Source organism: Alosa sapidissima, chromosome 22 (genome assembly GCF_018492685.1).
Source record: "Alosa sapidissima isolate fAloSap1 chromosome 22, fAloSap1.pri, whole genome shotgun sequence".
Classification (NCBI taxonomy): Eukaryota; Metazoa; Chordata; class Actinopteri; order Clupeiformes; family Clupeidae; genus Alosa; species Alosa sapidissima.
This window is the reverse complement of record NC_055978.1, coordinates 12,777,221-12,849,309: the sequence shown is the minus strand read 5'-3', so window position 1 is coordinate 12,849,309 and position 72,089 is coordinate 12,777,221. Positions and strand designations below refer to the sequence as shown.

Here is a 72,089-nt window from a genome sequence, read left to right as displayed (position 1 = left end):
AATTGGCATATACTTTGCATTCTTCATCAAAGATTATAATTGTTTTGTTGTTTTCTCATTTTTCTCTCCTTTTTCAGACCAAACTGGTGGTTCTGCGCCTTCCCATATTCACTCCTTATCTTTATTTATGATGAAATCCGTAAGCTTATCCTGCGACGCAGCCCAGGAGGTAAGGGGGAAAACTCCCTCCATCTATTTTTGCCATTGTGATCTTTATGGGGTGGTGGTAGCGTAGTGGCAAATGAGCTGGGCTACCATGCAGTAGTCTTAAAAGTTTTGGGTTCAATTCCTAGCTTTCACTGTTGTGCCCTTGAGCAAGGCACTTAACCCCAGTTGCCCTGGGGAGAAGCACCCTTATAATATAACTGACCTATGTAAGTCACTTTGGATGAAAGAATCTGTTAAATTAATAAATGTAAATTTTATAAAAGCTTGATCCCTTAAACACGATGAATAGTCGTCTGATCAGTGATGGCTAATCAGAAAGTGTGTGTTTTTTAACATCTACATGAATTCTGGTGTGACTGTGTCTGAAACCATTCTTCCCACTCATCTCTTTTTGCAGGTTGGGTGGAAAGAGAGACCTACTACTAGAGTGCATCATTCGGTTATGAATTTGCATGGTTGTCTTGCTGCTTGGGAAATAAAATACATTGGTATATTTGGATAGAATGCTCGATGCAAACACTGAAATCCTGAACCAAGACATTGTGTGCCTTGTTTCTGAAATTGGACCAATTTTATACATGTTTTTAGAAGTGACAAAAATAAAAACCCAGTCAGGTCTCTTATTTTGTGTCCTTTTTTGTTAGTTTATTTGTTTTGTCGTATGCCTGCCTGTATGTTTGCTTCAGTTTTATTTATATTTATTGATGTTTTAATTATACCACACAAGCACTGTGCATGGATTGTTTTAGGTGTATGCTAAACAGTAATTAATTAAATTATTTAATTAAGTCCACAAAAATAACAAACAAGTACAATTTCTACTTTTACGTTGAAAGGGACCATGGGAATTTTGCTGATGACATCACAAAAGCATGTGGCGCTCAGTCTACTTTGTCCCTGCTTTTCCGCTCTGTAACTCAAACATTTTTTTTCTGGACAAGCAGCAGACCGAAGTTACAGCTGCAGTCGTGTCTTAGCTCTTGGAAAAGAGAGAGTGGGCATGCTAAGCAGGTTTGGAATGCCTAATCCTGTGTCGTTTATTCATTTGGAGTGAGGGGTGGCTAGAGCAATTGTGAAGTTGTCAGCACTACTCGATAATGTTAAGACTGTTATAAAAGTTTACAAATTGCTGTTAGTGTTTTGTTATAGAAAGCTCTGGTGTAATACTTCTGTTTTTCTTTTTAAAAAACTGTCCATTGTGTCATGCCTTGACAAGTGCAAAGTAGTGACCTGGCTGAAACAGGCTTTGGCACTAACAGGCCTACAAAACCTGTAAATGAGTCTTTCAAAAGCCCCTGTATTTGAAGTGAAAGCGCATAAACCATTTCTGTAGCCCTAGTGTTCCTTCTCTTCAGAGGAGTTGACTCTTATTGAATGTCACTCTTCAGCAGCCAAAAATAAATGAGTTGATATCTCTTCAGGACCAGCTGAAGCAACACATCCAAAGCTGGCCCCAGGGGGGACAAACAAACAGTTGGATGCTGCCATATTGCATATCATGTTACTCCTTGGGACTTGTTTTCTTTAGCCCTTGTTATTTGTAGGCCAAGGGCGCTCTAGGAAAAAAAATTGGTTTTGTCCTCAGAAATGAATCCTCAAAGGCCTCAAAATGCTTAATGTCTCATATTTGTTGGAAGAGCTCCTGTATTAGAAGGTTTCTTATTATCTTAAAGGATTTATCTATGCGGACAAAACAAATAACCTGCCAAGGATACACACAGGGACTGCTTAGAACTTTCTCCTTAAAACTGTAAAAACTAATAACTGCTTAGATGCTGCCAGTCTGGAGAAGTTCCAAGCTGGACTTCTGGTTCTACTATAGAACCTTCTCCCAGTTGTCTGGATCATAGGAGCTATTCTTTATTTTCCTTTTGTAATCTTCTTACCTCTCTTGGGATACTTGTATAATCACTGGAATTAGTTGTAAGCATTTAACACTGCCAAATGGTGTTGGAACTGTATGTGGAAAGGAATATAGAAGGGACAGGGTAGCTTGGAAGAGTCTTTCCTTCCTCAAAAATAAATTTGATGGTAGTAGCTGGACATGACTGATTTATTCCTAAATCCTGTTGGGATTCAATTTAGCTGTGGACTGAAAATGCCATTAAGAAGGCAAATTGAATTGGTCTGCTATTGTTTTGGTAGTATTCGTTAAAAGCGCTGTCAGTCCTTTTGTGGTTTCAATGATACAATGTTTGTACTATCTATACTATTTATTGCACATGCTGCTAGAATTTGTGAAGGATAATTATTTTTTTCCAAATAGCTTTATATGTACCTGTAGGTTAGTCTTGAGTTCACATTGAAGTTTGTCGTCTGAAGGGTAGCAGGACTCATTTGAACTCTCGTGCCATGGGTGAGTGAGGCTGTGCATGAGAGTCCGCACGTACACCAACAAGCCTGGGTCTGTCCACTTGCTAACACTGCCTGAGGTTCAGCCTGGCTGTGACCCAATGGTGGACTTGCCATCTGATCACCTCTCCTTGAGGAGGAAAACAAACAAGTAAACAAACAAATCTCTCAGAACTGCCAAGTGCCAACACAGGGAGAGAGTTAGGGAGAGCTTAATCTCTAACCCTCGGGTACATTTACAGCAACAGCATATTACAACTTCTCCAAGATTAAGGGTCAGTTAAGCATTAACCACCGTCTCTTTCTATACGGTCAGCTGACAGCAGCACTCAATGTATGTATAAATAGGCAATTTGGGAAGTGACTCGGTGATGTCCCAAGGGATGGACAGGAGGAAAAGGTCACTGCTAGACACTATCTGTGGAGATTTGAACCCAAGGGTCATGGAAGGGTCACTGTGTAGAGGGGTGGGGCTCACTCATGGATGGTAATACAATCTGAGTTCTCTGTTTTTTTATCACTTTTCTTGTTTTTGTTTTTTCCTCTTTGTTATGTATTGTGCGTGTGGACACAGCCTGGCATGCTTGTGACCTGTGCATGATTCTGCATGACAGCAATGCTCTGTGGTGTCACTTCGGAGAGTGCAGAGGCTGTCGGCACGGTAACAGGCGCACTGGCCCTCTCTCCAGTACATTAGTGCCACTGGCTCCACAGTCAAGTGAGCTCTTAAGAGTGGAGGGAAGGAGAGAGAGAAAGGCTGACAGGAGAGGAAGAGAGAGTCCAGCAGTCTCTGCAATTGCCACAAGCCTGGAGTGAATGCGTTCAGATTGCCCTCAATGCTTTCTGCCTCATTTAATCTGACTAAAGGCAAGTGGTGCTACGGTGAACCGCTGGCAACAGCAGTTAGAGCCCGCCATTAGCAAATGACAACAGGAGCAGAGCTAAATGCATCTTTCTGTTTTGGAAATGTCCAAGGGAAATATGTTTATTACTTGTCTGTTTTGAATGGATACCAATAAACCAAATGCATTTGCCTTTTAAACTGGAGTTGTCATGCAATTTGCCTGATTTTATTTATACCTCCTTATACTTGTGGTCCTGTCTTCACTGAACGGATCATAAAAGCTCTACAGAGAACTGTAAAATTGATATACAAAACCGTCAGGCTATTTACAGGAACATAAAGTGCCCTCTGATGAGGAACCTACTTTTCTGTTCCATGTCTGTAAGAGTGCCCTACTATGAAGTGAGGTTACAGGCTTACCCAGGTTACTTTGGGAGTAACTGCTGATCTCAAAAAAGAACGACACATTTTTTTTTTCAAAAGTGACATGCTCTTTTGAGATCAGTGGTTAAGCCTACTCCTGAATTTACATTGACAAACTGGGTAGGCTACCTTGCTTTCGTAATATAACCCTCAATTATAGTATCCAAGTTTATCCCCATAATCTCATCCAAGTATGTGACAGGAGCCCTGCAGACTTTTTTTCTCTGTAATAGTTCACTCCCAAGAGAACGACAACACACTGAACCAGTAAGGCTACTTACACTTCTGTCTGTGTACTCTGCAGAATATTTGTTAAAGGGCTTTTTCATCCACCTTTACTATGTTCACGTCTCAAGTTACCCATTCACATTTCCAATCCCTCTCAAACACCATGCAGGGAAGAATGTTAGCCAGTTGAGATGGTATGGTTAGCTCTTGCCCTCACCCTCCTGGACTTTAATAATAGGCTAATATCAACACCCTAAACCGTTTGCTAGGATAGACTGTACTTTTAAAAATGCAGCAACAGGGACCTATATGTCAATATTAAAAATGACTTGGCAAACTCAATTAAAATCAAAATAGCCCAGTCAACATATCTGACTACAGGGCCATTTCTTCTCATTTCTCAGTGTCACTGAGATTCTCAGGGGAAGGAAGCGATATTGCCAGGAGACAAACGTCTGCCAGCCCACAGCCTCGGCAGCGCGACTTAACGGTTGTTATGGGAGCCAGTGCTCGCGAGTAATGAGCCCATCTGGGCCTGGCCCGTAAAGTGGCTTGCACATCTGCACCGATGTCGAGACAAAAGCAGCCATTTCATTTGAACACCAAGAAAGCCACTGGTGATTAATGGGGGAGGAGAGGAGCGAGAGAAATGCCAATGATCCTCTTCATTGACTCAGTGATGGCAGCAAACACCACATGCCGTTCTGAAAAAGATCTGGGTCTTTCTGCATTTCATTGAGATGCATTCCGACTGGTGCACAACGTGAAGGGGGCAGTGTATGGCTATGGACTTGGTCGACCCACAACTCCACTAACACTCTCAATACACTTATATTACTGTAGCCCATTGGTTCTCAAAGTGTGGTGGGGCAGGCCCCACTAGTGGGAAATAGAGGCCTGACAGGTGGGGCGCGATACAGGAGGACATTTGTTTTCTTGTGCACATCTTTAATAACGCCTTTCTTTTTTGACAAGGAAGACCATAAATTCAAAACAAAATAGCCACACACAAACATAGGAGTCATAAACAGACTGACATGTGCAGTGTTTCCCACAGAATTGGATTCAATTTGTGACGGTAGCTGACTTGAACAAGGGGGGGGGGGGGGGGGGGGGGGAGTTTAAGGTTGAAGGAGTTACTGTCACCAGAGCCCGTCTATGGAGAGCCTTGCCACTCCGTATCAAGTCCCATTGTACCGAATTTCGGATGCAGTTCCACCAGAGTTCCACTGGGGGCGATCGCCATGAGTGCAGAATGAATGGGAGTCAATGGAGCTAGACGGCTAAATTTGTCTCTTTCACCTGATTGTCGTTGACAAATCTCAGATTTGATTGTAGTTTGTATAACTTCAACATGGGTTATAGGTCAAAAGTTGAATGAACGAGTACTTATGTCCTTTTGATTTCTTACAGGTTGGGTCGTTGTTGCACATAACACGCTAGCATTGTGCTAATGAATGACATCATTGACACATTTGAAAGGCTTTTTAGAACAATTAAGTGACTTTAAAATATATAATACTCAACCAAGTGTATTTTCTTTGCCTCCCCTTTCGAATGCAATACTCAAATTACTTGAAAAAAATTTATATCCCAAGGAAAGTGGATTTTGAGGGGTACAGCTCCATAGACCTCCATGCATTCTGCACTCGTGGACGAGCGCCCTCATGTGGAACCACAGAAGGAACTGCAACCAGTTCAGAAACCGGAAGTTTTCCGAGAGTGGCAGTTCTCCCCTTATTAGACATTCTCTGCTGTCACTCTAAGACTGTCTTTTAATTGAAGGCCTGTCACTTTAAAACGTCCATGAGGGAACCCTTGCCATTTTAACACAGTTAAAAGGCTGTTGATGCAATTCATAATGTTTTCTACGTAGTTAAAATAAAGGTTCGTAGCACTTTTGAGTCTTTAAAAACACTTCTCCATTTACATCGGGATTTTGCAAACATTTAGTGTCGGAGTCAATAAAATGAGCCCTGCATTCTAGCCTAGTCAAAATTGACAAGGAGCTGTAACGATGCTAAATTTGATATCCAAACAGTATTCTAACATTAGCTTTGAGATACGGCTTGATTGCATAACTTAACTTAGTTTAGTCTCCTCAATGTAGTAGGGTAGACTGAGTACAGTTGAGACACTTTTTGCCCACACAAAATCAAACAAAAAATAGATACTGAAAAGAAGTGATTTTCCACACAACATTCCACATGCCATTTCCTTAGCTTGTAGACTAAAATATTATAAATCAATAATACCCATAAGTAGTTTATATTTTCCACAATTAGCTCATAAACATAAGGTGCATTTTTTGTCTTGACTGTGTCTCAACTGTACCCTATAGAGTACAGTTGAGACACCCACCTGGTACAGTTGAGACACCCATCTTTAATGATGTATAGTTAACTAACCGTTAGTTGGAAAGTTTAATAAATAAAAACATAGCAATTGCAAAGTGTTTGTAGTTCAAATTCATTCATTTCATTTAAATTAGCGTTGGTTAAAAGGAATACATCATGAACAAAATGTGACACAGGAACAGATAGCGAACAGTAGCCTACAAATGGAATGTTCAAGTAGCCTAACACAATCCAATGTGTGTCTCAATTGTACCCCACTGACCACCTCACACATTTCTCTAGATTTTGCAACGACCTTACATGACACAATGCCATAAAATAGGCCAGTTTTTAGGACACAGAATAATGTTTGTAATGATACCAGTTACGTTTAACAGTAACATAAGTGTAATGAGCTATTCATTGTCGAAGGTGCATGGTGAAGTGAAATTCTTACTTTGGAAAAAAAACATGTGCCGATATCCTTGGATGGGAGATACTTTTGTCGTTCAAATTTGCCATGATCAAAGAGGGCACTAATACCCATGTGCATAGCAAAAATCACAACTTGGGGTTGCTGTGCAAGCAAGATATTTAAGGTGTCTCAACTGTACACATGTCTCAACTGTACTCAGTCTACCCTACAGTAGGCTAGTACATTGTAGGCCTACTAAAACACACCAGAGAGCAGTACCCTAGCTACAGTGTGTGTTGCTAGTGTTTATTGCTGTAGGCAATTAGCTAGTTAGCTTGCTAGCTTTGGGACAAAACACTTCATAATGTAAGTGAACATATTGTTTTCTTTAAAAAAATTAAAAAAAAAGTCCAAAAGTGTATTAACTAACAGTGTGCTACTTTTGAGGCATATCTGTATTGGCAAATAGGCTTTTTTATATATAATCTTCAAATATTGGTAGCACAGTTAGACTCACCCCACTAGCCACCCAGGATATGCTCTGTGTTGTTCGTGGTTCCAGGCAGAGCACCCGCGAAAATGTTGACATTATTTCAGAGCGCCACATTTTGTCGTTAGACTGAGGTATCATGAAAAGACACAATTTAGCACGTTTCTATCATTGCCAATGGGTTATTGATTGTGTTTGGCAATGTTTCTACATGTCTTTAAGATAGCTTGTTAGTATCACACAGACATTCAGGTGGTGGCTAGTCAACATCTGTTTATCTTAGGAATTGCCAAAAAGGTAGGCTATCTGTTATTAACATAGACAGTAAAAGAAATGGACGAACCATAGACTGTATATACCGTCTATGACGGTAACTCGTAAGCAAAACCTAGCATACACGACCGTATGTTAAGGTAAAGCATTACACAGAGGCAACCTAATTTAAAAAAAAAAAAACGGCAGTAATCATTTCAGAGGTTTTCGATGGATTGACCGTAGGTCGGAAAAGTGGAAAGAAAATAGCTTCAAGGCTATAACTTTTTTGTTTTGTTTTAGCATGACTGTTTTTGAAGATGATCATGTATGGTAGCTTCAACATTAACACGACTTGGTGAGGATGATATTAATAATAATACATAAATAAATGTTTAACTTTGATGACTTTGAAGGCGAAGGAAATGTGAGAAGAATTTCTGTGTGTCTATCATATGAGTTACAAGATTCAGTTCTATGGCTATCGTCACGAAGTTAAGTGTGAGGCTGCGCAGTACTGGGGGGACCAACTGAAAAATCGTTCTATTTGACTCAGTGCCCTCTCATTGAAAACGACGGAGTCTGTTCGTCCCATAGACTGTATATATAGATATATTATCAATATGATCTCCACCTCTGAAAACCCCCACCCCCTCAAATTTGTCAAGGGATATACAGTAGACATGGCTGCACAACACACATTCTCTCTCTCTCTCTCTCTCTCTCTCTCTATCAAACACATAAAAAAAATATTATTTCAAACACAAACACAGTGCCCGCAAGGGCCTAGGTCAGGCAGCGAGGCAGAACAGGCACAGAGCAGAGGCGGCTCATATCAACTCTGGGCCATCTTAATGAGCCACAGAGAAGGGAGGAAGTCAGGGAGCAGATCGACCGAGCTTCAATCTGGAGGGGCTCTGCCTACGCAGTGAGGAAGGGAGGAAAGGAGGAACAAGGAGAACGATATGAGATATAATTTGAGTTGTCTTCCCCACAGTGCTAAAGAGATGCCTTACTGAGTGGCTCCAGAGTAAGAGACCAACCTCCTACAGTCTACAGACTTAGTCTCGTTTACCTCTTTGCCTCTACATGGTCAGACAACCAGTCTGGGAGCATAACAGGTCAGATGTCACAAAGAAGACATGTGCAAAGAGTTGACCATTTGCAAATGGTGACATATTCATGTTTTTCATCTTCTTTCAAGATGAGCCCTAGGAACGCTTGGTTATATGAATGTAAATATGGACTCACACTGGCTTTTCAGACTAATCTTTATCTTACGCTCATTCAGACTCACTTGAAGAAATATCAGTGCGTTCACAGTTCGGGGAATGCCATGTAGTTAAAATGCCGTGATTAGACCATTTAATCTCATCCCTAACAGTCCATCCAGACCTTCTGGCAAAACATATAGGCCAATTGCATTGCTCTCTTTTCCATCCACCTATAGGGAATTTTTTCCTCGCCATGGCCAAGGCCTGGCCTTTCATCAAGTTGAGGACAGATACTTTGACTTGTATTGTCCTTCACCAGAGCCCATGGTAAGGTCATTTTCATCCTTGGGTTGGCCCTTATTAGGCCCCCGGGTTGGCCCTTATAGCACCCGTAGCTACTGTGGAAATGTTCTGTCATATGCATGATCTAATAGGTGACTGTAGGATGCTGTAGCTGTTACAACTCCACTGATGACTAAACTAAGGGAGAGCAAATGGTGGAAAATGAAGTGCTCTTTTTGATGGACTCGAAATGAGGGGAGGCTGTGTGACTTACCGTAGTTATGTGGAAATGTTCACATAGGTTTGGTTAGGTTTATCCCAAGGCTGCTGCTATCCAAGCTTGACCATTTCTTTATAGACAATTTAAATGAGGGGAAAAAACATGCAGACAAGCCGGTGAAGGTCAAAGAATTTAAAGTAAGCAACATGCATAGTAGACATTATATTGGGAACCAATAGGGACGATGTCATTATAGAGCTGCCATTTAGAGCTTTTCATTAAGAGCTGCCAGGATTAACACATTTTATCCTATGGACCATCCAGTACCCAGGGTAGAGTACAGTGCATGTCCACTGAGAAATATGTAGGCTACAGTATATTTAGACAGACAGAGGAAGGTATACCTGATTTCTATAACCCCTCAAATACCGGTACATAATTGACGAGAAGAAATTTCTTGTCAGTGATACCAACTAATATAGCTTGCATCTGAACTACTAGGCAATTTGGGAGAGAAGAAAAATAGAGAATGATAAAACCAAGACACCCCTACACACCTTGTTTGAGCTAACAGGCTGACCCCTCTGCTCTGCTGCCTCAGATTATCACACTGGTGAGATAAACAGTGGAATAATATAATGTGGTAGACCAACAGAGGTGTATTTGTGTGTGTGTGTAAATGTACATGGATCAGTGGAGTTGTTTTTTAGTTCTCTCTCTCTCTCTCTCTCTCTCTCTCTCTCTCACACACACACACACACACACACAAACACATAGAACATTGTCCATCATTTGATAATATGTCCCCGTTTGGCGTTTCCCTGAAAGTTGACCAGGTTTCTTGGTAGCTCACGCTTCATTCAATTCCTCAAATCAGATTTGCCATCCATTTTCAGATGCTGCCGTGGGCTGTGAAGTGGAAGGCATTAACAAAACAGCCTGCTCAGAGCCAACACTTTTTTACTCTCACAGGGAGACTACACCTGGCACATGGACGTACACTGAAGTGTTGAGCTCGCGTAGCGTTTGCTGCAACTACTGTATAACACTACTACAACTATGCAATTAGAATCAATGGAATCAATGGAACTATGCAACTAGAATCAATGGAATCAATTGACTACACCAGACATGAGCGGCGCATACGTTTGAAAAAATTAAACCAATTCTTCTAAAACAAATTTTACACTATGCTAACTGAGCGCTTCAGTTGCAGACCTGGTGTAGCCTCCCTGTCAGGCTTCACCCTGTGCATGACTCCTTTCAAGATCTCAGACATAATCATTGCAGTATTTGATGAGGACCATAACCTCAGGACCATGTGAGGACCATGTTTTTTTCCATAACTATTTTGAGGTGAAAATAACTCCTAAGCTCAAAGTGGGATGATTTTAAATGCTAACAGGGGTCATTTCAATGTACTTTTTTGTCTTTGTCATTTCAATGTCTTTTTTCAACAGAATAAAGGAGGGAAATCATGTCTAGGTCCTGAGAATAAGTCTTACCACCTAATCAGCTTAATATGCTTATGATATTTAGGCTGATGATATTAAAATATTGGTCATTCAATGATGTTATTATGTTAAAGAAAGATATAGTTCAGTCTTCATAATGACATAATGTAGCTTAATGTAGTCAAGAAAGGAATATGTTTTATTTGATCCTATTAAACATAGGTAATTCAACAGTAATATCATCATGGAAAGGAAACAAATTCTGTATTTATTCTTCTTAATGACTTGGGACTATCCGCTCTTATGACAAGCCACAGGAATACAATGTATCCCCAGGGCATCAAGATCAATGATGCTAAGACAGTTTATTTTTAGACCCCACTGTGAGGCACCTGTGACCCTCAGCCCTGTGCTCTCTCTCTCTCTCTCTCTCTCTCTCTCTCTCTCTCTCGCTTTCTCTCTCCCACACACACACACACAAACACACGCACATACACACACATACATTAAGAGCATCAGCTCCTATGATTTCAAATTGTTTAAATTAGAACAGGTAGAACAGCCGTGTGGGTCAGTGTGTTTGTGATACGCAAAACAAATCTATGTGTGGTGGCGGCAGCAAAAGCAAGCACATCGAAGATTAGAAAAGAAGATTTGCCAGCCTTGAATTACAACAAAATGTGGATGCAGTCCTAATATCACCACATCAATCTCAATCTTTTTACCCCTCTCTTTTTCTCTCTTTTGTATTCCTCTGTGGGAAAACCATCAGCCAGTGATCAAGCTCTTCCAGGAGGAGCACTCAAAGAACAGGGAGCCTGACAGCACTGGAAAGGATCAGGTTTAAATTATGCATGAGAAAATGTGTGGCAGAAATATTTTATTAAAATGCTTTTCTTCCTCCTCCTCCTCCACCTCTTCTCTCTGCCTTGGTATTGGTTTTGGAGCATGCACACACAAATTCACCCAGAGAATTACAATTGTAGAGAGGAGGGATGGAGATATCATATTGGTACATAGCAGAAAGAGCAGCTATGACCACATATTTACATGCACATGCACGCACAGACACACACACGCACACACACACACACACACACTCACACAGTAAGGGAAACCCACACACACACAAACAAATAGACACACAGACATAGACACACAGACACACAGGCATATAATCTCACCCAAACCTCATTACTGGGAGCAGGGGAAGAGGGATGTCTGTATTTGAGTGGTGCTTTATTGCAGCAGAGATTGCCAGCAGATGCATGAGTCCTGGGGGGGCTCTGAGCACGGGCTTGTTACAGGCGCAGCAGACCCAGTAGAGTAATGTGGTTCTGATAAGGTTCTACATGAAACAAGTACCTTACAGTCCTCACTCAGTAGTCAGTAGTTCTGTGTCCAAACAAAAATAATATGTTTACATATTACAGTTTTGCTCAGTTGCTTTGGTGCATATTTCAGATCAGTATTGAAATTCTCAATCTTGAACAAACAGCAACTGCTTTAGTACATCAAAGCAACTGATTGTGAACAAATGTCGTTTTTTACATTTTCAATTGATAATGTCAAGTCAATTGCTAATGCTGCACTAATTGAGATGTGCACTAACTGTTGTGCAAACCTCTTTTTGTTTTCTCTTCTCTTTTCTCTTCTGTACTGTATTGCTGTGGTTGGACGATGCCTTCTCATCTCCAGATAGGATGACTGAACCACTAATGAAAAGACTACCAGTCATTTATCATTTGGCTAAGGTGATGAGATGCAGTCATTCCATTTAGCAGTGTAGTTATAGAATGTTGACGTGTGGAACATATGCGGCATGTGGAAAATGTATGCAAAACATGGGTGGCGTGTGTGTGAGAGAAATTTGTGTGTGTAGTGTGTGAAAATGCTTATGCCTTGAGTGTGCACCTTATTTTACCAGTGAGGAAGATGGTTGTAATTTTTTAAGTTTAATTTTGAGAAAAGAGATGATGTTTTTTTCCCCCCAATATGACAGCAGAGAACAGGAATACAAATAACTTCCTCCTGCTCTTTTCTTAGAGAATTTCCTTGGCCACTGGTAATTACCGAGCTCACCATCTGGTCGGCTGCCTGTGACAAGGTGTTGGGAATATCTTGGCCAAAAGAGGAGACTAGCGGTGAAACGTTCCAGCATTCCAGAGATGGGCTATTTTTAGACGGATATTCCCCACCCCACCCTCCAACCCCCCTCAGACTCCCAACCCTTCAGAGTTGCCTACTGTGCATCACCTTGCATGGAGGGGTACGATCATGAGGAGGATTTAAAAGCACACGTGGTGAGGTGAACAACCCCCCCCCCCCCCCCCACCCCCCTCACACACACACATACACTCAAACTGATGCACACACACAACATTTACACATGTACATACAAATGCAAGAAGAAACACAGATGAGTTACATTGGCCACTTGTACAAGTGTATGGACATGAAGGTTGCTGTATACAGAGAGAGAGAGAGAGACTGAACACACAAAACACTGTCAACAGTTGAGCTTGACATATTCATGCAACAGGCAACAATGCTGATCCTCTGAAGCCTCTCTCTCTTTCTCTCTCTCTCTCTCTCGCTCTCTCTCTCTTTCTCTCTCAAAAGACTATCAGACCAAGAGTCCTCGTTGCTTAACCTACTGGCACTGCCAGGACGTGCCATATGTGGCATTAGAGCATCGTGCATCCTGCCACATGGCACAGCCTGTCCTGTGGGGCGGGGGAGGCTGGCACACAGCCTGGCAGCAATGGAGGGGCAGTGATTGGGCATCACGTGTGTGTGTGTGCTGACGATGGACCAGACCAGCTTCCATCACGCCACCTCAACAGAAACACACACACACACACACACAGGGAAAATGTGAAACCCATATACACAGCTCTGAACAACAAAACAGGGATACACCTTGACACAAACACATACACACAAAACACGGAGGGGAACACACAGACACACCCACATACAAACAAACAACAAAACACATATGCACGCATGCATGTGCGCACACGCACACACACACACACGCACACAAAATGCACACACACAGACACACACACACACAAAACACCAAACACAGTGTGAGGCAGCCCGAAAAACACACCCTCTAATCCTTTGAATTATGAACGCCGCCGAATGACTGCTTAAATCCTGTAATTAATAAGGATGTCAGTCACATACACACCATCCTGACACACACATACTCACACAGACACACACCAAATGAGAGCCTCTGAAAAACAGTCATTTGCGTAGCGTGGAAATTAAAATTTTATGCAGATTCCTCTTTTCTTTTTTCCCTTTCTCTCCCCCATTTCTCTCTCTCTCTCTTGCTCTCTAATTCTCTCTCTCTCATTCCCTAAGCAATTGAGCACTAATTAACAGGCCACATTCTTCCATGGCAAAGGGAACAAAGCAGGAGAGAGAAAAAAGAGAAGAGAGGGGAGAGGGAGAGCGAAGAAGAGAGAGAGAGAGAGAGAGAGAGAGAAACAGAGAGTGGGGAGCAACATGAAGGGAAGCCACCAGCTGTGCAGTCTCTTTTTCTGCAGGTGGGCTCTAGTGGAATTCCATAGCCCGCTGGGCGTATTGTTGCCCCACGCAGGGAGATGGGGGACCCCTCCACGTCTCCCCCCGCCCTGGATGGTGTGGCCTTTGGGGTTCAGGGCCGAGTCTCTGGGGCAAATGTTTGCAAACAGCCTCCCGCTGCAGTGGTGTGTGGTGTAGAGCAGAGTGCAGTGCAGGATGCTTAGAATGTGGTGGAATTGATGATGTGTGTTTTGGTGGTGCAGTGTTCCAGCGTCTGTGTGTGTGTGTGTGTGTGTGTGTGTGAGAGAGAGAGAGAGAGAGAGAGAGAGAGAGAGAGTTTCCATGTGCAGTGTGTGTGTGTGTGTGTGTGGAGTGGCTACCCCACCCTCGTCTGATAATGAAGAAAAACACATTTGACTCTCAGCCCCCAGCTTCTCCATCTAGTTCCATCGTGTTGCTCCCCATTTCTACCAGGGGAGGCTGCATTCTGCTTGGCCATTGGCCGAGTGCACCATGGGGTGACGCCCCTCAGCGTTACCGTATCCATAGCAATCGAGCCAGTTCAGCTCAGAGGAGTCCTCCAGGATGTTTCTGCATCATGGGGAAAGAAGACAAACAGCACAGACTGTTTTCAGTCTTATAATGCAACTCTGAATATGGCCTGCTTTTGAAGTAAGAATCCTCGTTTGAAGGAAATTGCATGAATAAAATATTGTTATTTAATATTAATATTAGATCATACTAAATGTTATTCATAAGTAATATGAAGACCATGAGGAATCATTGCTTGTGTCTGCCCGTATGAAGCTTGCACATAAAACTCCTGTTATAATTATGATTTCCTTATGGGGGTAACCAAATATAAAAATACTACAAAAGTTAACTTATTTTGCCCAAATGTGATGAGAAAGACAAACCTTTCCCTCAACACAATGCACGCTAGTCAGTCGACAACAACAATCACCTCTAATGCTTGGCTCTGATGCCATCAATTGTTAGCGACCCTGAACAGCATTCTGATCCCTACTGTGTTATTCGGTTGATCAGTGAGAGTGGACTGCCATTGGATGATGAACAGAAATGTGATGTGCTTGTCAGATTGCTTAGGCCATCGCTGCACACCCCTGCCACGGCCACCACCCTCCATAAGCTATGGCTTTTAGCCCGCGTGGCTCGTTTTTTTTTTTTTTATCTCACAATGAAAATGAAGTGAATTTGGTGTCGTTTCCTTTTCGAAAGGCGTGCTGATGCAACAGCTGTGCAACCGCAGAGTGGCACTAAGTCTTTTGCTAAACCGTGCCGCAAAGAGGAGATGAGTGGAGCAGAGGACCCCTGCACGAGCTATGGAGTAAGATAGACAAACAAACAGACAAACAAGCAAACAGATGGAGACAATTAGCCATCCTGCCTGCATGGGCGAGTCTAGGAAGCGAAGCAAGCCCCTGCCGCAGCAGGTAGGCTGTATCTGGCGAGCCTCCGAGATGAGTGGGTGTTCTATTTCCTCTCTTTCTTTTTTGCCGGGTTGTTTTCTTTCTCTGCCTGCATCTCTTCTCCATCAGCAGCCAAGCAGGCAACAGGGGAGCCTCTCCAAGCGCAACACCCACCCCACCCCACCTCTAAGCATGTCCAGTTTTCTGCAAATGAAAGGCTGTGTTTGGCCAGTGAGATCAATAGCGCCATGCACTCTGTTCAAACATTAGAAAACCACAGCCAAACCACAGCACCGCAGCCATCTGTAACAAGAGGCACTGTCACCAAAGGAGGATGTGATAAACACATTTCACAAAGCGAGGATGTCTCAAAAACAAAAAAAAAATAAAAAATACACCAAGGATTAGAGGTGCACTCAAGATTTTGACCAGACTCAGGTGAGGCTACTAAGGAACGTTAATGATGAGGGTGGCCATCTTGAGGCGTTTAATGAAGATTCGAGGAAAGCCGAGTGCAAAAAGGTCAATAACTTACATGAATGGCCGATACATAAATCACTTGGATTAGCTGATGCTGGGTATTATAAGTGATCGATGGCTTCACTGTCACTCGAAATGCTTGGGGGTGGTGATTAATTCAGCTGGAGCCCAGTCTTCCTCCCCGGAGACGCGGACATATTAAACCAGCCTGGAACACACTGCTGGATGCTCACACACACACACACACACACATGCACAGAAATATAATTCACAAACACACATAGACACACACACACACACACACACACACAATTATAACAGACATACAGCAGGTTATAGCTACAATTTTGCTCTATCTTTCTCTCTTTTCTCTCTGAAACACATACACTCTCTCTCTCTCTCTCTCTCTCTCCCTCTCTCTCTCTCTCTCTCTCTGTCTCTCTCTCTCTTTCTGTCACACACACAGACACACACTATCCATGTGAATGCCAGTCCCATACCCAGGCCCTCTGGACCCTGGCTTTCTGTCATTGTTGAATCTCATTCAGGCGTGGGCCACCTCCTGGCAGGGACTCTGCTAATAGCTGTAATTGAAACAAATGACTGTTTTATCAAAGGGGCTGGAAAATTGCTGGTGGTGTTAAGAGGAGAGGATTGACTCAGACAAATCCTCACAGTGTCTCACAATAGGTCCGTGTTCGTGGTGTGCGTTTCCTGGCATTGTTTCTTGGAGGCACACCTAACCTCATGGCCTTCCCTGGCTGGCTCTAGTGTTCTGCCCTGCCAGCAATTTAGCCTTTTATTTACTAAATCGCTAAGTTGTTTGTTGTTGTTTGTTGAGTAAATAAATAATTAAAAAAAAAAAACATCATCCACAATTCATCATAACTGTAACTTCACTAAACGCCTTTCAATGTCTCTCACAAAACCAAGTAAATCTCTCTGTGAAATTGTGCTGAGTGCAGATTATCTGCTGTGCTCAAAGCCTCATTGAACTCCACCCCTGTCTGGCGTCCCTGCTCCTTCTGAGAAACTCTGACCAAACCCAGTTATAAGGCCCTGGTGCATGCATGATTTGCAATGTTACTTGGACATTTGCTTGACGTTATTGTGGACCTTTTTCACTGTCAGCACAGTTTCTGCAGCACTTCTGCAAGGGGGAGGGGAGGCTGTTAAAAGCTGGTCGATCGGAAAGCTTCCGCCACCACCACGACCATCCCCACAACCAGTCAGGAATGTCCTAAACCACCCACCCACCCCAACTAAAACTCCCCCTACCCTCGGGATCCATTGAGTCGGAGAAGAGGCGTAATGCAGCTCCTGGTGATGTACAAGTCTATAACATCCCTCTCAGCCCCCTCCCTAGTCCACACCGCTCCCTCTCCCAGCCCCTGCTAGCCTCACCATGCAGAGGCAGAGCCACTCTCCAGCGCTATGGGTCTGGGTCCAGTTCTTTCTCTAGTCCACGTTCATTCTAATGAACACTCATAAGAGAAGTCTAGGCGCTTGATGCAAACAACATCCCTTGAGTACATGGCTGCCAGTTTTGGGAAGCATTTTTTAGGGGTTGGCCGCAACCCATCTGGTTCCAAATGTTGGTGAACAATTCTGCTTGGCACCAGATGGATTAGAGGAAGCATTCAAAGCAACAAGCCTGTATATGGACTTCTGACAAAAGTAAAATGCTGCAGAGGATTGAGGATGAGAATAGAACTATTTTAATTTTAGGCCTCACTTGGGATTTCCAAAGTTACCTCAAGAAAGTTTCCATTATAATGTGTCCAGCAGTCCAAGAGTGTCTGTCTACAGTGTGTGTCTATGTACAGTGTGTGTGTGTGTGTGTGTGATTGTGTGATTTGGACCAACTGTACTCTGTTATTGACACATCTCATCTCTCTCCCACCTCTATACTCTAGTGAGACTAAACCAGCTTTCCTGAAGCTGTTATTCCTTATTTAAAGGCACCCTTTTTTTAACAAACATCCTCTGGGATAAAGCTGGCAGCCCTGATCCATCATGCTGATGAGAGTGCAGAGGGCAAGGTGGGCAAGGTGACTATTTTTGGGTGAGTTTGCAGGGATTAAAGGGGTTAGAATTGGAGATGACTTCTGTTAGCGTGCGTGATTGCCCCAAAGCCCAACCACCAGGCTGACAAGTTCAGTGTTTGAAACGAGAAACAGTGAGAGGCCACGCACCCCCCAGAGGCCATTTGGATGGGTGCAGGATCCAAAGCATAGTAGTATACACAGAGACTTTCTAATGAAGAGACACAGCACTCAAAGAATCCTCCATACAAATGTATAGGGTTAGTTCGTAATGCCAATATGGCAGTTGATTACACACATATCCCGCCCCTTCCTGTATGCAGACATCCCAAGTCTCCCAGAAGTTCCGGGAGTCTCCCGCATATTGATAGCGACTCCCTGACGCCCGCAAATTAGGCAAAATCTCTGTGTGAGCGATCAAGAGCGCGTATGCAAGACCGCGTGTGCATCTGAGTGTAGCGCGCACACGACGGGAGAGAGAGAGAGAGGGGTGCGTGTGTGCCTGAGCACATCCAAGACAGAGAGCATCCTGATTGGCCTGTTTCGCTAAATCAACCAATCAGTTTTCAGTGTAGGTGGGCTTTTTATCTCTTTTCTCCCGAACTAATTAATCAGTTCAGTGTATAGGAACAGGAGCGTCATGGAGAGTCAGTGCCTCAAAAAAGAACAATGTAAGACCCGTTTCAAAGTGTAGGCTATTGTCTCATAAGAGTAAAAAATAATGATAGGCCTAGTCTTGCACACTGCACTGTTTGTAACAGTGACTTTAGCATTGCTCATGACGGGTTAAATGATTGCAAATCATTTAGCCTTCCTCATTTGGTGTACTGACTAGAAATTATTAAACATATTAATCTGTATTTAAGTAGGTAAAGTTTTTTTTGCTTTGTGATACCTCCCTGAAATGACTTTTTGCAGGTTGGGATGTCTGTGTATGTCCCACTTGAACAGGAAAATAACTGCCCGATTACTGCCCAAAGTGCGTTACCAAGATGGGCGCCATGTGCAGGTCATCTCTCATCTCCAGTGTTTGGAACAAAACAGTTGCCTTCCCAAAATATTCAGTGTTGAGTTTCCCAAAATGGTTGCCTCCCCCACGTGGCCTATCCTGGTGGTTGGTTAAATATGCACTACTGCTCTCAGTTCCCATGTAGCATTTCAGGTGAGATCGGCTGTCTTGTGGTTATATAAGGACCTGACAGCTCTCCTTGTGTGGCGTGTCGGTGTGTGGCGGTGGCTGTTCGCACCGCGCTGCGAGTTTCATCACCTTGCTCGAGTGATGATCCCCCCCCCCCCTCCAAGTCCAAAACATCATCTGACTGTCATATTTTGTTTGAGTTTGACTTGTATGATAAAACATATACAACTACTATCAAAGATATAATAATACAATAACATAAATATAATTTACCAAATATTTCCACACATTTTATTCTCTTTTTTCTGTCTTGAAAGTATTTTACTTTTATTTTACTACAGATTTACTCTTCTCTGGCCCTGAAAAATAATGGAACAACAGAACCAGAATGACAATACAGGGAAAAATATGAATTCATGAATTATATCATGTCATAAAAATCATGTATTCCTGGAAACTTTTAAAACATGTCACTGTCATGCTAGAGTCATAAAATATTGGTGGGGTAAAGTATTACAGGAATTCAAAAAGTTGGTCAGGTTCTTAGGAAAGGATTTCTAATAAGCTGCTAATTTACAGAGGCAGGAGTCCTGTGTGGCTGGGCCTTTCATCAGCCAACCAAGTAGTGAATTACGGGTGACACATGCACCGATGTACTCACATTCAGACACAGTTAGATTGGTGTGTTCTCTTTCACTCCCTCTCTTTCTCTCTCTTTCTCCCTCTCTCTCTCTCAAACACACAAACACTATGGTCAGTATGTTCAATGTGCTTTGTTTCCACCACACATTTTAAACAGAAGCCTTTTAACTCCCCTGCGCCAGTCCTTCCTGTGAGTCACGCACACACACACACACACACACACACACACACACACACACACACACACACACACACACACACACACACACACACACACACACACACATTTACATTCATTTGGCAGACGCATTTAACCAAAGCAACTTACACACACACTCAAAAACACATGCACGCGCGCGCACACGCACACACACACACATGCACACACATGCACACACACACACACACACACACACACACACACACACACACACACACACACACACACACACACACACACACACAGTGGTCAGCTTATTAAATGAGCTTTGTTTGCCCACACCTTTTAAACAGAGGCTTTTTAACTCATAAGGAGCAGTCTTTTCTGTGAGTCACACACACACTAACACACACTCAAAAACATGCACGCAGCCACCGTTCACCCATGTCGCCAGGTCTGTGAAGTTGACCTATGACTGGTCCTCACATGGTTGTGAACAATAGGAAGCCGCTCTGAGATTCCTGAAGCCCCCGGCCGGTTACGCAACCCCTGTAGCCAGCAACAGGGCCCCTGACTCCAGCCTCCACATGGGCGTCTGCAAGGAACAATATGTGCTGTCAGTATAGATGTATAACTGCCAGCCGGCTTAAACAGTAACCGCACAATTGGTGGATGGATGGGTGCCGGAGTGGGGGGGTGGGGGGTCTGTATAGAAAGGAGACAATTAGCGCTCGCGTGTTTGTTAGGGTGGCCATGGCGTAGATAGAGGCAATATAGCAACATCTGTCTCTTCACAGAATTCCATTGTCTTTTTTGAAGATGAATGCCTTTCTTTCTTTTGTTCTTTTATTTATTTTCTTTCTGTAATTATTTATTTGTTTGTTTACTGATTTATTATTTTTTGATTTACTTTCTTTTCATTGTCGGGCACCATCTTTTTTATGGAATTGCTCTAATTCTTATTTGGTTTCATTCCATCACATCCTTTTTTTAATACACATTTCTGAGACACATGTACAGAGAGACAGAGAGAGAGAGAGAGAGAGAGAGAGAGAGAGAGAGAGAGAGAGTGAGTGAGAGAGTGTGTGTAAAGGTACTGACGGTTTATGTCACTGGCTGGTGTGACATTTGTTAAGGATTAAGTCCTCCTTTTTATCAATGAATTTTCCCAAGCTGTAAGCTCCTGACTGTCCCCCTTTGAGTCAAAGCTAATACCGAGATGGCAGCGATGTTTCTCACACTAACTCTGACCTCATTCAAACTCAATCTTTCCCGGAAAGGCATCAAACTCCAGTGTTGCATCGTTCCCTAATGTGATAATATATCAGTTTGTCATGATGCACCGAACATCCTGTGACTCCCGCTCTTGTCATCCCAGTCTCCCAAAAGTTCAACACAATGCCAGACATAGCGCAACCTGTGATTAGATAAATGCACACCACACACAAGTGATTGTAAATTAGGTTTTAATTTTTTGTGAAGGCACTCAAAAGGGCCATTGTTTTGCCATTAACTCTCAGCAGAAAAGACAGCAGACGCTGCTTGAAAGAAACGTAACATTTATACCCTGACTGTGGTGTGTGTACATAAATGTGACAGTTAATGACTGGGATTTTAAAAAGTTTAAATTATCGTCACACAGAGTGTTAATGTCAGCAATGGAAACTGATGAATCACCAGCATTGTCATCTGCTGTGGTATGTTTGTGTGTGTGTGTGAGTTTGTGTGTGTGTGTGTGTGTGTGTGTGTGTGTGTGTGTGTGTGTGTGTGTGTGTGTGTGAGTTGGGGTGAGGGCACATGTGACTCTGACTAGCACGTGATATGTCCTCTACTCCCTGAGCCGTCTGTTACTAGTGAACATTAAGTCTTGAAAACATTCCCCTATAAGATTTGATAACATAGCAATAAGCAACAAGCTATCTGGTAGAATATAGCCTTCTGGAATAAAGTTTGGTAGTGTCATTATACATAACTTGACATCTACAAGTAGTGTTTCAATGTAGCCTCTGTGGGACGCTTGCTTAAGTGATGTGTTTGAATGGAGGAGGGAAGATGACAAATGATATCTATATGGTTGCAATGGTTATAGTAAAGCAGCACAGTAAAACAGTGTAGTGGTATTTTATTTAAAATGACTGATTGCTTTAGTCATTAAGGAACCTTGTGTGTGTGTGTGTGTGCGCGTGTGTGTGTGTGCGCGCACGCGCGTGCGCAAGGCGTGTGTGTGTGTAATTGCATATAGACCTACAGTATATCTTATGCAGAGAGGTTATAAAGTGAGAACAACATGTTCCTATGGTTTCAAGTCATCCTCCTCCTGTGTGAGAGAAGTGTCTGGGATGGGTATTTTCATAGGTCCAGTGCATGACCAAAATGACTCAATGACACAGAAGTGAAACACACACCAACCATCCACACCACACAAAAAAAAACAATAAATAAAAAAATAAAACAAAACCAGCAGTGTTGGTACAATTGCGTATCGTGGCTTTTCCCCACCCCGAGGGCGTGTGGAGACATGACAGGTGTGGATGACAGCTGCAGGTCAGAGAAGGGGGTTGAGGAGAGACAGGCGCTGCTGCTCCTCGACCGCTGGACCATGGCTGTAGCCTTTCACATCGTTATGGGTGGGGCTGTTATTGACCATGTGGAACTCGCCTGCGGCCATTTCAGTCGCAGCTCAGTTTCCGGGCCGGCCCTTATTGCCAGAGCTAAGGGAGGGATTTGATTACCTACCAGGTATAAGTGATTACAGTCATTCAATTGTGTTTTGAAAACAACAGATCCTTTGACAATTTGTCCTGTTGTTTTTTTTTTTTACTAAGACATCTTGTGGTTGACCTAAATATGATGTAGGCCTACTTATTAATTTGAGGGGGAAATGAGCATGGTTATTAGTGGATGAAGGCAGAAATATCTGGACATTTGGCAATGGAGGTTAACAGACATGACAGTGTCTGTGCTGGGCTTTGATGAATCTCTTTTGTGGTCAAAGGCTGCCCCCTGTCAGCTGAAAGTATGGTTGCACTCAGCTTTCTACTTCTCTATCTCCTGCTCTCTGACTTTCTTTTTCCTTCTTCCTCTCTCTCTCTCTACACACACACACACACATACACACACACACACACACAGACACACACACACACAGACACACACACACACACACACACACACACACACACACACACGCACACACACAGACACACACACACACACACACACACACACACGCACACACACAGACACACACACACACACACACACACACACACACACACACACACACATTCAATCTCTTTCTACCTCCCTCTCACCCTCTTCCCATTCTCTCTCTCTCCTATTTTGGACATGATAGCCAGTTCTGCTGTAGAGAGTTTGCAAATGTCTTGGCGGCATGAGTGCCTAGCGCCTCACAGTCGCTGGCACAGCTTCACACACACGCACACACACACACACACACACACACACACACACACACACACACCTACCCCACCTTCCACCCTCCACTCTCATCTCCTGTGCTGTACCACACACCACAATGAGTCCACATGCGCATACATCTGAGTGGGTGTCCTCTGTTGCATGTATTTAATGTATCTCTTACCCTCTCCCTCCCTCCCCCTATATCTCACTGTGTGTATGTGTGTGTTTGTGCGTGCGAGAGAGAGAGATAGCATGGCCTAAATGCATGTGGGTGTTTTCATGTTGCATGGATGGGTTTTTCTGCTATTTTTATCTCCATAAAGGCCATTATGCCCAAGAGTGGTTCAGTGAAATTCTAGTGACCATGTCGTTTTCACCCAGAGACCACAGAATGACCCATAAACAGGCCCTAAATGGGACTGGCACTTTGAAGCCACAGGTTTTGTCAGTGGGTGAACAATATTATAACATTATAACAATATAACCATTCTCCCATTGCAGTGAAGTATAGAAGTGCTGGCCATATGTGTATGTATGTATGTATTTATGTATGTATGTATGTATGCGTCACAGACTTTGAGAAGTTTGGACAAATGTGTATGCATTATTTATCTGTGCCTCCTATTCTCCTGTGAGTGTGTGTCGTCATGAGTATACCTAATGCACTTAGGACTTATTTGGATGTGTGTTTGTGTGTGTGTGTGTGTGTGTGTGTGTGTGTGTGTGAAGAGTGTATCTCTTTAGTGTAACTGCAAGAAACAGTGTGTTTTCTCTAAAAGGTCAATGCACCGTACAAACGTTCCTAACCGTAGAGTTCCTCTAACATACTAGTATCCCCTGGGGATCAATAAAGTATCTATCTATCTATCTATCTAGTATCTCCAGTAGAGGGGGCTGTTGAGCACTTCCTCACAGGGCCTCTTATTTGGTAACCTATCTGTAGATGCCTTATCAGTAGGCTCCAAAATAACTGTACAATCCAACACAAACACAAGGTTTGCAAGCTGTTGAGATGTGTAACAACGAAGTAACCTTTTGCAAACAGGTTGAGAAATGCAATAGCGAACTCACATGCAAACGTGTAGATTAAAAAAGACCCTTGCTCCAAAATAACTGCTAAATTTGTGCGGTTATAGGACAGTTGCTAAGATAAATAAACATTTCAATAACTTTTTATTTTTAACTTGGATAGCTACCTAGTTAGACAGGCCTATCTTGCACAGGTACTGTATGTTATGCTGCATTTAAGGATCTCTGATCTCTGTGAACAAATATGACACAAGGTACAGCACTGGCTACAGAAACACTGAGATCAAACCTAGGGGGTATTCCAAGTACTTGGTTTAGTGACAAACCTGGGTAAGTTAACTCAGAGTAAGTGGTCCTAATAGAAGAGCTGTATGGCTTCATTCTCCTAACAAAACAATGCCATAAGGCTTTTGTTGTAAGAGGTTTCCCACTTACTCGTAGTTAACTTACCCAGGTTTGCCACTAAACACGTACTTGGAATACCCCCCTGGTCTACTACTAAACAACATGTGTGTCCACTCGGTGGCTCTTTCCCATAGCAGGAGGGTATATTGCACAGGCTCCTCCCTGAGGTTTGTCTGTTTGAAGCTAAAACAGCTGAAAGAGGAGAGAAACACCACATTTCCCATTGACTGCCACTAATATCCATTGTCATTAGAGGTGATAGAAGGGTTCACATAACTAATTCATTTTTAGATTTAAAAAACATGCTGTTCATTTTCCATTTAAATCTGATTGCGGAATGGCTTCAAGAGTTCTTTGCATGAGCCACTAGGGGGCAGACTCCAGTCACAGTACAGAGCTCAGGGCATTGGGTATCAAACACTTTGCCAATCCAAAAGTTTGAGCAGTGGTGACAGACACCAGATACTAGTTTGGTAACCTCAACCATACTCTCTCTCTCTCTCTGTCTGTCTGTCTCTCTGGAGAGAAATAAATAAAAGTAAGTGACAGTTAGGCTAAGTATTTGAAATACTACCACAACAAACAACACAACAGAGCACGGCCTGTTCCTTGACGTTTGCAGCTGTCATAGTCCTTAATGAAACAGAAAATATGTCTGTAGTCATCACACAACATATTTCAATTAAATGCAGTCATTACACAGTATTAGTCATATGTACATGACTAATGCCTCCTAGGAAACAAATACCCACCCAGGAAAATCCCCAAAATAAGCAGCATCCCGGAAGAGGTCTGTTCTAATCTAGTTCCAACCATAGAGGGCATGTTTTACTGGTATTTGTTTAATACTGCAGAAAGATTAACATCTGATGCCATTTTTAGTTGGTGTCAGAATCATATGAATTAAACAGACAGAGAGAAAAACAGCCGGATTCTGATAGGTAAAATATTGTTATTATGTGGGGCAGCATGGCCTACTGGTTAGGGCTTTGGGCTTAGAACTGAAAGGTTGCCAGTTCGAGCCCTGACGAGTAGGAAAAATGTGGGCAGGGGAAATGGTTGAGCACTGCTCTCTCACGCCCACATCCAGGGCTGAAGGGCCCTTGAGCAAGTCACCTAACCCCTCACTGCTCCCTGCATGCCGCTGCGTGACTACACTATTCTCACGATACATTTTAACCCTGAACAAATGTAGTCTATTTATCGTGTTTTAAAAGAGAAAAGAGTGTTTAAAGAGAAGAGAGTGCACCTGCAAGCTGCAACTTCCTCCATTCAAATTTAGTGGAGAGTATTGTATTACACAAATGCTAATTCTTTCGCTAATTCTTTCGACACAAAAAGCAGGCCATTTCCTCCAGGGTGTCATGAAATACTTTCAACTGATAAATTGTAAGCAGTGACACCCTACAAGCAACCTTATCAGCACCTTAGTTTAGATAGTGCCATGTCCCGGTCTTGGGGTTATGGAACATGAACAAAAATGTTGGAGATGGCATAAACCGAAAATAACCAGGGTAAATTTAAAGTATTTATTAACACAAATAGTATGATAGCAAAAAACTAAGGCTGCAAAACAAAGCTCCAGCAAAAGGCCTCGAAAGGCCCATAGTCCCCGGCTTTCAGACTCTCACTCTGAGAGCGGGCAGGAGCGGCATCACTGGACTGGGAGTGGTGGCATTGCTGGAACGTGTGGCAGAGCAGCAGTAACCCAAAACCCCAAAAGTTAAAAAATGTGCATTACATAACACATTCATTTTAAAAGGGTGGTGCCTCAATCACCCTGTAGGCCATTTAGCGTCATTAGCCCATGGGACCGTCTGAAATAAACAGAAAACAGAGAACACAGAACAAAGCAAGCAGGCACTGATACAAAACACACAGGGACGTAACAATAGCATTACATGGAAATTCTGGGCACATAAAAATCACATCACATAAAAAAGTTGGAAGAAATGGCACCAATGTCCCTGTACCCATATTACATTTTTACATTTATTCATTTAGCACAGCGGTTCCCAAATTTTTTTTCCCACGTACCACCACCTACATCCTGACTTGACTCGCGTACTCCCACCATCCGACACATAAAAACATTAACACATTCTATTGACACATTCCAGGCATCATTTAATTACATGATACATGATGCTACATGATAACAAATAACAAAATCAAAATGTGCACTGGTCTATAAGCTCTCACACTAAAAAGACAGTGTGAAACATGATGAAACACAAAGAACAAAGAGAACATAGGCTTAAGATTTTTTTTAATATATTTTTTTAACACCTTTCCGACATCTCACGTACCCCCTAGTGGAAGCTTGTGTACCACCGGTGGTACACATACCACAGTTTGGGAATCCCTGATTTACATGTAGCAGACGCTTTTATCACAAGGGTCAGTTTCCCCAGGGCAACTAGGGGTTAAGTGACTTGCTCAAGGGTACAACTGTGAAAGCCAGGAACTGAACCCACAACTTTTCTGGTTACTGCATGCTAGCCCAGCTCCTTAAGCACTATGCTACCACCATCGCACCATACAATAAAAAATGAAGACCCTTGAACTCCTTTACTTCAAAGGAGTAAATTCACATCATTTATTCCACAGCGTCATCAGTGTATCTGAAAACAAAAATAATAAGAACATGCGGTAGAAGTTGGGATTGACTGTTAAGAGATAGAAGACATGACCAATAGAATGACCACGCGTGTTTGTCTGTACCAATGACAGTAATAATGTTGCATGTTGAACAGTGTCACATCTCTTTGGCCTTACCTCTTTTGATGTATGCCAGTAGGCCTATCACTGCAACTATGCAAACCACGGCAATCACAATAACAATTATCTTCCAGGTTTCCAGACCTGTGGAAAAGGAGTAAGTACACACATAATGAAATCAGCCACAGAAGAAATTATTGAAGCTTATTGAACTTATTGAAGCTATTGGAGCTATTGGAACCTCTACATCCACCCATGGTTCAACTGACTTGATCTTACTATCTTCATATGCACACACACACACACACACACACACACACACACACACACACACACACCGCCAACAGAAAATTAACATCTCCAACAAACTCACCATAGTGAAACAGATTGTTCACAAAGATGTGATCACTGGTCTCGCTGCTCACAGGGTTACTGACTCTACAGCTGAAGCTCTGGTCTTCATTGACTTCCTTCTCAACAGTGAGATTGGCTGACCCTTCTTGCCATACACCACCAATCCACCACTGGACTTTAGCGCTCTCAGTCTTGCAGGTCAGCACACAAACAGTGGCAGAACAGGACGAGGTTATTGTTGGCTTGGACACAGGTGCTAATTGAAATTAAGGAAAGAGATTAATGGGAGCACAGGAACCGTGCAAATGTTGGAGTTAGATTTACACAAGTGGAAACATTCAGACACACACAGACACACAGACACACACACACACACATACACACACACACACACACACTTTATGATGGAAGCTCTCAGTCTTGCAGATCAGCACACAAACAGTCAGTGGCAGAACAGGACTGAGTGATATTTGGTTTGAGATGCACTAGAGAAGTGTGAGATATACACAAATGGAAACATGCATGTACGCACGCGCGCACACGCGCACACGCGCACACACACACACACACACACACACACACACACACACACACACACATAAACACACACAGAGAGGAATAAACTCACCAATGACTTTCAGCTGGTATATTTTTGCCAGGCCTCTGTTATTTATCCTGGCTGAATAGACACCATCATCTTCGGCTGTTAAACTGCCTACAGTAATCTGGCCGGTTTCAGTATTCAGATATGTGCGGTTCTGAAATCCCCGATAAAAATGTAACGTGTTGTTCTTCCAGAGAACAATTGAATCCGAGGAGTTAAATATCCATTCTATGCTAGACAATGCTGCAGGCTTTTCAACTGTATTTAAAGTAACTTCCCCACCGAGTGGACAATACACAGGAACAGCTGTGAGGGAAAATAGAGAAACATTATATTTAGAGAAGTAAGCATTTCTCTACAAGCAGAAACTTACAGCACAGTCAAGACCTTGACTAATATATTTCTGACACACTAGAGTATTTACAACTTTTTTTTCCCTTGAAGACATCCATCAACAAAACCATGCATGCAAATGATTAGTATATCCCTTTCAGTTGTTATGTCTGTGGTGTATGTTTGTTTTGTTGATTCAATTAACCATGTCAAGAAAGAGGATAAAGCACACCCCACACCAAGGCCGTAGTCATGATGTCAACATTGGGGGGGACCAAATCTGTGGTGGGGTCTGAGGGACCCCCAAACAGAATTTCAATACATGTCCTACCATGCAAAAAATATTATTAGAAATCACAAACAAGTCGTTAGTTAAGTCAGTCAATTAGGGTATTCCAAACTTTTGACGAACATAGGCATGGCATGGATGGATTATGAACCCCTGGGAAGAGATGCCCCCCCCCCCCTCTCCTCCAGATAGAGGGGTCCTAAGGCATTCTCCCATGGAAGATGTTTTATTAATTTTTTAATAATTAATAATTAATAATTAATTTAATAATTAAAATTCCCTTTAAATGATGACTTCTGGTGAGTTTTGTGAAAAGAGAAGGGTGGAGAAGAGGCAACTTCACACAGAGGCCCTGAGCTCTTGGGCCCAGTAAGCCCATTCAGTAATCCATCCCTGGAGTCATACCATACCTGTGGTGGAGTCATACCATACCTGTGGTATGACTCCATTTGTCTTCAAAATGTAAACTTTAAAATAAATTACAAACTAGAGTATCTTTGTTAACCTCTATATTACACAGAATGTGGTTCTTTGACTTGTTACTTACCTGAAGATTTTTTTTAACTGTTTGGACCTATAACCTAATAAGATGTTGTCTTTTAATTTAGATTGTAGGTATTATGCTGGTGGCTACTCAGACAATTTTAACGTAGTTTGAAAGGGACAGGATTCAGGAATAGGCTAAGACAGGCCCCTCTTCTGTCTGACTCACGTTACCCCCTGCATTAGGCTATAGACTGGCTTCTGACAGAAATGACGTTTTGTGCCAACATGTAGAAACACTAGGCCTACTACAGCCTTTAATTGGTGAATGGAGGTGCAAATTCCTCTCTTTAGTTTCACGATTCACATTAACTGTAGACTATCACCGCCAGTGCATTGTAAACGTTTTTTCCAACTTGTGTGCCATTGCCACATTTGAATCCTACGTTTTGCCTGCATGGATGCGCGATTGAGTGCACATCTAAATAATATGCAAGATGCAACAACCATTTCTAAGAGGCCTATAAACGGTAATTTCTGGCATTACTACTAGCATATGAATGCATTATTTATGTTGAAAGACATGTGAAAGAAATGAATGACACAGGCTTGCACAAATTCATAATTTAAAATAAAACGTTGCAATCATTGCGAGAATAGGCTACAATATGGAAAATGTTTCAAAGTTCCCTTTGAGTCTGATCGGCTCCAAAAATGTATGGGATGTCCTTAGCCTGTGCTACACCTTTCCAACAAGTTTTGTGAAAATTGTACCGGTAGCTTTTACGATATTGTTGACAGCCCTACCTCACCACAGTAGGGTGCAGTAAATGGAAGCTTTTAACAGCGCACGCCACTATCAAAAAACGGAAAACCACTAGGACAAACCATTCAGCGGTGTAGGCTACTCTGGAACCATCACTAGGTCACTAATTTGTGTGTTATTTACGTTTGATTACATTTCAGATGCGTGTTGGTTTCCTGTAGGCCTAGTCTAGCGCTTTTTTCTTTCTTTATTTTCCGTATATTGGGGGGGGGGGGGCATTTTGGTCATATTTGAATATTGGGGGGAAACGTCCCCCTCAATGTCTATGGTGACTACGGCCCTGCCCCACACACACACACACACACACACACACCTGCTCCTCTGAAGCTCACCTGCGGGAAACAACTCTTCCTCAAGCGCAGTGTTACTGGTCTGCTCACTGACAGGGTTGTGTAGTGTACACTTGTACCCCCTGTTTGGGTCGCCGGTCTTGTTGACCCTCAGCTGGTCACCAGCAGCCAACAAAGCATTATCTGCTGACCACCAGCTGTAGTTACTATACTCTGTGGCTTTTCCTTCACAGGTGAGAGTACTCTGGTCTCCCTCTCGGGAGGGATCGATTACTGGTTTGCCGACGTTTTCTGATAGAGAAAGGTTGATCACACATATATAGTAGTTGACAGGTTGCAGTACTTGAAATACACTTGACATTCCATAACATTAAATGCATTACTACATAAAGATACATTGCGAGGAGGCTTAACATTATTTAAAATGCTATAAAATACATAAAATTAATGAAAAATGAGGATAAAGCACATAACACACATACACATACACATACACACACGCATTCTTTTTGCAGTGCATTGTTGACTTTGCCCAGCGGTGTAGTGGTAAATTAGAGGTGGCTAAACTATGAATTCTGTGATCACAGTAAAGAGGAATGTGCCATGCGGAATAAGAAGGTATTCAGAACATGTTTGATGATGGTGGAGGTTATTGTCCAATGTTTAAACAATACCAGTGTTAAATAGTTCATAGATTGTTGATGAGTGTACATATTGTGAATGTGGATAATACAGTGTGATTTTTGAATGTTAAAAGCTGCAATTGGTGAATAAACTCTTTTGAGAGGAGGATACACTATAATAAGAGGTGGATGAACTCTGTTTCTGAAATGTCAGAGGTGGATAAACTGCATTTACTTGCGTTTAGCCTCCACTACAGCCCTGTTCTCGACTGAATATGTCCTTCCATCCTGTTTTGAGGGTAAGCATCCCTGTACGGTCATTCAGGGATACATGATTCATGAACCTCCCATATGACTCTCTATCAAAATATGGACCAAATAAAAAAAAATCTTGTATTTCCCAAACTTCCAGAATATGGATATAACTGGAGCTGTGTGGATAAACGTTACCTCTCCTCCAATAGGCTTAAAAACCTGTCAACCTGTACACCTGTACAAAATATGGACCCAATAAAAAAATATATTGTATTTTCCAAACTTCCAGAATATGGCCATAACTGGAGCTGTGTGTATGAAACGTTACCTCTCCTCCAATAGGCTTAAAAACTTAAAAACTGTACACCTGGTAAATAGTGATCACAGTAATGTTTTCATATATTTTTTTGTTTTATCACTAGCTTCCCCTGAGTTAGTAGGGGATTTTATTCCACATTTGCAAACTTGCAAAAGCACAGATTTTTTGTGGCAACAAATGCATATTGGGTGAAGTCGGGTAATGTGGGACCCTTAAGTGGCGTCTCATTTCCAAGGGGAATATTTTCACCCATAATTTGCCACTCTGTTTCGAGAGACAAGGGATATTTAAATACATTCATAAAGCCTTGTGATTATTGACATAGGAAATATGTTCCACATATCCATGACTTCACTCATGAAGTAATAAGATACTATCTTATAAGCTCTGAAGTTTCACAGAGCATTAAGCTTATTTGACCTCTTGATAATGGCAATGATGAAGTAAAAAGGCTTTATAGCCTAAATTATTATTGCCTGTAAGGGTGAATTCTTTATGAGTGCAGTCACAACCATCTATGAATGGTTTATGCAGGTTTATGTCAACCATTACAAGGCATTATGAATACTTTGTTACCCCTTAAGTGTTGATGACCCAAAGTTGTACAATACTGAATGCAAATGTTTCATTTGCAACAGGACAAAGCATGTTGACTTGAAGAAAACAAGTAATGCCCTGTAAAGTAATGTATAATCTATATGTGGGGTCCCACACACAAGGGTCAACCTAAACAAGGGGTCCACAATGCAATTTCATACTACAGGCACACACTTGCAGCAGTTCTTTCACCATTTATAGTGAGAGGAGAGAGGGGTCACCCCATTTGCCAGGATGGGTGACTGAAAATGTTTCAGTACATTTTAATTACCCTGTGATGACCAGTGCTTGTAAGAGGGGAGCAAGTGTGAACATTTCTTTGAATTAATCAGATGTACAGACACAAAAGGCCTACACTTGGTAAACTGACTTACCCAAAAGTTTAAGAGAAAAAGTCTTCATCAGCAACACATTGTTAACCTCAACTGAGTACTTTCCCTCATCATAGTGAGTCAACTTAGTTATTGTAATGTTGCCAGATATCAAATCCAACGTTGTTCGTTCCACAAAAGATCCATAATAAAGTATTTTTTTTCCGAAGGCTGGATCATACTCTACAACCTTATCATTCCCAAATTTCCACACAACGCTTTCGACTTGACCAGGTCCTCCAACAGGGGAAAGAGTAACATCTCCGTTGAGTCTTGCATACTTGTTGTCTTGGGCTGAGGTAAATACAATAATGGTTATTCAGCAGAATGATGAGTGTGTGAGAGTGAGAGTCACGTATGCCAGTGGCATATGCCATTAAATTTGAAGTACATAACAACTACAGTAAAGAGACATTGTGAGGATGCTTAACATTATTCAAAAAACTATAAAAGACATACAGTTGTGCGTTGTTGATCTCAACTGAATATGTCCTTCTATCCTCTTTTAATAGCAATTCTGTACTACCATTTGAATCAATTCTGAATTTCAGGTAAACACGATATGTGAACCTCCCATAGACTCGCTCCCAAAATATGGATCAACAAACACATATCTCTTTGAGTAGAAATACACTGAGAGAAAGAATCAGGCATAAGCAGTGGCCACTGACACTGTTTCCGTGAAGTAGTGAGGGGATTCAAACAGAAAAGCTGTCTCTCAATTGAAGTAAAAAAAAACACTCATCTTATGTACAGAATCGCTAAACCTATTTACCTGTAACTATAGTACATGTACTGTATATGCAAGTACATTGTTGTTCACCCCTATGAACAGCATACAATAAGCAATAAAAGCAGAACACTCACATAGATTTGCACTTGGCTATGAAAATGGCTGAAAAATGAAAAGCGATGTGTTTCTTCATAAATCCAGTTCCCCAAAACTGTCATTAAATCTCAGGGAGTTGAAGCAGAGCCCGTCTACAGAGAGCCTTGGCACTTCCTATTAAGCCTCATTGTATCGACATTGGTTGCAGTTCCATTATAATAATAATAATAATAATAATAATAATAATAAGCTTTATTTGTATAGCACCTTTCATACACAGAATGCAGCTCAAAGTGCTTTACATTTGAAGCATGTAACACAATAATAGTCAGTCAGTCATTATCAATCACTTTTCTTTGCTGTTTATGATCTACTCAGCAACATATCAAAAATATAGAAAATGACATGTCATAAGACTGGCAGCCTTAACCCTCTTACCCCCCACAAGCACGCCATATGGCAACTGTGGCAAGGAAAAACTCCCATATTCCAGGAAGAAACCTTGAGCAGAACCTGACTTAATAGGGGGAGCCCATCTGCTTCTGGCTGGCTGCGCCCTCCAATAGTAGCAGATGTAGAATAATCTGAAAATGTAGTCTACAGGATAAGATGAGTTAACTAAAAGCTTTCCTGTACAGGTATGTTTTCAGATCTTTTTTAAAAATATTTACTGAACTCGCCTGCTTGATGTACAGAGGCAGGGTGTTCCATAGTTTGGGGGCATAATGGATAAACGCAGCTTCTCCACTTTGTTTGTGGAGCACTTTGGGTACGATTAAAAGATTAGAATTGGATGATCTAAGTTTCCTTTGTGGTTGATAAGATATTAAAAGCTCAGAGATATATGAAGGTGCTATGCCATTCAGAGCTTTGTAAGTAATTAACATAACCTTAAAATCAATTCTATAGGAAATAGGGAGCCAGTGCAGTTCAGCCAACACAGGGGTGATGTGTTCTCTCTTCTTAGTCTTAATTAAAAGTCTAGCCGCAGAGTTCTGTATGAGTGCCAATTTCTTTAGATGTTTTTTGGGAAGACCAGTGAAAAGTGCATTGCAGTAGTCTAACCTGCTAGTGATAAAGGCGTGAATTAGTTTTTCTGCATCTTGTTGAGTTAAGAAGGGCCGCACTTTGGCAATGTTTCTCAAGTGGAAATAGGCTGTCTGAGTAACTTTACTGATATGGGGCTTAAAACTTAACTCTGCATCTAGGATGACACCGAGGCTTGTTACTTTTGATTTGACCTGGTGTGCCAGGTTCCCCAGATTACTAAGAATAATATCTCGCTTTAGTTTTGGTCCAACCAGAAGTACCTCTGTTTTGTCATCATTTAGTTTCAAAAAGTTTTTGCTCATCCACTGATTAATGGAGGTTAGGCATGCAGTGAGGGAGCAAAGGCCATCTGGGTTAGTTGGCTCCACAGAGATATACAATTGGGTATCATCTGCGTAGCTGTGGAAGTTTACATTATGCTGACTTATGACGTTTCCCAATGGAAGCATATATAGAGAAAATAGCAGGGGACCAAGGCAGCTCCCCTGGGCCACACCAAAAGGCAAGTCATGTTTTTCAGATACATGATCTCCTAGACTGATATAAAAATCTCTGCCAGTAATGTAGGTTTGAAACCAGTTTAGAGCATTATCAGAGAGACCCACCCACTTCGCAAGGCGGTGAATTAGGATGCTATGATCAATGGTGTCAAATGCCGCACTCAAATCCAGAAGAATAAGGATTGAGACTTTGTTTGAGTCGGTAGCTAGTCTGAGATCATTGACTATTTTTACTAGAGCCGTTTCTGTGCTGTGATTTGATCTAAAACCTGATTGGAATTTTTCAAGGATACTGTTTTCGTTGAGGAAGGTATTTAACTGATTACAAACAACTTTTTCAAGTACTTTGCTCAAAAACGATAGATTTGATATAGGCCTGTAGTTGCTCAGATTGGTATGGTCAAGATTTGACTTTTTAAGTAAAGGTTTCACAACAGCGGTTTTAAAAGCAGTTGGAAATATACCTGTTTCTAATGAGGTATTTATTACCTTGAGAAAAAAGGGAGCTAAGCTATCATATACTTTTTGAATTTGAATACATTAGAATTCCACTGGGGGTGATCGCGGGCGAGTGCAGGTTGAATGGGGGTCTATGGAGCTAGACGGCTAAATGTATCTCTTTCACCTGCTTGTCGTGGAAGAATCGTAGATTTTATTGTAGTTTATGCAGGTTCAATATAGATTTTAGATCTAAAGTTGAATGAACGAGTACTTATGTCCTTTTCATTTCTTACAGGTTGGGTCGTTGTTGCCCATATCACGCTAGCATTGTGCTAATAAATGACGCCATTGACATATTTGAAAGGCTTTTTAGAAGACTTACGTGACTTCAAAAAATATAACAATCAACAGTGTGTATTTTCTTTGCCTCTCCTAGCGAATGCAACATTCAAATTACTACTCAAAAAATTATATCCAGAGAAAAGTGGATATTGAGGGGTAAAGCTCCATAGACCTCAATGCATTCTGCACACGCCTGCGAGCGCCCTCAAGTGGAATCTGAGGAGGAACTGCAACCAGTCCAGAAACCGGAAGTAACCAGACAGTGCCAATTCTCTTCCTATTAGACATTATCTGGTTGAAGCAAGTGATAACATACACAGAAGAGTTAGTGATTAAAATGTCCCTATAGGCTATTAACTGCCAGGTCACATGGGTGCTCTTAGGTCATGATTTAAACTCTGAATCCCATATCAGTATTATAAATGAAAATACTCTCTTACAGTTTGAAAATACTTCTAAAATACAACCAATTCACTCCCAGGTTCATACTGAAAACGTTGTAGGCTACATGCTTTAGCTGCCTCAACTACTGTAACCTCAATACTCCTTCTGGTCTACCAAAGAAAGCTATTGTGGCTCTTATCGTTTCGATCACTGGCATCCCCCTGTACAAATAGGTCTGTTTACAGTTTTTTTATGCCACGCTTGTAAACTTGCAAAAGCACAACCACTGGTTGTGCAATTAGTTATGGTTGTGGCTGAGTGCTCAGTGTTTGTTTGAAGCACTCTACACAAAGTACAAGCATTGGCTTTATAATACTACAATACAAAGGGATGTGTTCAGCTTTGCAAAGCGTTTGTTAGAGATTTAGTGTATTGATAGGCCTACACTAATCACAAGGTCATACAATAATGGACAGATTCACTGCATTTCAAACAGTGAAGCAGAAAAAAGGTACAATGCAACCGTTTAGATAGTCTTAAAGCAGCACTAAAGAAGATTTGCTCTCAGGGTCCCCTGACAGTTGAGAAGCGCAGTAATGAATTAACTAAATATGTATTTTTTGCAAGCATAAACATAACTCCAATACAATATAGAGAGAATGCATCGACAGTCTGCAGAACAGCAACTTTCTTTGGTCGTATTACAAGAAGTGTCGTTCACCCTATTTCTACGGGGGCCTTTAATTAATTATGTCTAGAAATATGAACCTTATACCGGTAATAAACAACATAATAAAAGAAGAACACTTACAGAGACCTGGGATAATCCAATGGCTGAGAAATAAACAAAACACTAGCACAATTTGTTTCTTCATAATTCAAGTTTCATACAACACTGTGGTCTCAGTTCACCAAGCAGTTAAAAGTAACAGCCCCACCCACTTCCTGCAATACAATACCCTACATCTACATTGTGTGTTAAGTCATCTCAGCTCCTACCATGGGCGGACTGGCCATCTATACCGGGAATTACCGCACCTTTTGGGGCGATAGAATAGCCAGCCAACGATCCAACCAACCATAAGCCAGATTTCACATGTAAAATTAATTTTTTTACCCCCATCTTGCCTGTTCATAATTCTGAGAAATTCTTGAATTGTGTGCATGTGTGCGTGTACAAGTTTATGTTTATGTGTGTGGGTGTGTGTGTGTGTGTGTGCGTGCTTGTGTGTTTGCCTGCGTATGTGTGTTTGTGCATGTGCATGCATGCGTACATATGTCTACTGTGTGAGTATGTGTCATACGTATGATTACTGTAAATGTATGTGTGTTCGTGTGTATCTGTTTATGCATGTGAGCACATGAAATGGGTTAACATGACCCCTGGAGGCAAACATACAGAAAAAAATGGTCATCCTAGGCCCTACAGTTCTCAAGATATTCACAGAGAACTGTGTCTGCACTACCCTCCAGCGGGGGGGCTACAGATCAAAACGAAAAATGCCACCACATGCCCACGAAGTTTCGTGTACCCCGGTCTTTCAGTGTCCCGGGAATCCTTGTTGGTGTACGTCACTAAATGTACACATAAATTATTTTATTGTAAGGCCCCCCATGAACGAAAGTACACAAAACTTGGCATGCATTCGGAGGGTGTCATAATGATCCTACACTTTTAATTTCGTGCAGTTTTGACTTTGTCAGCCAGAGATATTGTGATGAAAACACCTAATTTTTTGCTTTTTAATTTTTAACTAGGTGGCGCTATACATGAAATAAGTGGTAATGGGATGGGTTGACATGCCCCTTTAAGACCAACATACATAAAAAAGGTGGACCTCCTAGGCCCTACGGTTCTCGAGATATTCACAGAAAACTGTCTCCGGCCACCTACAGGCCAGTTGGTGTATAGTAACATAAATTAATTTATTGTGTGGCCCCCCATGAACGGAATTCCACAAAACTTGGCGTACATACAGAGGGTGTCATAATGATCCTGCACTTCCAATTTCGTGCAGTTTTGACTATGTTAGGTCACAGATACCTTCAATTACAACATCTCATTTTTACTTTTTTGTGTTTAACTAGGTGGCGCTATACATGAAATGAGTGGTTATGGAATGGGTAGACATGGCCCCTTGAGATCAACATACAAAAAATGGTCCTCCTAAACCCCACGGTTTTTGAGATATTCACAGAAAACTGTGTCTGCCCTACCCTCCTTTCGGGGGGTCCAGTCCAGCGGGGGGGCTACAGATTAAAACGAAAAACGATGGTTCCATGCTATCCATGTGGGGTTACATGCCCACCAAGTTTCGTGTACCCCAGTCTTTCAGTGTCCCGGGAATCATTGACGGAAATTTGGGCATGCGAAAAAAAAAAAAAGAAAAAAAAATTCGCTTCACTGCGAGGCGGTCATAATAATAGACAGATTCAGTGGTACTGCAGTGTTTCAAATAGTGAAGCAGAAAAAAAGTACAGTGCAACCGTTTAAATAGTCTTAAAGCAGCACTAAAGAAAATTTGCTCTCAGGATCCCCTGAGAAGCGCAATGAACTAAATATGTGTTTTTTGCAAGCATAAACATAACTCCAATACAATATTGAGAGAATGCACCAACAGCAGTCTGTAGAACAGCAACTTCCTATTGGTTGTTTTACAAGAAGTGTCGTTCACCCTATTTCTAAACAAGGGGGACTTTAATTAAGTAACTATGTCTAGAAATATGAACCTTATACCGGTAATAAATAAAGTAATAAAATGGGCTAATCCAATGGCTGAGAAATAAACAAAACACTAGCACAATTTGTTTCTTCATAATTCACGTTCCCTCAGTTCAACGCGGTCTCAGTTCATCGAGCAGATATAAGCAACACCCCACCCATCCGCTTCCTGCAACACAATGGCCTACATCCACAGCTTAAATTTCCCCCGTGGGGATCAATAATGTATCTATCTACATTGTGTGTCAAGTCATCTCAATTCCTACTGTGTGCATATGCAAACAAAAAAAGTATGTTTTTTTAAGTGTATGTTTTTGGGGGCTTTATTTTAGATAGGACAGTGAGACAGGACATGATGGGGGATAGAGGTGGGGTGGGATCAGGAAATGACCTGGGTCAGACTTTAAGGTCCCTGTGGGCACCTGGACCCGTATGCGGTACGGGCGCTGCAGCCAACTGTGCTACAGTGCCCGCCCATTCTTCCACACTGGTACAGCAAGAAATCATACAGGCATATAGTCAAGTCAGTTTTATTTGTATAGCGCATTTAACATGCACAGGGTGCAACCCAAAGCGTTCCACACACAAGACATACAGTAAGATGCCGGACGGAGCGGCGTAGTCGCCAGCGTACCCGTGACACCAACACATGACAAATACATTTTACAGATACATATACGTACAGTGCATGGAAATGATCCTAATGAGTGAGCATTATATTTGTGTGTAATAGAGGGCCACATTGTGATTGATTCAGTAGACCACATAATGATAGATGGGATCACTCTTACATGGAACAAAGTGATGACATTGTGTAAATATGTCGACATCTTGCTTTAAACGGGTACTGAAAATACATAAAAACACAACTCAAGTAAAACAAAATGATTAATTTGGAAATGTGTGATATTAGCAGAGATGACCTCTACGTTGTGGGATGACCATTTCCCGTCTTTCTAAACAGTGTTGTCTCTCAAACCCCTCACAACAGATAGGCTATTACACCCCCATCATTGGATTCGGATACCTCTCAATGATCAGCTCTTCAGAAATGCTCAGTGCTATTTATGCTATAGCTCCACCTACTGGCCATACACTGTAACTCTTACCATGTGGATTGCATTGCAGTAGCCTATGAGGAGTCCTGAGGAGCAGACAGACATAATGTCTCAATCAGTGATCTTTACATATCAATGTCAGAAACAATGGCGTTGATTACAGGACACTGTACACCAGATAGGGAGACTTAATCAGTTTTTAATTAAATGTTTCCACTTTTGTTGATGGACAATTACATTTTCACACAATGACACATCATGAATACCTACTTAAAGTGCCCATATTATGACTATTTTTCAACAAGTTAGGTCTATGAGTTCCAGAAAACATGTTTCTGAAGTTGTTTGCTGGAAATAGCTTGTAGGAAAAGATTCTTACCTACCTCTATTACACTCTTTTTCAGTCCCTGTCAAAGTGTGCGGTTTCTGCTGCTCATTAAATATTAATGAGCTGCTGCTCACTTACCCACGCCCCACTCCATTAACTGTTACCAGGGTCATTCGTGCCAAATCAACAAATACCTCCAGCCAAGCCTGACCATCTTGGCTTTGCCTCATACTTTATGTCAATAATGCTAAATAGTACCCAACAACTACTGTGCAAAGGTTTAAGCTTGTATCTATATTATTTTCTGAGATATGTAGGCTTAAAAAACAGTTGAACTCGTAGGCTTGGTGTGGAGAGGTGGGGCATTGATTATGCAACGTCTGAAACACGCCAATTCAAAATCCCCTAACATCTACTACACCTTCGTTTTACATAGTATAGCCCGTAGCTAACACTTAGCCTACCATAATCTCTATGTAAAACGGTTAGCTTGCTAGCTAGCTATCTAACAGTGGAACTTCAGGAGCCTACAAAATAAGCTTAGCTATCTCACCTAGTTGCAGGAAATATGTAAGTGATGTAATTAGAATGAATCCCATGAACAAACAGATAACTCTTACACCAACCTTATTTTGTGCCTTTTATTCATGTTTGTTCAACGATTTAGTAAGTATAAATCCTTTTCCCTGCCCACTTCAATGCAGCTCCATAGGTTTCCATTATATTCACGTAACATAGTTGCCCTAAAAGAAGGTGGTGGGTGGGAATATTGAAATGTTTTGGCTTGTGACGTCAAAAGCCTTGTCGATTTTGACCAGCTCACCCTGGAGGCTGAAGGCAGGATACATTCAGAAAAAAAATCCCAGAAAAAGTGTTTTTTTTTTTTCATAATATGGGCACTTTAAAGAACTTTAAAGAAGCAAGGCACGCAAAATAGTGATCACAATTCATCATGCTATGCAAAAGTCAGTAATGATACAGCTGTGTGTTGGGAGTCACACAGGCTTTTTACCCTCACATTTGGTCACATTCATGGACTAACAGGCAAGCCTCAGGCCTACCCTACACAGAACACATGCCCCCTGGGTCCTCTCAGTGTCCCCTGCCTATGGATATTTAGTTTAGAAACGTATGCAGAGATGCTTCCATTCTGTACTGTAAGGAGTCCTACCTGAGGAGCAGACAGACTTGTGTATGAATGTCACAATCAGTGATCAATTTTCATTACGTCAAATGTCAAAAACATAAGCTTTGATTACTGGACATTGTACACCAGAAAGGAAGACTTGACTTGAATTGGGTTTTACTTGAATGTTAGATAGACATTTTCAGAATTTAACAGATTTACGCAACACACATTTGTTAGTGGAAAATTCAACTACAACACAATATCACGAATGCTTACTTTACAAATGTGAGACAAATCCAACTCAAAATCACATGCTTTCTCTATCTTTCTCTCTCACACTCACACCTATATACAAATACAAAATCTGGACATATAAGCAAAGTGTAAAAGTGCACTCCTCAGTCATAGGAAGAAAAACCTGATTTAACCTAAACACATCAAAATCGACTAAGCCACTTGGTTGATTCCTCAGTTCTGTGGACTAACATTCTTACATTCTTGTGGTCCTCTCCTTGTCGACACCTCACAACAGCTGAAGAGATTTCACTTGACAGCACACATTCCTATATTTCTAATTCACAACAGAAATACACAATGAAACATTTTGTCTTCTGTACCAAGAAGATTCACCAGCAATTTCTGAAATGTAAGTCCATAATGTTCTTCTGAAGAAATGCTAATATGTAAGCAATTCCATTAAGGAATTTCCCCATTTGTCATTTAGAGTCTGTCAGTCGGAGTTCTTATCATCTGTCATGAGGGGTGCAGTAATTTGAACATGGGCATTCTGATCTGTATAAGGCAACTCTGGAGCAATCCTATTTGTACACCATGCAGTCTATTTGGACATCATGCCGATAACATATTAATAGCGATTGAAAAGGGAGACATCACACAGTCAGAGAAAAGGTCAGATAAAATAAAAAAAAGGATAAAACAGTCAGGAGAATGGGCAATATTGGGCCATACAATATTGAGTCTTGGCTGCTGAGGTACCCCACAAGGGAGCTCCTGTTCTGGTGGCCTGTAACTTCCTGCGTAGGGAAGAAATGTTCAAATAAGTCTCTTGGTAGTTTTGAAGGAACCGAGGCAAAAGAGGATGAACTCATTACTCGTTACAAGATTTAACTCTATTTATAAAAAAAAGGCTTTGGAGATAAGGCCAAAGGCAAAAAGAGAAAGGCCACACGGTCACAGTAATGGTGGTACATCATGTTGAGTAACAAATAGGTTCTTGTAACCTACTGCAAACACAATTCAGACAACTGATACCATCACACATTATAAGTTCTGTACACATATATCCAGATATTAGCCTAGAAATCTAGACGCACCCCTAGTGCTTCCAGGGTTAGTCTAGCAACTCTCAGTTGGCTTGTGAGCTCCAGAAATCGAAACTTAATCAGGCCAATGAAATTGTGTATAGAGTTGTTAGGTGGGCTTAACATAATGATTGATGGCAGAGTTGCAACGGTTTGGCTTGAATTCCCTGCTACTTGAAAACAAATAAGATGGATGTTGCTGCTGGCGAACAGTGTGACACGAGTTAAGCTTTTATTAAGTTGGCAAACGTTTGAACTAGCCAACTAGCTCCGCTGGTTGGAAACGCACGGGACTCAGAGCGCTGCCGCTGTCCTATTGCGTGCAGAGGGAATTTGAAAGACAACTGATTATCCCGTCCCTCGGAATGAGCACTGCGAACGGTGAGTGCCCAGACCACATTTTCATGTGGGTCTGGCTCGTCAGGCTATCCATATATATCTTTAAAACAAATATTGTTCTATCCACAATTATCCATTATTATTAGTGTTTGCATATTTTTCATGTTTCATACACTCCTTGCAACACTGCATTTCAGTCATTGCTTTTACCTTACTGAAACAGATATGCATGCCAGTTATATGTCCACCACCTCCAAAACTCCAAAGCTGCTGGTCAGATTATGTTCCGAGAACAGAAGTTAGATGTGAAGCTAGATGTGGAGTAGGCTATTCAACTAGCCCACTTGCTTGCGGAGTGTGCACCCACTTCCTTATTTGGGTTTTGGTGACAAAAAGGTTTAAATTGGAAGTAAGTGATTATGTATGTGTAGGGTGTATTTCATACACAATCTGGCAAGATGGGAAATGTCAGACTAACAGAAAAAATGAATGGATCAGTGATTTTAAAATTAAAGGTATACTATGCAGGTTTAGGTATTTTTGGCGAGTTTAGAGCTCCCTCTAGAGTCACAATGTATTTATATGTTACTATGCTATTGTAAATAGCAAACTTCTCACGACTTATCCCCCCTGAACACAATGCAAATAAGAAAGGTCGGGAATGGCGCCAAAAGAGGGGCGCATCTTGTAATGTGACATTCAACAACCGGCGATTTATTGTCGGAGATGTTCAACCACGCCACGACCAAAAGGGACATTTTTTGGGAAATCTCCTACGACTCCAGTGTTGACACTGGCACAATGATGCACGCAACCTGAACAAAAGGCCACATAATGTGGCCAACCTACTGACCATGATGCAGCAAGAATTTATTGTTCTATTATCGCATAGTTTGATATGGTCAATCCTACTGTAAAAGACAATCGTGGAAGACAAAAACAAATCTGTAACCTTACCCGGCCATTACTTATCCTCACGGACACCAACATATAAAAAAAAATCTTCTCTTTGGAGGGTGCTTTAACAAATATCTGTTTTATTTATGTTTTTAATTCTGTCCACAAGACATTTGGGATTTTTTTGTAAAAAAAAAAAAAAATGCATCTCCCTACACACTAGTAGACACAAACTACAGCTGATATTGTGATGGTATCTCCTACTGTCATTATAAAAGTCTTCATTTTACTTCTGCACACGGATCTACTGACAAACATTTACAAAAATCTTCTTTTTGGAGGGTGCTTCAAGAAATATCTGTTTGAGTGAGCCAAAACACTATGTGTGGATAAAAAATATCTGGGTATGTCAGGGTCTCAGTATGTGCTTCACTGTATGTGACTTCAGATATGCAAAGGCAACAGCAAGCTTGTAAAAAACAACAACATTCCATCACTCCATTGTGACACATTCATAGATCAAGAGCAGAGTACACTTACTATACAAATGCAAAAAAAACCAGAAGACTTACCCCAACCAGCTGATTGCAATTAATTTGCCTGATTCAACTCTGCATCCGCCAAGGGCATTCCCTCCTCTGCAAACATAAAAAAAGAGCCAAAGACAAATGTATCGCCTCTACTCCGGAATACATTGAGAAACACCTACATCAACAAGTTTCATTTGCTATCTGTTCATATGCATCTGTGAATGCCCAGTGTTAGGCATGACACTGTCATTTTTCACATCCCATCCACTAGAGGGGGCGTTGGCTCACCTCTGGCCACTTATTGGCTCATTGAGCTATTAAGGCAGCTCAGGTGGGTAATGGTTTGCTAGCGCTATTGTTGGAATGCAGTGTTTGTCGTCGCTGGAAGAGGACTGCAGTTCGGTGAGTCTCTGGGATTTTCGCCTTGGGACTTTGCCACGACCAGGACTCTTTTAGGACCTTTGGGATTTTAGGACTGGGCTACAGCGACTGACCCCCCCCCCCCCCCCAGCTTGGGCTGGCCTGGAGACGAGAATACGAGGTAAGCTGGCGTAGGCCTACCCCTCTGGTTTTGCACCCACGCAATTAGTCTCCTACCCACTGATTAACACAACCTTATGCTACACTTAGGTTAGGGACCCCTGGCAGGTAGAATTGTATGTATTTAGTTTCCCCTAGACAGCGTGTTGTTGTGTTTGGATACGGCTGCCGCCGTGGGCATCCCCTAACAATTGGGAGGCTCGACCGGGTTTGGATTGTGCGGTTTGGGTTTTGGGTGATTTGGGTTTAACAGCTTGGCTAGTAGTCGTGGATAAAGCCGTAACGGGTAGTCAAAGATGTGGATTTGGTGAAAACAGTGATGTGGTGACCGTATTCTGCCAGGGCCTATATTAATGGTGTTCTGTTAGTCAAACTGAAGGTGGATAGTGGGATTCGCGTAGTATTGTGAATGAAGTGGCTACGTTTGAGACGTCGGTAGGCTATTTTGGGCACTGGTGGAGATTCTTGTTTATTTAACGCTCACGTCTTGTTGCGGGTAAAGTGACAGGAGTGGGAATTTGACTGCCTGGTGAGATCCGTGTACTTAAGTAAAGTAAGCGTGTGTTTGTTTCACACTCTCGTGGACGTTTGCAGTTATTTTGTTCTTCATTCGTTTGCAGCTATTTTGTTCTTCATTGTATGCCAATTAGGTTAGCCACAAGCAATGTCTACTTTTGACCCGGCCGCGTTTTTTCAGTAAAACTCTTGTGCGTCAGGATTGGGTTCGCTTAACTAAAGCGCAACTGTGCCAGGTAGCCGAATTCCAAGACATTGAGGTGGGAGAAGAGTTAAAAAACAGGAAATGATTGAGTATATTATCAAACGACTTGGACTTGGATCAGAAGCAGAGGAACGACAAACGAGGCTTGAATTGGCTGAAATGGAGCGACAAACTAAATTGGAGCTGGCTAAGATAGAATAGCACGGTAAGTTAGAGCGAGCCAAAATTGATTTAGAACGAGAGAAAGTAAAGTCCACAGATAATCAATACCAACGCAAACATGAAGTTAGGTTTGATCTAAGCAGTTGTTTAAGATTAATGCCAAAGTTCTGCCAAGAGGATGTTGATATTTTTTTCGATGCTTTTGAAAAAGGTAGCAGCTGAGTTGGAGTTGAGTTGGCCAATCTTAGTTCAGAGCGCGTTTGTGGGGAAGGCCCAGGAAGCTTATGCAGCACTTGATTCGGTTCAGTGTACAGAATACAAAGTTATTAAAGAAGCTGTTTTACGGGCGTATGAGGTGGCCCCTGAGGGTCATCGGCAAGCATTCAGAGCTCTTAAGCGAAAGCCTGGTGATACGTATTTAGATCTGGTCAGGCAGCAAGAGGTTTCTTTTGATAGATGGCTGAAGGGCTCTGAGGTTTTCACCTTTAAAGAGCTGAGAGAGTTAGTCCTTCTGGAACAATTTAAAAACAGCGTCCCTCATCACATTGAGGTATATTTAAATAGTCAGGAGGTAACTGAGCTGCGTAAGGCTGCCATGATGGCAGATTCATACGAGTTGATTCATAAGGAGGTGGGTCCGAGAGGGAGCTTTGGAAGCATTGAGAGGGTACCGATGGAAGACAGTAAGCCCACAGAAGTGAGAGAGGGTGGATATGGGCCTACTGGTGCTAGGTCTCATCTGAGTAATTGGAGATTTTCTAGACCCCCACCTCCTAGAGAGGTTATTTGTCATTACTGTAGGAAGTCAGGACACATTAAATCTAGTTGTCCAGTGTTGGAAAAGAACTCTTTTCCCAGACATGACTCTTTTAAGTCCATGGCTCTCCTTAATACCAAGAGAGAGGGGGTGCTTGAGAACAATGGGCCAGTAGCAAACGAAGCAGTTACTCCAGACATATTTGGTAGTTTTGTGTCCAATGGCTCTTGGCTGCGGGGGTCCGAGGTCCCTGTGACTATCCTTAGGGATACAGGTGCGGCCCAATCTGTTCTACTCCGAGGAGGAGTGTTGGAGTTGCCAGCCTGCACTTCAATGAATAGTTCTGCTCTCTTAAAAGGTTTAGACGATGAATTTGAAGCTGTGCCATTGCACAAACTCCATCTCAAGAGTAACTTGGTAGACGGGTAAGTGGTTTTAGGCATAGTGCCGTCCTTGCCAGTAGAAGGGATTCAGTTGCTGCTTGGTAATGATCTTGCAGGTGATCGCGTTTGCGTCACCCCAGTGGTGATTCGTGTGCCTTGTGACATTCCCGAGACGCAGGCCTTGGAGGTGGAGTATCCGGAAGTGTTTGGTGCATGTGTGCTTACACGCTCACACGTTGAGTTGGGGGACACTGTGTTGGGCAGGTTGCTTGGAGGATCGGCTGACTTGATGTTGTGTAACCGGGAAGCATTGATTCAAGAGCAGCGGAAAGATCCCTCCTTTATTTCTCTACTTGAAACGGCTGCCTCTCATGAGGAGATTGCTGATTTGTCAGAGGGTTGTTACTTACAAGAGGGGGTGTTACTTAGGAAATGGAGGCCACCGAGGCATCCTGCAACAGAGGACTGGACGATGGTGTGTCAGATTGTGCTCCCTGTATGTTTTCGTGGGGAAGTCTTACGGTTGGCTCATGAATCACCTATGGCCGGTCACGTAGGTATTCGTAAGACTTTCAAGAGTTTCAAGGCATTTTTATTGGCCTAAAATGCATGCAGATGTGGTGGTCGGACATGACATACGTGTCAGGTGGTGGGAAAACCAAACCAGACCATTCCCCCAGCTCCATTAAAACCTCTGCCTGTGGTAGAGGAGCCCTTTTCACAAGTGTTAGTGGACTGTGTGGGGCCCCTTAGGAAAACTAAGAAAGGAAATTAATATTTACGAACAATTATGGATGTGACTACACGGTTTCCTGAGGCAGTGCCTCTGCAAAACATTAAAGCAAGACCAGTGATTGAAGCCCTGCTTCAGTTCTTCTCTAGGTACGGCTTGCCCAGAGAGGTCCAGTCTGATCGAGGTTCCAATTTTGCTTCTGGTGTCTTCCAGGAGGTTATGTCGGAGTTGGGTATCAAACAAATCATGTCTTCGGCATAGCAGTCCCAAGGGGCTATTGAAAGATGTCACCAGACCCTTAAGACAAGGATTAAAACTTATTGTGCAGAGTGTAGCGGAGACTGGGATGTGGCCATGCCTTTTCTTTTGTTTGCTCTTAGAGAGGCAGTCAACGACTCCACAGGTTGCAGTCCCTTCGAATTGGTTTATGGACACGAGGTGTGTGGGCACTTGAAGCTCATGAAGGAGATTTGTGGAGCCTGGGGAGAAGGGTAGTCTATGTATGTACAGTATGTGGCGGTCTTTAAAGAAAGGTTGAACTCTGCTTGTGAAGTAGCTCGAACCAACTTGCAAGGAGCCAAAGAGCTCATGAAGAAACAGTTCGACAAAAAGGCTGTGGTGCGGACTTTCACGGTGGGGGAAAAGGTGCTAGTGTTGATGCCTATGAGGGGGGACGGACTTAGCACACGTTTTTGTGGACCCTATTCTGTAGTGAAGAAGATAGGTGATCGCAATTATGTGGTTAGTACACCAGATCGCCGTAAGTCCACGCAGTTGTGTCTTGTCAACCTCATGAAAAGGTATATTGAGCGTTCCACCTCTAAACCCGTCTGTAGTGTGGTAACCTCGTCACAGGGGCAGGGTTATGTAGCTCTAGAAATAGAGCCACCTGTAGATGTTGATTGTCGAGGACCAGTCAGTGCACGACTGCAGAATTCTGCTGCCTTGGCAGATTTGGACAGTTTACTTCAGCATTTGACTCCATGTCAGCGAGACAATGTCCAGGAACTAGTCCAGTCTCATGTAGCCTTGTTTAGGGACCGACCAGGGCTTACATCTTTGACGGTGCATGATGTGGAAACTGGGGATGCTCCTTCCATTAAGCAACATCCTTATAGGATGCATCCAGCTAAACTGGCTCTGGTGAGAGAGGAGTTACAGTATATGATGGATATTGGAGTAGTGGAACCAGTCCACAGTCAGTGGAGTTCTCCCATTGTGCTCATTCCTAAACCAGACGGTTCAGCTCGTTTTTGCATTGATTACTGCAAGGTAAACGCCGTGACAAAAACAGATGCTTTCCCAATTCCCAGACTGGAAGATTGCATTGATCAGATAGGGAAGGCCCAGTTTGTGTCGAAGTTTGACCTTTTGAAAGGTTATTGGCAAGTCCCTTTGTCAGACCATGCGAAGGAGGTATCTGCTTTTGTTACTCCAGAGGGGCTATACCGGTGCCTTGTGTTACCCTTTGGTATGAAAAACACTCCAGCCTCATTCCAAAGATTAATGAACCATGTTACATCGGGGTTATCAAATGTAGTTACGTACATCTGGGTCATATTGAACATCTATTTCAGAGGTTTGAGGAGGCAAGTCTGGTAGTTAATCTGCCGAAATGCGAGCTGGGTAAAGGGCAGGTTACTTAACTTGGGCATCAGGTGGGCCAGGGGGCTGTGTTGCCAAGGGCTGCCAATATTCAGGCCATCCTGGAGGTCCCAGCTCCACGGACACGAAGACAGCTGATGCGGCTGTTGGGGGTGTGTGGGTTCTATAGGAAATTTGTACCCAACTTTGCAGCGGTGACGGAGCCGTTGACTAATTTGTTAAGGAAAGGGGTCAAGTTCCTTTGGAACAAGAGATGTCAATCAGCACTGGATCAGATTAAAGCTATTTTATCATGTGAGCCGGTTTTGCAAGCTCCAGATTTTCAGAGACCTTTTAAACTTGCGGTGGATGCATGTGATGTAGGGATAGGGGCGATGCTGCTTCAAAGTGACCCTTCCGGAATTGATAAACCAGTGGCGTACTTCTCCAAGAAGTTGAACATGCATCAGAATGGTTATTCTACTGTCGAGAAAGAAGCATTGCCACATGTGCTAGCGGTGCAGCACTTTGAAGTATATCTAGCTGGAGGAGGTGAGGATGTGGTGGTATATACGGATCATAACCCTCTCACCTTCTTGGCTAGGTTCAGAGGGTCTAACCAGTGGATTTTCCGATGGAGTTTAGTGCTGCAGCCCTATAGCCTCATAATCCAGCATCTCCCATGGAAAGATCGTCGCTGGAAGAGGACTGCAGTTCGGTGAGTCTCTGGGATTTTCGCCTTGGGACTTTGCCACGACCAGGACTCTTTTAGGACCTTTGGGAATTTAGGACTGGGCTACAGCGACTAGGCGGTTTGCCATAAGGTATGTTAAAACCGCTTGCCATAAAACTGCCAGGTCATGGACAACGGCATTTGCAAGCAAGCTAATCTAACAGGGACTCTACTTTCCAGTTAATTCAGTGTGTTCCCAAATGCTTCAAGAAATTTCATGTCTTAACCCATAACATGCAGTAGTTTTGAACATGTTAGGCTACATGTCGGTGTTGAAGTGTTTAGATTCCCAGCGCTAGCCTAGTAGGCATTTTAACGCCTACTTGCGCCAACACCAGTCAGCTGAGTTTAATTAGCGATAACGTAGGGAGATGGTTTCGTAGCGTCTTTGACAGCTCAGTGACATCAGGTATGTAACCTACATATACAGTGGGCAGTGCTTCGACTTGGCCAGCTTCACTCGCGGTCCGCGCGTGGGATCACACGGTATCACGCGACTTTAATTTGTATTTTCCCAGTGTGACGCTGCAACAACCCAAACAACCGGTAGATGGCTCAAGTGAGCAGGGTGTCTCGTAAAAAGAAATGGAGCCTGGAAAACCCTACACAGACTTCACTACAAACTTTAGCAGACTGGTTTAGAAATAATTTAATAGCCAGAAATATGCCTGCCCTGCCCTAATAAAGAAATATTTGGTTAACTGCGAGTGAATCCCGTTTGCAGCCGTAGAAGAAACGCAGGACAAATTAAACATTCTGGTTTTCTCTGAGTGCAACGATGATAGACAGACATCATTTGGACAAAATATAGAGCATATTAACCTCCGTTGCTCAGCCAAATGCCTTCCTGTTACGTCCTGTTATCACGGAGTTACAGGCGATAAACGATTTTTGATGGTCACAAGTTTACTTCATTAGCGGTTTATTTTTTTGATTATTAAAGAGTGTTTTTCATTTAAAGGTTTGACTTCGTGCTTATTCAGTAGAGCATTTAGTGCTCTTCCCAATCCCAGACGTTCACATTGCATGTTTGTTTGTAATGGATGCAACCGCGAGATACGCTTGTCATAGGCGCAGATACCGTGGATGCTCCGTCTCTCGGGCACCCACTGAAAACATCGAGCACCCACGTGTGACAGCTTACAGTCCCGGCTAAATTTACATTCATTTAAAATCAAACATCGCAGTTTATGTTAAATTCAGCATCTCTCATAATGTGATTGGATATGTTGCTGTCAATTCCCTACTTCATATACTAACCACCAATGAGAGCGTCTCTCGTATGAAAATTCCTGACACTTCCCACCTGAAGAATTAACGCAAGGCTTTGTCGGGTCTTCAGCCCTGAATGTTTAAAATGTATATAGCCCTGAATATCATTTTAAAAGTAGTCTGACAAAGCTTATTGTTTTATGACACAGCTAAACATAGATTTATAGACATAGATAGAACGTCTATAACATAGCCTAGGTGGTCGCAACTCACAAAAGTAAGCAGATAGAAAGAACTCACGCAAATCTAGCCTACAACACGCAGACAGCTTTATGCGCAGGGGAGAGAGCGCGCGCACGCACTGTGCTTTATGACTGTTGCCTTCTGATGGTATCTTGCTAATTCACTGAACTGCATTAAGTGACACAAATGGTATTGCCTTTATCTTATAACTCCTTGTCTGAGCGACAACCAGGCCTATGGTTTTTAAAAGTCAGATGTTCCCTGACAAAGACATTCGAAAATTAAGAATGTTTATTGACTTGAAAAATACACTAATTTTTGCAAACTCCCTTCATTCAACCCTTGAAGACATCGCGGTCTGGTGCGCTATGTAGATCGTTTCTCGTACCATTTAATTTCTCAGAATTTAGGTCTACTAGGCCTACAATAACGTCATCACCAAATACATCTTTTATTTTTAGTTGATCAACCACAAAGAGTAGCATAGGCCTACTGTGCACAGTGCACTGACGACTGTAGCAGCCCAACGTAACCAGTTGTTGTAGATGAGAGGCAACCCCTTGTTTCAGATAGCCTGGACAACATGTTACCTGGGTGTTGCCTACATTATTAATTAATGGTAGCCTTCAATAGTTAATTGATTCGCGTAACATATTAGTTGGCTCAAAGAGTAGGGAATCAGGCGTGTGTTGCTTTTGCGGGATTGAATCCAGTTTAATGCTAGTTTTCAAAACATATATTTTTTACATGTCTTTTGTCCGAGTGGCTGTAATGTAGCCGAGCGCTCATGGCGTATGAAAAGCGACTTCAAACCGCCTAAAACAACTTGTTTGTGAATGTCTGACAACTGCTGCAGCGCATGCACGCGCAAGGAAACCAGTAGGTGGAGAAACCAGAAGGCAAACAACACCGGAACGATTTTAAGGCTATTTCGCATAGGCTACTCAATGGTGCTATTTCACACGCATTATAGGGACCCCCACTCACCGGGGTTAGTGGAAGGTGTTAATAGACGATTGGCGTAGCCTACAGTGGACTAGGGCTGTCAAAATTGCTCAAAAATGACGTTCGAATATCCCCTCTAAAATAAACACATGTATTCGAATATATTGGAATATCTAGGCAATATTATTTGCGCATTATGTCAGTGATGCGCATCATGTCATCTGTTTTTAACTTTTTGTATGGTTATTGCTTGACAGGGGGGATCCCAAGCAGCTTTCAACCATAAGGCATTTCCTAATTCACCTGACACTGATATTCAAAATGTTGAAATTATTTCGGCATAGCCTATAAGCAGTTTAATTAAATGTAATGTTAGTTGTAAACAAACGGGCTACTTGGTGAGGCTTGGCCTCACAGATGCGCTCGTGCCTTAAATGGCAATACAAATCTTCACGATAGGCCTATTAACTGACCGCCCGATTCACGTTGGCTGGGGGGCAGGGGGGGCCATCAGACATTTGTTCCCAAGGGTCTATAAATTGTTAACCCGGCCCTGCCCCCAACGAACGCAACTTTCCACCTCTGAGATAGCTGAAAAGAAGTCTAGAGGACTCCTAACTCACTAGACCTACTTACTGTAGGCTGCGCAAACCACAAGCCTGCATTCGAGGCAGGCCTTCTGTTGAAGAATTTTATATAAATCCTGCGCTAACAGTAATCCTCCTACCCCCGCTACCACAGCTGTGGATAGTGTGGCATGCTCACGCTTTATGTCTCCTTCTTGCAAACTAGGCCTATAGCCCAACCATTTACGTCTTCAAAAAATAACAACTTGCCAGATATGCCTTCATAAATTTGGGCTTCATTCAGCATTTTGTTTTTCCACTGGAAATGACTCTTCTACATTTGCTGCCTGCTGCATCCTTTCTGTTTGTATTGTTTAGAAAATGTTTGACGTCTTGAGTTAATGCATTAAACATTGTTTGCTGGTAACCAGCCACAAATAGCCTACAGATTCTTGCGTGCGTTCTCTCCAAAATGTGCGCGTTCTATAGGCTATCCAAGTGCATAATTCTACGGCATAAAGCAGATGTATTTGTGTATTGTACAGAAAAATAAAAATAACCTGTCAAGCAGTCAATTGACTACATTGCAGTCAATAAGTAGTGCAAATTATGAAACCAAAACGTGGGTCATAGTTGTCTAAGCCTCTGCTGTGAGGCCAAACCCATGAACAAAGACGCATTGATATCTGCAATAGTTTTTTTTTTTGGCGAAACAAGCTCACAGCCGAACAAGTCATACTGAAGGGAGAGGCAACTGGCATGTGATCTCCCCACGGGCGAATGGATGTACAAGTTTTCTCCTGTGCCTACAATATTTAATCCAGTGTTTTGTCAAGTTGCAAAATGCTATTCGTTTTAACGAATTTTTATGATAGTACCCTATACAAAAAGTACTTCATACTATCTTAATTGCTTTATACTCAATACTTGACCAATGGCTATTGCATCTGTCTATTGAAAGTGAGAATGTGGCATGTGATATACTGTGTAGGCTTCATAAAATAAAATAAACAGATTGCTAATGGCCTACAAGCTGATCTGGGGAGCGTTTCCCGTACAACTACGGAGGTTAGCTTTTTACTAACAGGATGCATCGTTCAACTAACCAACATGTAAGTTACGACTGTTTCCCAAAACTGTCGTACTTACATAGTACTGTAAGTTTGGACCATGATAGTCCAGACTACTGAAGTTTGGAAACTAAGGTGGTTAATGACGTTTAGTAGCACGTGAACGGGCACCTGCACATACTTCTGTGGTGCATTGCGTTAAGGCCGGCAGATGACAGCCGCCGTTGCACAGCAGTTACCAGTCCCCTGTCCAAGAGTTCGAATCTGGGTTAAGACGTTGACAACAATATTGACATCGTTGTTTACCTAAGTTTATCTTTTGTGCAGATCATATTATCAAAATCAGAATCAGCCTTCTTGGCTTGGTTTGCGTAAACGAACAAGGACCCCCCCCCCCCCTCCATGAAAATCAAAGGCTACATATTCTCAGCTGACTCGTCAAAAAATGCGCACCACCTTATTATTATCTGCAAGTGTGTGACTTACTTACGTGCACATGGCTGCAAATTGACTTTTAATTTATGTATTTTCTGCCTTGGGCATTTTAAAATGTGGATGTATGGTGGTTAGAAGTGTAAATATCAATTAGAAACCTAAATATATTTATAATTATTAATTTGCAAACAAATAACTGGCGTCAGTCAGACGTCTTTGACATGAAGATCCCTGGAACTATGCTTCTAGCATTCTACCACAGGTCGAGAGGTGTAGTTGTAACTACACAGCTTTACGATAGTGGTTGCGAACGTTCGTTGCTACTGTGGTTTTGGGAAACACTAACGTAGTGGAACGATGCATTGGACTATGTAAGTTCCAAATATGAATGTAATTCTGCGGCATAAAGCAGATGTATTTGTTTATTGTACAGAAAAATAAAAATGACATTATTTCTCTACTGGCTCAATTATCACACCACTGTTTTGATTTGCGTAGTTAACGTGCGTTAACCCCAACACTGACAATAATGTAGACAGCAAATTTCAATTTCGATTTTCGTTACCACCGTGTAGTCAAGCCTTAAGCCATACCCAAGAAGCCTAAATCGAGGTAATGTTTAATTATGCATGATTTATTTTGTTATTGAATTCGTAGGCTGGGATTACTCTCGGCAACAATTATGTTTAATGGTAGATCCTGCTTTTTCAGAAGGGACCGCAGGCAGAGCGATGTACAGTGGTAGAGCGACGCACAGTGGCTGAAAGTGGTACTAAAGCTTCACGCAGCTTCACGCCGCGTAATGCGCGAATGAAGTGGTCATTTGAAAGCGATGCCAACTGTATATGTTTTTGCCAGCTAACTTTTAACATGATCTTCAAATTCATTGTGATGCTATATGGGCCTCATGCACATGAAGGATTAATATCATGCCATTAAGTTGTTTAACACACCGTGAAATAAAGTTTTCACCTTACAACTTTGCTGATAACATTTCAAATAAATGTCAGTTAGCGCATTAGTAATGATATTGTGTAACATATAGGCTAGCCTAGTGTTGATGTTGTTTCATAGCCTTTTGCTTAAGTGTGTAGTTAGGCCCACTGCTAGATTTTGACAGGAGCTCGCGATATCGCTTTGGGCTCACGCAAGCTGTCAAACACTGTCCACTCGCCTATGTGGTGCACCCCTCTGGTTTATACATCCAGTGTTTATCATATGTTAGCTAACTGTATCTGGATGTGTTGCTATCAGAGCAAGACATTAGAGATGGCGCATGACATACAGTGATGCCTCGCATAAAAAAATAAAATAAAAAAACGCTATTTAAGCACCGAAATGAGGCACCGAAATCCACGTTGTTATTCGATGCAGTAACTACCGTTTGTGTCAGCACCGGTGCTATATTAGAACAGTGTTTCGGTGCCCAACCCTACTTATGCTACACTTAGGTTAGGGACCCATGGCAGGTAGAATAGTACGTATTTAGTTTCCCCTTGACAGCGTGTTGTTGCGTTTGGATACGGCTGCCGCCGTGGGCATCCCCGAACACCAGTATAATGCTCCCAATACCACTTCACAATGTATGTCCTCATAAACATAGCTGTACCTGCTGTCTTGTTAGATCCAGTACCATTTGTTGCTGCTGTTGTTGTTGTTGTTGTTGTTGTTGTTGGGTTGTGACGCAGGATGTTCCCTGTGAGATTGCAATGTATTTGTGACTCAGCAATAAATAAAAGCAAAAGAGCCATAACTTAACAACCATAATGCCATCCTCAATTCAGACAGAAAAATGTGCTCCTAGTTTGAGAGCGAAAACGGTAAGGTAGGTAGGTAAAGCTACAGATGCATACTATTGCATTAAAATGCACTAGGAAGAGGCAGGCGGAAGTTAATTAGCTGTTTGTGTCCTCTCCCATAACTTAAAAAGTACTGGTCCAACACACTTCAGATTTGTATACAAGGCAAAGGGTCAACCAAGGCAAAGGCCAAGCTCTCAGTCTTTCTACATCTGGATTACTTTGGTTAATATTGTGTGATAGAGACAACACCAACCTGCTCTTGTTGAAAACAAAGCTTTGGTTGAAGCCTACCAACAGCACTGCTGAGCAATCTTTACTTTAAACTGAATCAGTCAAACTGCATTATGATGCAAAGGGATAATATCACCGCAGGCTCTGGACAGTGCTTGTCAGGAGAGTTTTTCCAAGATAGATTCATTGTAATTTGTATTAATTGCATTAACCCACACAGGTTTGTGCCTGCTTCATAGCCAGTACATAAATATGTAGGCATGATGCACCACTCTTCCAATAAAATGAATGTGGTATTTTTTACTAGATAATAAGACCTTGAAAGTTTGTGATTGGTGGTTTTAACTGCTCCCTGTCTGACATGAACATGTGACCACACCTATATCCCAAATTCATGCCTTGGCAGAATATTTCATTTATCGCTGGAGTTGAGACAACCCATCAGGCCACCAGCAAACTAGGGTCCACTGTGTGGTATGAGATGTATATCTGGTAAACCACTTTGTGAGCAATTAATCACATGCTATGCTTTGAAGAAAATTGATACTTACCTTTTTTAATAAAAAGGACTGCAAAAACTGCAAGTCCTACAGCTCCTGTAGTCAATATTACACCTACGAGAGTCTTTTTCAAATTACTCCAACCATCTATAGCGCACATGACAATAAAAAACAAAAAAAACAATTGTTATAGCATTCAGTATTTGCAGCAAGAATACAAAAACATGGTATGTTTACTTCTGCCAAGGATAGTAAAAGTTAGATTTAAAAATTTAAATTTTTTAAATTATATTTAAAAAAATAGCTTTGATAGTCTTTGCCTTCCCAAAAGGTGAGCAGGAAAGGGTAGCATAGTGATAAACTGCCTCCAATCGGCTGGGGTATGGGTAGTATTATAACCAGGGATTAAAGTGAAAAATCGTTTGACAACCTTTTTCAGGCCATAAGTCATACGTTGTTCATATCTACCTATAGAGATAGCACCCCTTTTGCGGTCGCGACCTATTGGTTTTTAATGTACAAAAAGATGCAAACAGCAAAGTAAAGGGAGTATTCGCCTTATTCACACAGTGGCCAAACCAAAACGAGGCTACAGGGTACACTTACTAATTAATCCCGCCTACAGGTAAATGCATAGAACATAACAATCCTATGATTTGTGTACCCTGTAGCCTCGTTTTAGCCGCCAATGGCCGCCATGTGAAAACAAAGCGAAACTCATGGCTGACGTATCTTCTTTAGCGGTCACTGATTGAGACACAGAAAGTTCTCAAGAACACTAGGTCTTTAAAGATTTCAAAAAAATCAATATCATTCCCACACTTTATCAAATCATGATTCTTGTCAAAATGTGTCACAGTACTGGCAGAAAATGTAAGTGTCATACATATTAAGATATTTTGTTTCTAAAAAACAGTCTCATGTGATGTGGCTTTTATTCAGTGACAAAACCCACATTCACCATAATTGAAGTTTGGCATGTCCAGTACTGACGAACAAATTAACAATGGCGATTTGTATTCATGGAGCAAGGTCAAAATCCAAGAAGGAACTTGAAGATGTGGCCTATATGGAAGCATCTGACCTCCCTCATGGTGTCTTGCCCCGTAAGAAGGATATTATTGAATGCATGATGTATCTTCCTTCGCCCTGCAAGGGCCGGTAAAGTCCTGCGAACCAGGTCTATGGCGGCAAAGATTCTCGCCTCTGCTTTAAAAGACCACTGGTTGTTCTGCAACATACCATTGGGGAGCAATACACTGCCAGCCGAATTGAAGCCCTTTACGGCTCCTACACACAGTTGCGTGCATTGCAGTCTGCTAGAGACGCATCCCATTCACTTTACATGGGCTTGCGTCATCCGTTGCCGAACTGAATTGTGGGTCCGTTGCGTCATGTTTCTCCCGTCGCTCGCGTTGAGAACTTCAGCTGTTGCTGCACCAACAGACGGTACCGGCCAATCAAGCCAATCGACGGACGGCACCAACCAATCAAATTACGGTTATACTTCAAGTAATTTGCATAGCTACCATCGGGAACACCCACTTGATGGAACGCAACTGTGTGTAGAAGCCGTTATACCGGCTTCCCCGCCAATATGAATTGGCCACAGTCCAAAGTGAGAAATGGAAAACTGACATGAAGGAGTACAATGGGGATATGGAAAATCTGTTGACATTTTTTGTGAGAACAAATCGGCACGAGAGTCCCAAGAAAACCTTTTTGGGGTCAAGATGGGGGATGAGAAATGGCAGTTCTGGCATTCCATGCGTAATGACCGCAAAGGTTACTGTGAGGAGCCGGTTCATAGAAAGTGGGAGCGAACAATGGAACGAAAGAATGCGGGGGAAAAGGCCCTGCAGGCCATGCAGAACAAGGAAAAGGAACGGAAGAGTGCTGATACAGCATTGGTTGGGTCAACATACGAAGAGGCTATGGGGGAGGCAACCATAGAGACCACCACTGCATCTACTGATAGTAGAGCAGGTAAATACAGCAGATGATACCAGAGACTTTCTAATGAGGAGACTAGCCTGGCTAGCGCCACCACTTCTCAATGAGACGTGGTCTGGGAACCAAACGTTCATTTTCTCGTATTTGAAAAAAATGCCCAGATCCGTTTATTGGGTGCCACGGATGTCTAACAAATGCGTCTGTGCATACTGTAGCTCATCATCGTCTTGCTTTCTCACCTATTCTGTGATTGGTTCCCTATCTCAGGCGAAAATTTGCTCCATGGTCTCCAGGCTGCCTTAGCAGCGTGAATCAAATTGTGCGCAAGGCAGCATGGGAACACCCACACCACCACACCACAGCACTCTAAAAATCCTCCATAGAAATGCATGGGGTTAGTTTGTAACGCCAACATGGCCGTTGTCTACACATATCCCACCCCTTCCTCGGCAAAACGTCAACATGTGAATACATTGAGCCAATCATGTGGTGTGATGTGAATACATTGAGCCAATCATATGGTGTGTTGTGAAGACATTGTGCCAATCATGTGTTGTGAACTCGCCGCTGGAGGAAAGGTTGGTGTCTTACAAACTGGGTTTCAGAAGTGAAGTGCCTAATGTAAATAGTTCAGTCTCCTCACCTCTACAAAGACCTTCCGCAATTACTGTAGCATTAGCCTGACTCGCTTGGTTACTTGCAACACAAGTGAACGATTTGGACCAGTCGACCTCATCGACAAACAGTATGTTCTTTTCATCGTCCGGCCGTCCACCTCCAATCCACTGGTAATTCAAGGGATCTGGCTCAGCTTTGCAGGACAGCTTACAGGGGACATCAGGGTTTTCCCTACTTATCTTAATATTCCTCACTCGTTCTGAAAAATTAACAAAGTGTGATATTAGAATGGCATGCATCCTAAAACAGTCAAGTCAAGATAAGTGTCTTTCACTCATTCGCCAAGCCAGAAACTATAACGATGCAACCACAAACTCTCTAGAAACACAAGCTGTGATATAAATGATTTGGAATGAAATTACTTAACGTGATGGTTATCAGCAGTGTTGATCACAAAAAGGTCAGAAAACTGAAAATAATTGCATTAAGTCAATTTGCCTACTGAACATTTTTCAATTATTTTAAAGGCCCTGTGATGACCAATGCTTTTATGAGGGGTGCAAGTATGAATATATGTCTTCTTTTTGTAGGGAACCGCTTTTTCTGTACACATATCCCCCAGGCTTGTGCAAAATTGAATTGAGAATGACTCCTAAATCCCAATTAAATTCTTGAATTTGGAATTGAGCTCAAAAACAGGATGTAGAATTTTAATTTGAATTTCAAATTAAAGGAAGTAGAAATGAAATTCAATGAAATTCGAAGAAATTCATATACAGTACATAATTTAAGGGCAGTGTTTAACAATGAGGGGAGCAAGTGTGAACATTTCTTAATCAGATGTACAGATATGCCTACACTTGGCAAACTGACTTACCAAAGAGTTTGAGAGAAAACGTTTTTGTCAACACCACATTGTTAACCTCAACTGAGTACTTTCCCTCATCTCCGTGAGTCAACGTAGATATTGCAATGCTGCCAGATTTCACATTCAACGTTGTTCGTCCCCTGAACTGTCCGTAATACTGTGCTTCTTTGTCGAAGGTTGGATCATACTCGGCAACCTTATCATTCCCAAACTTCCACGCGACGTTTTCGATTTGAGGAGGTCCTCCAACAGGGGAAATAGTAACAACTCCATTGAGTATCGCATTAACAGTGTCTTCAGCTGAAGTAAACACAATAAATATTATTTAGCAGATGAAAGAGTGTCGTATGGCATTCCATAACATTAATTAAGCTTGACGTGCGTCACAACTACAGTAAAGTGACATTACGACGAACTTCACTTGCTAGCTGTTAACGTTAGCCGATAAACAGGCTAAATTATGCTGTCGATTCACTTTGGCTGTGTACTTACATGAACAGATCTGGACTGTAAGAAAGAGAAGGGACAACGCCTGCTGCTTCATAATTAGGAACTGTTTACATAAATGGGGTGGAATCTGATGATCATTAAATTGTACTATTGGACTTGAGGAAAAGGAGCTTGGCCAACGCCTCTAGAAAGGTGTCGAAAGTGAAACCAGAGAAAAGGAGTCTCGCGTTGATACGTAGAACCAGAACACGGGCTGTCTTTACTGTCTATGGTCAGATAATGCAGGGACTCTGATCTTGGATCTGGTGGGAACGTGAAAACCATCGCCCAGTGGTTTCATCATAGATATCTATGGGTTTCGTTCGAGCAGCTCCAATACCGCTATCCAGTAGCAGCAGCTATTTTCCTGCACTCCTCCGCCCGAGTTGCTCTACGCGAGAACGTGACGCGTTCCAGTTTGTTTTCACTACACGAAGAGTCGGAAAGAACATGTCAATGCGAAATCCTAATACAAAATATGTTTTTTAACATACACTAACATTTCAAGTAAACTCCGTTATTGTAAGCCTTACATGTCAATAATATGTTGCCATTTTCGCCTATTTCAATTTCAACAAGTGCCGTCATGTTTTTCTCGAGCCACGAGGGGCGGGCAGGCTAGTCATTATTGTTAGCGACATAGCCTCTTTAGCAATCCAGCACGAAAAACCAAGCTTTACATTGTATTGCACGCCCAGCAAGACCGTGCAATGTATAAATTGGTGACCGGATTAGAGCAGCAATGTAGTCAAGTGTGTAAGAGCATTTAAAACCGACATTAAATCGACCAACGTAGATCAAATACAAAGAAAATACATATCAACTTCGGCAATAATGGGCGCAGCCATCTTTGTTTTCAACTCTTCTTCTTCTTCTTCTGTTGAGTTTTATGGCAGTTTACAATCAGGTGTATTACCGCCATCTGCTGGACTGAGGTGCAGTTCATTTTGGGTTTTTTAAAGAAACACAATAAATCATAAAATAAACAAAATAAAATGAAATAAAAATAAAATATAGGAAAACAAAAATAATCAAACAAACAAAACAAAAAGTTCTAAATCCTACTTGTTAACTGCGTGTCTTTGATAAATGACATTATGGAGCTATTTATGCTTCCTAACCTGGGCTCTGCCAACAATGCTTCCAATGAGAATACTTTCTTAGATGTAGTAACCGCCCTTTTCATTTTCTCTCTTTCCCTAGAAAATCTTCTACAACTTAAAAGGACATGCTCCACATCTTCTCTCTCTCCACAAACCTCACAATTCCCAGTTGGATGTTTCTTAATGATAAATAAATTGCTGTTTAAACCTGTGTGACCTATTCGTAATCTGTTAAACCAAACCTCCTCCTGTCTATTTGTGTAACTATTCCTTTTCCTTGATATTTCTTGTTTCAATTTGTATAAATGTCTACCCCTTCTCTCCTTATCCCACTCAGATTGCCACATTGCATTCACTTTTTGTTTGATTATTACCTTTATCTCGGACTTACTGAGTGGCATGTTTATTTGAATTTCCTCTTCTTTTGTTGCTTCTTTTGCAAGTTTATCAGCTTGTTCATTCCCTTCTACTCCTTTGTGTGCGGGGACCCATAAAAACTGCACTGTTCTTCCCTGTTGATTAATTATAAACACCATTTGATTAATTTCATTCAGGAGGTCCTGTCTGCATGCTGATTCACCATTCTGAATAGATGTTAGTGATGACATAGAGTCAGAGCAGATAACTGCTTTAGGGAGCCTAGCCTCTTCTAGCCATTGCAATGCAATGATAATGGCTGCCATTTCAGCAGCAAAGATAGATATATGATCAGTAGTTCGCTTTTTGATATACATCTCAGATTCAGGAATATACACCCCAATTCCAGTCTTACCCTCAGAATCCCTTGATGCGTCTGTATATATTTTTGCAGTGTTGTAACACATAATCTCTAGATACTGCCCTACCTCATCCTTTGTTTCTATGATTACGCTAGGAGAACATAACAACCAAGGTGGGGTTATTGCCAGAGGCAAGGTCTTGCTACAATGTATATTCTCTATTTCCAACTGACTTGCTAATCTGTTGGCATCCCAACCAAAGCTACAGATCTGAGATCTCCCATATTCCCAACACTCATTTAGGACTTCCTTGGTAGGGTGTGATGCATTATGTCCTTTTAAATTGACCCAATAAGCCATACACAATTTCAGGCGCCTGAGGTTTAATGGCATTTCTTCTGTCTCTACTTGTAGCGCTGGTACAGGGGATGTTCTAAACGCCCCACTACATATTCTTAGACTTTTAGCCTGCATTCTGTCCAGTTCTTTGATTTGTGTCTTTGATGCAGATTGGTACACAATACATCCATAATCAAATACTGATCTAATCAGAGCAATATAAACTCTTTTAAGGGACGTTCCTGAAGCTCCCCAGTTGTACCCTGCTAAACATTTCAATACATTATTTCCCTTTTTGCATTTCTCCAACATTTTTTGGATATGTTCCTTAAACGTTAGCTTCACATCAAGCCACACTCCCAGGTACCTAACAGTATTAACTTGCTTTAATTGTTGTCCATATAGCTTAAGTTCTATGGTAGGGTTATTCCTTTTCTTTGAAAAACAGATAACTTGTGTCTTTTCCACTGATAAATGAAAGCCCCATTCAAATGCCCATTTTTCAACCTTGTTAAGAGCTAGCTGCATCTTAGCTGTAATGTTTTCAATATTGCGCCCTCTTATCCACAAAGCTCCATCATCAGCATATAATGCTCTGTTTATTCTCATATCTTCGATTGATTCAAATATATCATTAATCATTATATTGAAAAACACTGGACTGCACACACTGCCCTGAGGTGTCCCATTTTCTATAGAATATGTCTTGGAAAAATTAACCCCAACTCTGACTTCAATTGTTCTGTCTTTTAAAAAGTCCCTAATCCAATTGAACATCTTCCCACCAATGTTCATCCTATTCAGCTTGATCAGTAGCCCTTCCTTCCATAGCATATCATATGCTTTCTCTATGTCAAATAATGTGGCCAGAACTGCTTCTTTGTTATTTTGTGCTTTCCTTATCAAATTCTCCATGCAAACAACAGGGTCCATTGTTGTTCGTCCACTACGGAACCCGCTCTGGTGTTTGGAGAGTAGATCTTTCTTTTCAACCTCATACATTAACCTCCTAACAACCATTCTTTCCATCAGTTTACATAAATTAGATGTTAACGCAATTGGTCTATAGCTTTTAACTTCAGTTCTGTCCTTTCCTGGTTTCCCAATAGGAATCACTACAGAGTGTTTCCAACACAAAGGTAATTTACCTTGCTCCCAGATCTTGTTATAAAGTTTTAGAATCCCAGACTTGGCCACATCATCTATCTCCTTAATCATTTTGTAGCATACACCATCTTTCCCTGGTGAAGTATTCTTGACCCCATTTAATGCCCTCTTAAGCTCACATAAAGTAAACTCCTTATCAAGTACGCTCTCACTATCTGCCTTCTCCCCTAATAATCCTTTATTTTCCTCCATTACTTTAACTCTCCAAGATACTTCTCCGTCTGTTAAGTTTTTTGAGCTATGAACCTTGGTAAACCCTTTTGCAAGCATCTCAGCTTTCTTCTGATTAGTCACTGCCTCTACCTCCTTATTTTTAAGCACAGGTATAGAGAATTCCCTTCTAATTCCTCCCATCTTTTTAATCATGCTCCAAACATCACCCACTTTAACTTCTGCCCCTATCTTACCACAAAATTCACGCCAATATTTCCTTTTAGCCTCTCTTACAACTTGCTTAACCTTTGCCTGTGCTTTTTTAAATTCTATTAAATTGGTATATGAATGGTTTGATTTAACTCTTCTGAAGGCTTTATTTCTTGATTTAACTGCTTCCTTGCAGTCATCTGACCACCAAGGTACCATTTTCCTTTTCCTCATGCCAGAATATTTACCAATAACCTCCTCCGCTGCCTCACATAGTATATTTGTTATTTTTGAGTTTAATTCATCAATGTCACAACTCCTATCTGATATTATCTCCATCAGCTTACCACTCACTTTATAACTATACAGCCCCCAGTTTGCCTCTCTCATTTTCCATCTTGGAAACCAGTTATCTTCTAAACACATATTTTGATTCCCAACACTTAACCAGATAACATAATGATCGCTGCCAAGAAAACTTCCCTTTACCTCCCACTGACTAACCCCTGCTATTTGATCAGATACTATCGTAAGATCTAACACAGATTCTGTTCCATGATATGCATCAAATCTAGTGCATCTTCCATCATTTAAACATATTAATTTATTATCATCCATAAACTCCTCAATAGTACTCCCATTTTCATCCACTTTTGTCCCTCCCCACAGAGTGTTATGTGCATTAAAATCTCCACATAATATTACCTTTCCATTTTCGTCCTCATACATCCTATCTAGCATCTCTCTCAATATTATTTTACAAGGATTATAAAAGTTAATGATTTTAATCTTATTTTTACCTATCCATATATCAACCAGGACTACCTCTACATCTATCAGCACATTCAAGTTTACACTTCTATAATTTATCCCCTGTTGTATAAATGTAGCCACTCCACCTCCTGTAGTGTCCCTGTCTTTGCGCACTGCTGTATATCCATGTATAATGAAATCCAGTGTTGGTTTTAACCATGTCTCTTGTATGCAGATAATATTGGGTTTGTCTTCTAATTCCTCAATAAAATGTTTTAGTTCCTGACCAGCTATTAAGCTTCTAGCATTCCACTGAAGAATAGACAGAGTCACGCTGCTTGTGATTCCTCTTGTCCAACCCCTGCTAGTAGTAAATCATTGATGCTGTCTATAGTTAGCTCCCCCACACCAATGTACTTCTGTGCTGCTTTTGTTATGATTTTGATCCTCTCAGTCTTGCTCGCTGTTTGAGCAGAGCAATTGATAACTTCTGCTATGAAGGCTATAAACTTTACATTGTCCACTGCGATATATTTTGATTTGACCTCTTTCCCAATCTGTCTTATTTCCTGAGAATGCCAGTGCTGACTTCGTCCAGGTATTTCTGGACCAGCTCCTGCTGTTAACACTGCTTCCTTTTTCCCATTAACTTGTTTAATTGCTTCAGCATATGTCACCTTTTCCTCTACTTTAACTCTCTGTACCTCTGCTGCGTGTTTGTGCGCCTCACACCCTTTATACGCAGCACTGTGTTCTCCTCCACAATTACAGCATTTAGCCTTAACACCTTGCTTACATTTACCATAGTCATGATCCTCCCCTCCACACTTGCCACACCTTGCTTTCCCTCTACATACTGCTGCTATGTGCCCATACTTTTGACATTTAAAGCACCTGAGTGGTGGGGGGATGTACTCACGTACTTGGTAGCTCATGTAACCTACCCTTACTCTTGTTGGTAATGTTTCCTCTCTCATAGACAACAGTATAGACAAACTCTCCTTTTTAATCCCGTTTTTGTTATACGTCAACCTCTTCACTCTTTCTACCTTAGCTCCCGTCACATTTCTCATAATCTCATCATTAGCCAACTCAGTTGGGACCCCTGTGATCACTCCTTGCACTATTAATTTCTTCTCCCATACACCACACTTGACATTCTTCCCCTCCAAGATGGTCATTTTAATCAAAATGTCTCTTTGTCTATTATCAACACATGTAATGATTAAACTTCCATCTCTCAATGGCTTAACTGACGCAGTTCCTACAGCGTCATATAACGCTTTTGATATCTTCAATGGGTTCAAAGAACATGGCGAATCAAACTGAAGTTTTACCTTGATCTCTTCCTGTTGTCTTACGTTTATTCTATCTTCCTCACCCAACTTCAGAGATTTAGCACTTAAACTACTACCACTATTAGTTCTGCTTCTCTTTTTTTCATTCCTAGAGATAACTTTCTCCCATCCACGGTTTGTTTCTCCCACTTCCTCATTCTCCATCTCACTCTCACTCGTTTCTGCTACGTCACTTCCTCCCATTGCCGTAAGTCGGTGCATCAACCCAGAACGCACCTCAGTCCTCCTCCCCCGTGGTCCTTTCAACTATGCACCTGTTTTCAACTCGCACTTTCAGGGGCACAAAACATAGACTGTATGTATATGGCACAAAACTACGGGGGTATTCCATCAACCTCGCTAAATGCCAAACCTGGCTTATTTCGATAAATCTCGCTAATTTTAGTGAGAATTCCGTTCCATTAATGAGGTTAACGTAAATCCCAGCTTGGTAACTATGGGAATTTATGCCACAGAACTAACCTGCTTCGTAGCAGGTTAACTTTAAAGCTAAATTAAGTTGTGTTGCAAAAAAAAAAACAATCAGTCGAAAAACGAGTCCAAAAAGATGGACCGTTCCGTCAACCTGTGCTTTCGTCACCTTAGCCTACAACTTCAAAAATAGAAGCCAAGGGCTAGAAATGTGTTTTTTTCGACAGTGTCACCAAGCATGAATTTACACATCTGCTCCAAAGAATGTCTGAAGATTATGCGACTTAAAATGTTTTAACTTCATGTGCGTGTGGTTCAAGGGATCTTGCTACTCAACGTCATTTACGTTCTGTGGTGGTGTGACGTGTAGCGACACGACACGACACGACACTATGGCATATGGCAAGCCGTTCAAGACAAAACGTCTGTCAAAATAACGCCTCCACGTGTAGATTTTTTACTTTTTCAGGAGTAAAAAATAGACGTCTGAGCGTCAGACGTCAAATTTTTACGTGTGCCACATGCAAAAACTTTGCGTCTGACGTCAGAGGTAAAAAATGACGTCTGGGTGATTTGCTGCAATGCCGAGAGAAGCCGGTTTCGGGAGGGAAGATGGTGGCAGTCGCAGGAACACATGCTTAGCCGGTTGTAGATGAACTTTTCACCTTATACGTGTTATTTACTTAATTTGAACACACTGTTACAACTGTTCAACTTGATATTTTTGAACTGTGGTCTAATACGTTTCTCAAACGAACTTGATAATTTTTGTCATACATTTTGTCATCGAACTTCGATTTCGGCGCGTTGTGCACGCTAGTCATGGGAGACAAACGTACAAGAGAACAAGGCAAGTCGAACAAAGCTCTTACCTTTACGTCCTTAATAAAAGATTCTGAGGGCAAGATGGACACATCCAATATGAATGAGCACACATATGCTCTAGCTGAAGTTGTCCTTCTCCCCGACTCAACTCCAAATACTCCAGCCACAAAAAAGGGAAAGATGGAACCTTCTCTCTCTGAGTTGCAAGATAACATAGTAAAGTTGATAGCGGAAAAGATTAAAGAAAATGCTGAATCCCTGGCTTGCTTGATTAAGAAAAATGCTGACACTATAGAGTCTTTGAAGGATTCAACGGAATTTCTCGCAAGGGAGGTTCAGGTCGTTAAAGTTGACATGACGACCATAAAGCAAGTTAGTGAGAAGCATCAGGGGAAACTTTCAGAAATGGAAGATAAAATGAATGAAATGGAACGCTATCATCGAAGATGGAACCTGAGATTGTATGGTCTTGCAGAAAAGGAGGGGGAAGTAGTGAGAGAACGCGTTATCGACATCTGCAAAGCAATCATCCCAAACAGCAACGGCGAGGATCTCCGAATCCAGGTTGATGTGTCACACAGAATTGGCCAAAAGGACAAAGGGAAAATACGTCCTGTCATCACACGCTTTACGTCGAGATCGACACGGGATCTGGTGTGGAAAAACGCGAAGGACTCCGACTACCTCAAAGATAACAGGCTGAAATTTGGAGAAGATCTAACTTCGAGGGATAAAGAGACTCCCAACAGGTTGTGGCCACAGATCGCTGAGGCCCGCAAGCAAGGGAAGAAGGCCTTCTATGTGGGAGCTAAAGCAATCATTGATGGTAAAGAGGTTAGGGCCTGATCAGCCTAATTGTTTTTTTATCAATGTATGCTTTACAATCGATATGCATTTCATTAAGGTTTTATACCAGTAGGCCCAAGTCTTAATTTTTATGTTTTCAGTTTTCTTAAATTACAATATGTGGTATACAATTTGTGAAAAACAAGTTGCTGACAGCCTATGCTATTGTTTAGGACGTTAGGCCTGTCTAACGGTCTACTTTATTCTAAAGAATAAGTTTTTTTTTTCTCTTTATGTTTTTCTATGATAAAAACGAGGTTGTTGGCAACCCATGGCTGCTTTATTGTAGGCTATATGTTATAGTGAGATTAGTGATAATCTGCTTAAGAAAGTTTATACACAATATAATTGTGTGGTTCTTATTGACTATTCAACGGTGAGGTTCATCTATGCTGGTTCTACAAGCTCAAGTTTTTCAGCGAGTTTGTGTTAGTGCTCATTATGGCACTTTCTCTATGTTCATTCAATGTTAGGGGTATTCGTGAACAAATCAAGAGGAAAGCTATCTTTTATTTTGTAAAAATTGCAAGGCTGACTTTTATTTTCTTCAGGAAACCCATGCATTAATCTCAGACTTCAATTTTTGGAAAAACCAATGGGGGGGATGACATGTGGATGTCTTATGGAAATAGCAACTCTGCTGGGGTGGCAATCTTAAAAGGCTCTTTTCAGGGGAAAATATGCAAGAGCATCTCTCACAACTCTGGAAGATGGTTAATTTTAGTTGTTGAGTTTATGAATGATATCTTTATTTTAGGAAACATTTATGGTTACAACACTGGTGTTAGAAACAAAATCCTTTTTGAAGAGTTTGAGGAACAAATCCATACACTAACAAATACTTTTGTGAATGCTAAACTTATTCTTGGAGGTGACTGGAACTCCATCAGTGATCCTCTTAAAGACTGTTTTCCTCCAAGACCTTTAGGAGGGTCTTATGGAGAATTTAGAAATATATGTTTGCACTTAAACTGTTGTGATATCTGGAGATTGAAAAATACTCTACAAAATCAGTTCACATGGAATAATAAAGACTTATCCAGAAGGTCTAGGATTGATTTCTGGCTTGTTTCAAACGAATTAGTAGATAAGGTAAAGGATACTAAAATTGTTCCTTCAATCCTCTCTGATCATAAAGTTATCTCTTTGTCCTTACTTATGGAATACACATCGGATAAACGTAAGTTCAACCTTTGGAAATTAAACAACACACTTTTAAAAGATACTGTCTTTAAGGAAAAAGCCATAAAAATCATTATTGAAAACTGGAATAAAGCTCAAGAAGAAAAAATATTCTGTAAACATTGGGAATATACTAAATTCCAAATTCGTAATTTAGCAATTATAAGGGGAAAGGAATTAGCCAAATAAAACAGATGTTTACAAGATAGAATTCTTAAGGATATAATAGCTATATATGAAGAAGACTCTCAAGTTTCTCAAGTTAATACTAACAAGCTATCTGGTCTACAGTTAGAGCTGGATAGTATTTATGAAAATATGGCACAGGGTGCCTTTGTTCGCTCCAGGCGTAAATGGTTGGAACAGGGTAAGAAAAACACTAAATACTTCCATAATCTAGAAAGAAGAAATGGCAGAATTAATAATATCTATAAACTTAAGATAAATCATCAATCTACTGAAGACCCCCAGCAAATCTCCAACTTTGTGGAAGATTTTTATAGAAACTTATATACTGAACCAGATAACAGTTATGACACACTCCCTTTCCTCTATGAAGAATGGGGCAAGACGAATTGACCGAACCCAAAAGGACCTATGTGATCAAAATATATTTTATAAGTTAAAAAATAACAAATCCCCTGGCAATGATAGCCTTACTGGCGAGTTTTTTAAGGTCTTTCAAGATCATATTGCTGGATTTGAGTGTGTTCAAGGAAGCTTTAGATGTTGGTAAACTCCCTCCTTCTATGTGTCAAGGGTTAATTACCTTGATACCTAAAGCCAATAAAGATTGCTTACTAATTGAAAACTGGAGGCCTATAACTTTAATTAATAATGATGCAAAACTATTTGCTCATATATTTGCTCAGCGCCTTAAATTGTGTTTACCCTCAATTATTGATGAATGTCAGTCTGGATTTATGCAAGGAAGGCTTATAAGTGACAACCTTAGATTAATTTTAGACTTAATTGATTATCGGGAGTACCTATCAGATAATAATTGGATCTTATTCATAGACATGTATAAAGCCTTTGATACTGTTAAGCATAACACATTATTTGATGTTTTGGACTTTTTTGGTTTTGGTCAGTTCTTCAAGAACGCAATAAAAACTTTATATAATGATTGTAATAGTTCAGTGAAACTTCCAGGGGGCACTACACATAGATTCAACATATCTAGAGGTATAAAGCAAGGAGACCCTGCGGCTCCATTTTTGTTTATCTTAGTCATGCAAATATTGACTCTACATTTATATAATGACTCTTTCCAGGGTATTAACATACTGGGAAGGGAAATAAAATGTTGTCAGCTAGCTGATGACACGGCTATCTTTCTCAAAGATGAAATGCAGGTCAAGAAGGTGATTGAGTGGCTTAAGGAGTTTTCAAAAATATCTGGCTTACATCTAAATCTTAAGAAATGTGCTCTTTTCCCTCTAAAAGATTATGTATTTATAACTGAATTTGAAGGTATTCCAGTTACAGACAAAGTTACATATTTAGGTATAGTCATTTGCAAAAATCAGTTAGAAAGAATGCAATGTAACTTCCACCCCGCCATCCCAA

The 72,089-nt window shown here is 41.6% G+C and overlaps 3 protein-coding genes across 6 annotated transcripts in view; 1 reads left to right on the top strand and 2 right to left on the bottom strand.

The window, feature by feature from the left end:
• Window positions 1-791, top strand: part of LOC121697215 (sodium/potassium-transporting ATPase subunit alpha-1-like) — a 12,681-nt gene extending 11,890 nt beyond the window's left edge. The window contains exons 21-22 of the mRNA XM_042078634.1: window positions 78-169; window positions 566-791. Of these exons, the coding sequence (XP_041934568.1) occupies window positions 78-169; window positions 566-594 (121 nt within the window). The 3' untranslated portion in view covers window positions 595-791. The remainder of the gene's footprint in view (window positions 1-77; window positions 170-565) is intronic.
• Window positions 792-26,485: 25,694 nt separating this feature from the next.
• On the bottom strand, window positions 26,486-37,488 carry LOC121697729 (carcinoembryonic antigen-related cell adhesion molecule 2-like). Of its 3 annotated transcripts, none has more exons than XM_042079376.1 (7): window positions 37,393-37,488; window positions 33,039-33,329; window positions 30,913-31,161; window positions 28,674-28,955; window positions 28,065-28,301; window positions 27,749-27,835; window positions 26,486-27,594 (listed from the first exon to the last, which is right to left on the bottom strand). In XM_042079376.1, exons 1-7 carry the CDS (start codon window positions 37,454-37,456, stop codon window positions 27,566-27,568), a joined length of 1,239 nt encoding a protein of 412 aa, XP_041935310.1. In that variant the 5' UTR covers window positions 37,457-37,488; the 3' UTR covers window positions 26,486-27,565. The 3 variants fall into 3 exon arrangements, 2 of the variants coding, with proteins under 2 accessions (XP_041935310.1, XP_041935311.1); XM_042079377.1 differs by lacking the exon at window positions 37,393-37,488 and adding an exon at window positions 33,903-34,031; XR_006026538.1 differs by lacking the exon at window positions 33,039-33,329 and having other exon boundaries at window positions 37,393-37,482.
• A 3,052-nt stretch (window positions 37,489-40,540) lies between these two features.
• Window positions 40,541-62,265, bottom strand: LOC121697730 (SLAM family member 6-like). 2 transcript variants are annotated; one of them, XM_042079378.1, is made up of 7 exons: window positions 61,455-62,263; window positions 60,972-61,262; window positions 60,120-60,353; window positions 57,575-57,670; window positions 56,600-56,686; window positions 44,949-45,014; window positions 40,541-42,852 (listed from the first exon to the last, which is right to left on the bottom strand). In XM_042079378.1, exons 1-6 carry the CDS (start codon window positions 61,504-61,506, stop codon window positions 44,968-44,970), a joined length of 807 nt encoding a protein of 268 aa, XP_041935312.1. In that variant the 5' UTR covers window positions 61,507-62,263; the 3' UTR covers window positions 40,541-42,852; window positions 44,949-44,967. The 2 variants fall into 2 exon arrangements, with proteins under 2 accessions (XP_041935312.1, XP_041935313.1); XM_042079379.1 differs by lacking the exon at window positions 57,575-57,670 and having other exon boundaries at window positions 61,455-62,265.
• Window positions 62,266-72,089: the final 9,824 nt, after the last annotated feature.

Excerpts from the sequence above, each read along its gene's own strand:
- LOC121697730 (XM_042079378.1), bottom strand. The coding sequence starts at position 61,506 with ATGAAGCAGCAGGCGTTGTCCCTTCTCTTTCTTACAGTCCAGATCTGT. Across the intron at positions 57,671-60,119 it reads TGCGGAAGGTCTTTGTAGAG|ATGGTTGGAGTAATTTGAAA; the intron begins GTGAGGAGACTG and ends TGTGCGCTATAG. Across the intron at positions 56,687-57,574 it reads AGTCCTTTTTATTAAAAAAG|GGAACATCCTGCGTCACAAC; the intron begins GTAAGTATCAAT and ends GCAATCTCACAG.
- LOC121697729 (XM_042079376.1), bottom strand. The coding sequence starts at position 37,456 with ATGAAGAAACAAATTGTGCTAGTGTTTTGTTTATTTCTCAGCCATTGG. Across the intron at positions 28,302-28,673 it reads ATACCAGCTGAAAGTCATTG|CACCTGTGTCCAAGCCAACA; the intron begins GTGAGTTTATTC and ends AATTTCAATTAG. Across the intron at positions 27,836-28,064 it reads GAACAATCTGTTTCACTATG|GTCTGGAAACCTGGAAGATA; the intron begins GTGAGTTTGTTG and ends CCTTTTCCACAG.